Genomic DNA, 62451 nt, shown 5'->3' on the forward strand with positions numbered 1-62451 from the left:
TGTCCTGTACGATCTCTGTTGAGTGGGATTCCCCTCTTAGAATTCGCTGTAGGGCTGTTTTTTTATTCATATACTCCTTTAGATCCTCTTTCCTATGGAAAGATCTGGTTTTCCCTTCGAATGTGAACTCCAATTTCGCTGGATATTTAATCCTAGGTTGCATATTGTTTACCTGTAGAACTTGGATGTTGTTCTTCCACTAACTTCGTGCTTGGTAGGTTTGTGTGGAGAGGTCTGCTGTTATTTGGATCCTCTTCCCATTGTAGAAAACTTCTTTCTTCGTTTTGGCTGCATTCAGAATTTGCTCTTTATTCTTGAGATCTGAAGTCTTGAATATTATGTGCCTTGGGGTGGCTTTTCTGGGGTCTGGCCTGCCAGGTGTCCTATAGGCTTCGGTTACCTGGATGGGGTCCCTTGTGAGATTGGGGAAGTTTTCTGCAATAACTTTATTGAAAATATGATGAAGCCCTCTGCTCTGGTATTCGGCTCCTTCTTCTATTCCAATTATGCACAGATTATATCTCTTGCCTTTTTCCATTAGTTCCTGGATTAGTCTGCCCTGAAGCTTCACCATTTCTTGGAGTGTGGTAATTTTCTGGTTGTTTTCGGCTGCTTCATCATCCAAGAGAGAGATTCTGGATTCCATATGGTCAATTCTTTGTGCTGTGGATTCAATTGCGGAGTTTATGGATGTCAGAGAGCTATTTATGGTTGGCAGATCAGCTCTGATCATGGAAATTTCTTCCTTTAAAGAGTTGTATTTTAAATCTATTTTTTCTTGCATTTCACTTCTCAGGGCTTCTTTAACGGAGGTTTGCATTGTACCCATTTTTGCTTCCATTTCTTTCTTGGCTTCCTGGATATCCTTCAAGACTTCCACTCTAAACTCCTTGAATTGTTTTCTGATTTTGTTTCTGATGCTTTCCATCATTTCTGTTAACATGGCCTCATTTGCTTTTTTATTCTCCATCTCCTCTTCAGTTGTGCTGCTTTTTGGAGCTGGCGAGTTGGCTTGCCCTTTGATGAACTGTGTTATATTTCTTTGTGATTTGCACATCTGGAGATCTGTGGGTAGCTTCCCTGGTATGGTTTTGTGCTGGTTCCTGCTGGTCCATCAGTGGGAGCCTTGTGCCCTGGTGTCCTGGCTCTGGGTTTGGGTTTGCCTGTTGAACCTTGCTTCCCAATGGGTGAGCGTGACCTTCTCGGTTGTTGCTAAGGTGGTCACTCTCCCTGCACTTGGGGGCCAGTATGTTCTGTGTCTTTCTCTGTGGGACAGTGTCCTGCCGCTATGCTGTGCCGACCCTAGCGTGCCCCTGTTGGGGGTTTGCTGGTCACTGATTCAGCGTGGCGTGGAGGCTTATCTCTTCTTTGGTTCTTTTCTCTACTCTGTATCTTGGTCAGAGGAGCTCACCTCTCAGGCAGTTTGTCTTCCTGTGTGGACTGCTCCAGGGCCGGTGTTGTTGAGGTATGGCCCACCCACTTGTGCGAAATGCACCAAACTGAGTGGTCAGGGGCTGATGGAGGGCTCTGCCCTCCTGTGTAGGTGCACCTACCAGAGCAGGCTCTGCTGCTTTGGCCCCGCCCACCTGAGTGGGGTACGCCTACCAGAGCAGGCACTGTTGCCAGGGTCCCCGCCCACCTGTGTGCTGTGTTCCCACTACAATGGGCGCTGCCGCTGTGGCCCCATCCACCTGAGCGGGGTACACCTACCAGAGCCAGCCCTGGGTTGTTGGGTTGTGCTTGTGCCCTTCCGCGAGTCCACTGTGGGGTGCAGTATGTGTGGGGCCCAGTGGGATCAACTGTCCAGGCGCGGGTTAGCGCCCTCAGACTGTGCCTCCGCTGCGAGGGGGGCGCATGATCAGGCCCGGGTGTCCCTGCTGTGCTGGTATTGCCCACCAGCACCTGAGATTTTAGTTGTAAAAGTCCGCGAGGTCCAGGCGTCTTGAGTGGGGCTTGCACTCTTGGCTGTCCCCCCGGCCCCGGTCCTGGATTGTGTGTGTGTCCTGCGCCGCCATTGGTCCTTCGGGTGTGGAAAAAGGTCATGGTGGCGTTCCTGGCTCTCCCTTTCTGCACCGCTGGGTTCCCCAGCCACTTACGTCTGTTCCCGGTGTGGACCCAAATTTCCCATCGCCGCCATTGCTGTGTGTCTTGGTCCGCACTTTCTCCGGTGTCCGTGGAGTCCTGATGTCTGGACTCTGTGCTCCCGGCAGTCGGTCTGCAGACCGCCAGGTCCCCTTTCCCAGCCTGGCCCTGTTCCGGCCAGGGTCGGCTGGTGGGGGGAGGGTGCCCTGTAGATTCTCCGGCTCCGTGTTGGTTTTTGGCTCTTCTTTTTTACTCCTTTTTGTTTTCCTGCGTTTCTCCACTGCTTCTGGCTGCTGGTTTTGCTGGGTTCTTGATGGGGTGTTGGGTGCTGGAGTTCCCAGCTCGCTATTCAGTTGGACCGAGTCGGGGTGCCTCCCTACTGTGGCAGTGCCATCTTCCCCTCTCTCCCGCAAATACTCTTATCACTGAATTTATACCTTCAGCTTCTGTTTTGTGAACTGGTTTGTGTTTTTGTGTGTGTGTGTGTGTGTTTTTGTTTGTTTGTTTGTTTTTTGCCAGTCCTGGGGCTTGGGACTCAGGGCCTAAGCACTGTCCCTGGCTTCTTTTTGCTCAGACTTCATTTTTCAATCACTGTACTATTTCCTCTACTGCTTGTGTTTGAAACTTTTTTTTTTTTTTTTTTTTTTTTTGCCAGTCCTGGGGCTTGGACTCAAGGCCTGAGCACTGTCCCTGGCTTCTGTTTGCTCAAGGCTAGCACTCTGCCACTTGAGCCACAGCGCCACTCCTGGGGAATTGAACCCAGTGCTTCATGTATATGAGGCAAGCACTCTTGCCACTAGGCCATATTCCCAGCTGTTTTTGAAACTTTGTACAACAAATTACATGCATTACTGGAGATTGAACCACTGGCCTTACACTTGCAAGACATGTGTTCTACCATTTGAATCATATCTCCAGCCATGTTTTTGTCCTAGTTATTTCTGAGGTGGGCTTTGCCTTTTACCCAGGCCAGCTATTGAGTGAGATGAAGTCCTATCCACTTTCATGCCCAGGTTGACTCTGAACCACAATTCCCCATCTCTATCTCACAAGTAGGACACAGAGGACTACAGGCTCAAGTTACCATGCCCAGCTACAAATATACTTTAAGAAAAACAAGAGAGAAAAGAAATGGGAAGTTTAAAGCTATGGTAGAATTAGCCTCTCTGATCTCAAGAGCAGATTTTCCTTTTTATGACATTTTCAATAATGTGTAACTCAATTTTTCAGGCAATTATAGAATGAATCACTACTTCTTTTATTCTTCAGCTTTCATTAAAAACTATTCATATGCAAGATTCCTGTAATCCTAACTACTGCAGAGGCTGAGATCTGAGGATCTCAAATCAAAGCAAGCCCAAGCATAAAGTCCATCTTATCTCCAATTAACCACCAAAAATTCAGAAGTGGAGCTATGACTCAAGTGGTAGAGCACAAAAAACAAGAAAAAAATATGAATATATAGTATATCCTATCCCAAAACTTCATTTCCCACAGTCTCTCCAATATTACTACAGAAATTTAAAGAGAGTGTCTCCAGGCTTTTACTACCACCTTCCTACCCATAAGAGATAACATTAGTGTACTCTTCCTTCCACGCTCTTGGCTGAATGCCCTTCCTCAGCTTTGTGCTATGTATCAACCACTACTCAGTCTACTCAGTCAACCCAAAGACATGTCACTGGAAATTGTTCCCCTTCTCTCCTGACCCTTCTCCTCTTATCTCATTGTTTTCATGCAGTATTTCTTTCACCTCAGGCAGAAGTTTCTCATATCCACACTTGCTCTCAGAGCTTTCATCACATTTCTTTACTCCCTTTCACAATAAACAGAAGCAGTGTCTACTTGTACCATCTCTGATTTCTCTACTCTTCTAATCTCTGAAATCTACTCCCTTTGGCCCCCTTTACCACCCCACTAGTTCACTAAAAATTGAGGGATCTTCATTTAGCTCTACTAATGATCAATTGTGGGTTCTTATATTATTTGTTCTACTATAGTCTTTGGAAAAGTTGATCACTCCAACTTTCCTCATATGATGGTCTTAGACAATTGAAGTAGGCAGAGCTTTCTCCAATTTGACCTTCTGGATGTTGAATGAAAATGCCTGGAGTCATCTCTCATTTGACATGTATTCTTTCCACTAGAAAACTTTATTGAGTCTGCTTTTAAAATGTGTCTTGATGCCATTTATCACCCCTTCCAAGGCTATCACTCTGGTGTACTTTTGAAAATTTGAGTTATATACCATCACCCAGTTATGTACTGTGCCATGACATGGCTTCCTCTTCCACTCTGGGAAGGTTGAAGGACTTAAATACGTGAAAATAGGCTACCAAGTCAAGTACTGCAAGCTTCCCTATGGATACATGGAACGCTTTTACTTGCCTTTCACTTGCTGAGAATCTTCAGGACCCCTGGCCTCTCTAGATCTCCTTTGTCTTACTCTCCTTCTTTCTTCTGCTCATTACTTGAGCCATTCCTTCTAGCCACAGTGCCACTTCAGATGAAAAATTGTGTTTCCCAACTATCATGATTGGGATGATTTGAAAATCTTTTTCAAATCTTTCACTCCCCTCTTTAACCTCTTGCTCTCAACCTCCCATTGCCTCCTTTTTCTCTTTTTATCTATGGCATGTCTCAGTGTCTTGACAATTCTACAGTTTTCTTACCACGTTTACTGTGTTTTCTATGTCCCCATTAGAAAGTGTCAAAAACTACCTTATCTTTCTTTCTTCACTTATGTTTTTCAGTTACTTATAAGTGTGACTAACACAGTTAACTGTGGATTTGAATTTTAAAATTTCAATTGAAATATGCAGTCAATAGTTGTGTCAGTACATTGGAAATGCACTTTACAAATTGGGGGGAGGGGAGTCGGGGGGGAGGGATAATGGGAGAGAGTGAGGCAGGTGATAACACTGTTCCACAAGAAATTTACTCATTATCTTACTTATATAACTGCAACCCCTCTGTACATCACCTTTATAATAAAATAAAAAAGTTTAAAGCCAAATAGTTGTGTAAAAATAACTAAAATTTAATCAAGCAATGTTTTATGTATTTTTTCAAGCCAAAGTAACTTTCTAAGGTAAGATTTGTGATAGATTAAAATTTGCCTGTATTTCCTGTGCATATGTTAGTTGGGAGTCAGGGAAAGAAGATCAGGAAAATATTAAATTGCTGGAGCATCTAACTAGAGATAACATAAGTCGCACAGGTATTTGAGAAGCAACAGTATTAGGAAAACACCTCTATGATGTCCTTCAAAATAAGAAATAAGAAGGAATAGGAAAATAATTACAACAATATTTTGAAGTAATTTCACTTATCATTTTCATAGTTTTTCTTGAGAAACCTCTCACTGTAATGGTCTTCAATGACTCAAGGATTAGAAGTTCTAACACTTTTCTCATCAGATTATGTCACACTTATATAAAGTTATTAAATTTTAAAGCTCTCTTCAAGTACTTTTAAATTATGTTAGAGAGTCCTATTTATCCCACAATTACTAAAGCAAAGGAGAACAAGAATTCACTGGGGTATAGTTTTTACAACCTTAAATAGGATGGTACTAAACTTAAATGCAGGAGTTATTTGATATTCTAAATGAGTGAAGTTGATTGTTTCAATATACTATCTCTCTGTAACTGAAATAATGTTTGATCATAGTAGTTTAACAACTTCTATTATAAAACTTTTTCTACTTACAGTTCCTTAATGGAGAATTCTCATTTTACCTTCCTGGTAAAATATGCAATTGTCATTCAACATTATTATTAATATCTCTAGAACATTGGGTAGACTCATTGGCTCTAGATAGGGTAACCATATTTGACATGTGAAATTAGATATTCTGCACTGTACAGAGAGGTGGAATATCAAGCTGGTTAGCATGGGTGTGGTTAACTGAGTTTAATCACAAATGAAGATAATGTTTGGTAAACGCTTTGGAATTGTGTGGAATTGGGTATTCTGGATTGATTCTCCATTCTAATCTCTTGGAGGAAAAAAAGTGTTTACTTCCTGTCATTACAGTCCAGGGTCTACATCTTGTTGTGGTTTACATTTTAAATTCAATCTCTTCTGGAACACTGTTGGTTTATCATTTTCAAGCTTAGGCCGGAGAGACCTGTATTTTAATGCCAATCAGATAGATTTCCTAAATCATAGTCTAAAGGGAATGAAAAAAATTCAAAAACATTATCCATAATAAATAGGCTTTATGAAAGTTTTAAATCCCACTATAGTTAATCAGTTTGAATAAGACATTTAGGCTGTAAATAGCATTTTAAAGTAAACAGAGCTTTACACAAAGTGACAGTTAGAATTACATTCTCTGCTTCTGAGTGTGAGGAAATTAATGTACCAAAAATGTGCCTACTATTTAAAGACGTCTTGCTTCATTCTGGCATATTTAACAACTGAGACTTACAATGAGTAGACCACTGAATGTCTCATCATTAAATTATTCAGTGTACATTAGAAACAGATGCACTCTTGGAAGTTTTGCATGACAACATTGTTTTGTAATTTTCCAATTAAGTCTTTGTTAAAACTGAAAACAGAGCTGAACTAACAGGTCAGCTGGCTTACCGTGATCTTGAAGAAGGCTGATGGTAAGTTTTGAAGTGATCTGGTTCTCATTGGCATTTTGATATAAATTTGAAATGCTAATCCTTTTCCTAGTTTTTCTCCAATGACTGAGGAAGTCACGAAGTTACTTATTTTTATTGTCACTCAAGATTTTAGTTTTTTAGATGTTAAAAGATCACTGTCATATACTATATGGGCGTACTCACTCACAAGAGAAATCTTACAAAGAAAGTTAAAAAATAGCAGTAAAAAATTATACCTCTTCTCTGTAATCACTGGGAAGAAACAGATGCATAATTTATTTGATGTGAGCAGTGGAAAATAATTAAATAAAATGAAATAAAAATGAATTTTACTTACTTGGATGATATGAAACAAAGAATGAAGAGGAAATATTTGCCCTAGACAGGACAGCTATGGATCACATTAGATATAGGACACTATTGTTTTGTAAGGGCTGTTTTGATTAACTATAAAAATTTTCTGTTGGAAAAAGAAGGAAAATAGGTAAAAAGTTTAATGTATTGTTGAGGATTTTTTTTTTCTGTAGTTGCTTATAAGAAAATAAAAGTTCCTTCTGAGCTCTGACCAAGAATACATTGTACTGATTCAAAGAGAAACAATAATCTGCAAATTTTCCTCATCTGTGGTTGTCATTTTCAAATAGGAATCAAGGGGAAAAATGCTCAGTTTTTAAAGTTATGATCCATGGTCCACATAGTCTTTTCCCCACCATCTTCTTATTTTCCCTAAAAAATTGTATTTCAGAAATACTCTAAAGTTATTATGCTATAGGCATCTTAGGTCTACATAGATAGTTTACAGATCTATCCATCCATCCATCTATTTATCTATCTATCTATCTATCCATCCAATCCAAATAGACAAGCACTTATAAATACTATTTTTACTAAAAAAGAAAGATAATTCCCCAAATAGCTTTCAATGACTGATTCTTTTCAGCCACTGCCTAGTTATAAATCTTGGTGAAAGAAGAAATTACTTATTTATTTCTTCCCTTATTAATATAGGTTGTAACAGACTAAGATAAAGTTTTATTCCTCTATTATTAATTTTAAAGTAATGCCAAATAAAAATCCATTCAGCTATATTATGCATGTTTAAGTATCTTTCATTGACTGCAAATTTATTAGTTAAAAATACTGTTATACATGGGTTGAGGGTTTTACGTGAAGGGAAAATATGTATTATAGCATGAAAGACAGTCACATATTTAAAACTATGCCACTTAGTTGACATGAATTGGAAAAAGATGACACAGTTGTTTTCAAAAATTGCTTTATAAATAACATGGTTAAATTGAAACCTCAAACCTATGTTTTCCAATATATTTTTCCTGTGATCTTGAAATCTAAGCATTTAGCAAGGGAACCCTAAATGGTGGTATTTCAAAGTTATGTAATTGGCTTCTTCATGCACCAAAATGAGATTTGTAGAGCTCCTTTTCTTTCTTGGCTCTACAAGTATTCTGAATATTTATTTTTGTGTTTATTTGCTTAAAGACTCTACATTCTAACAGAAACTAGAAATTGGGCTTTGCAAAATGCAAACAATAGAAATAGCTAAACTATCTTCTGAATTTGGATCAAATCTCTGGACACGTGAGACTGAGTTGTTTACATCTTGGCAGAATGTTTTACCTTACTCTCTACTAAGGTAGGAAAACAAAATAAAACAAAACAAAAACCAATCAAACAAAAAAAGGGCCAACAAGTAGCTGTAGGATTTTCACCATAGATGTACATGTGAATCAAATATAATCTTTCTGTAAATTGCACTTAAGATAGAAAATACAGCAATGTTTGATTTCAAGCTTAATTGGTATTTCATGCAATCATTGGTTGTTCCTGATTAAAATCTTGGAGAAAGCCCACCTAGGATGAGCAATCAAATAACTGTGGTCATAGTTGGTAAACTGTGCCAATTCCATTGAAATCATATTATCATAGTTAGATCCATGCTAACCACATAGAACTTTTTCTACCCATAATTATAAAATTAGATTACTTTTATCTTAAAGTATGCTTTAAGAGACATTTTCTCTATAGTATGTTATTAAAGAATCATGCTTTCTTAAGGTTTCTTTATATGCCAGGAAACTCACATGTTATGTATTATGAAAAAGAAAGGTTTCATGGGTAGATTTTGAACCATAGTCCAGGAATTGTATTACATATTTAGTAAGTAAAGAGAGTACAATTGCAAAGTAAACTTACCAAAGTAACTTAATAGCAATGATATTTCATATTAGAAAAAACATTTTATTACTTTCAATGCCAGATTTGTCTCTCTGAGATAAGGAATTTAACATTTGTATAATTTTTTTAATCTATGCCTATTATATAGGAATGCTATTGACGAAAGTGGGAGAAGAGAGGTGAAGGAATAGTCAGTCTATCAAAATCTACACTGTAATATATTAGGAAACTGCCGTACACTTTATCTTTTAGCCTCATTTCTTTGTCTTATGTCTGCTAAGGAAATGAGATAAATGTGTATAAATAAATGAGAATACATGGCTTAGCAGTTTTGACTACTGTGCTGGTAAATTGTATTTCCTGTGCTTCAACTTTTCTTCCATGTAATGGAAATGTCCATTTTGTGATAAGAAGTGAGTATCTACTTGGGGCAAAGATAAGACTCATGTCAGCGACAGAATAACTGAAGGAGAAACATAAGATATCCCTATTGGATTAAACATGCAACATTTATACATGGCCAGGTCAATGGTTTTGATAATGTTTAATTATTTTGTTATTTACTTTTGTGGAGCCAGTAGGTGAAAGTTGAAGTTGAGACACAAAAAGTTATTCATAGACAATAAAGGATGACAAGAATTAAACAAGGAGGAAGATTACTTCCAAGGCTTATCTGAATTTTCCCTGGGCTGAATTTGTTGTTTATACTCTTCACCAAAGGTTATTTTGCCTTGTGCATATCTATACACATTTCTAAAGTGAAAGCCCAGTTCTTTGTCCTAGCTCTGCTTCCAGTACCCTAGCACAGTGACAGCACAGCTGAGAGTGAGATGTTAAATTTTGTCCTTAGTTCTGCCTGGGACTAGTACAGTGCCTTAGAATTTCACTGAGCAGAAAGCTGGAATAAGTTTCTGTTCCAAGTATCATTGAGCACCAACTCACTGTTTCACACTGTGAGTGGAGTTCATTCATGGAGTCCCTGATAGTCTGTTTTTTCTCCTTTGATAAGCCTTTCACTGGCTCCGTTACTTCCCTGTGATGATGAGCCTTGAGCTTGGACATTCAAAGTCTCTCAGAAATATTAGTAAAAGAATTAGCATGAAAATTAATCAGCATTAATATTAATAATTAACTAAATTAATTAATTTAATCAAATAATTAATTAATCACTTAATATTAATTAATCGATCTTTTTTCACTCCAAGAGGCTTTGTGGGTTCATAATGCAAATTTACTTAGTCTCATTCTAATAACACAGAGCCACATATCAATCTTCAAAATAATATGGTATCATTACTCATTTAGCAATGGCTGAGGAGAGTATCATGACTGCTAGTAATTTGCTGTGAGATATCTATATCTATCTATCTATCTATCTATCTATCTATCTATCTATCTATCTATCTATCTATCTATCATGTATCTATCTATCTGCCTTACATTCCCTCTTTGTTTGGTGCCATACCCCTTGAACCATAGCCAGAGTTATCGCCTGCCTTTTAGCTAGTTGACTGAAGATGGACTCTGTAAGAATTCATCTGGGCTGATTTCAGACGGCAATCTTTCTGAGCTCAGCTACTTGAGTATGAAAGTATGAGCTATCAGTGCCCAGTTATTTTATAAAATAAAGTCATTATAAATAAAATAAGTCATTATAAAATTCAACTCCAATTTTATGGCTTTGCTATGTGGATGCTGATGGAAAAATTAAGTAATTCAGATGCTTTAATTTTTTTTCCATAATACTGAATAATTAAACATAAGAATTAATAGTACTTTCAATTTTCACTTAAGAAAAGATTCACTAAGATTTTACTCTATACACTTTTAAACAAATATAAAGGCTTAACTCGTCAATAAATAAATTCATATTTAGAAAGAAAAATGGTCAATTATTTCTAGGATTTCTTAGGTTTTATAAGAAGTATAAAATGAAATATTCCAATTGCTGCTTCACAGTGTATTTTCCCTGCTGTGTATAAATTACAAAAAAAGATTAATTTGGATAATTATTTTGGTTATTTAGTCAATAAAACCAAACATTGGTATCTGGGCAATGAATTCAAATGGTAAGGGATTGACACCAATATTTTTTGGTTACTGACAATGGTCAGACATTGCTACCATCCAAATAGCATTTTCCTAAATTGATAGGATGGTCAAATGTGTACATGATGGTTGTGGTTAAGGACATAAACACTTCCTTAAACCCAGAAAGAATGAACTAGAAGCCATAAAAATATACATGTAAGAGTATACTGACTCTGGGCTTTTGGTAGCATGAGACTATTGTGACTTCAGGTGAAAAAAAATCCAATGAATTTAACAGTCCCTCCACTATCATGATTAAGCGAAGAACACCAGAGTGGGGTGGAAACTCAAACTGTCTCAATGAGTGAAGAACACACAGGTCAACACTATGGCTGGCTGTGGTGGCATGAAGCTCTAAGGAAGAATATGAGAATGGAAGTAGCTGCCTATTAAGGGAGATCCAGATCACTGCTATTGAGCTTTTTGACTGGGTGCATGCATGTTGACTTGCATGAATGTTAGAGTAAACTCCATGAACTTAGAGCCAAACCAATGGGGAAACCAGGCATAGAAGAATGTGGGGATTTCACTCACTAGAACCAGTCTGGAAAGGCCTCAGTCGTGCATATGGAAATTGGGTAGGATATCTGAAAGACACTGAAAGAAATCTGGAATTCTTATATTAATGGGGAGCATCTGAGAAGAAAAGGATGTGAAAGGAAGGAAAGGAGAAAAAGGACATCTGGAAATGTTATACTAATTTCAGAGAAAACTTAGTTTAGAAGGGGAAATTATGAGATAAAGTGGATTACTGGAGAACTCTGAAGGGGTGGGTTCTCTAAGAAGACTTAAATTTCTTAAGCAATGATGAAGTTTACAGCACGAATGGAAATGAAAGGTATAATAATACAGTAACAGTAGACAAAGGAGAAGTGAAAGTATGGAGAGAAACACTTCAAAAATGCTCCCACTTTATATATGAAGTATATCTTACTTATCATATACTCCAAGAAGTAAAATCAAACAATAAAATATAGATAAGCTGTGACAGTAGAGGAACAATGAAATTATAAAATTAATACCCCAAATGTATTGATCTAAGGATAATAGATGTAGATGATAAGAAAAGAGAAACAGAGAAGAGCTAGAGCAAATACAAAATAGAAAAAAGATGATAGAATTAACCTCTACAACACTGATATTTAGATTGGATATAATGTGCAGTCTACTCATATAGTCCCATTTGGTTATTTGGAGCATGATTTATGTCTAATTTGAATCTAAATGTGACATGATTATTAAATATGCACTGATTTTGAAATACTGTGTATATTGCAATATTGTTAAATAGCTCATTAATTATTTTAGCATTTATTTCCATAAGCAATATCTTTTCATATTTTTGGATAAGTAATGTACTGAAATACTATTTCTTCCAATTTTTGTTTTCCACACAAAATTTATACCATCACACACACACACACACACACACACACACACACACACACGCACATATTTGTGGTTCATATTATTATTGTATATGGCAAACACTTCAATAAAAATAAAAATTGTCAGGTTGCTTGAAAACCCAGACTGCATATATGCTGTCTACAGGAAATCCAATTTAAGTATAAAGCATTGTTAGGAATTAAAGCATGGAAAAAAAATATTCCATGAAAAACTATTCAAAAGAATGCCAGAGTGTTCATATTAAATCTGACAAAATAAACTTAAGGAATAATTCCAGGGATAAAGAGAAACATTTTATAATAGTAAAAAGGTCAATTCCTCATGAAACTATAGTGATTCTAAATGTAATCAATAGGAGGAATTTAAAATCTATGAATAAAATATTGAACAGCAGATTGGCTTTTTAAATAAAAATGAACAATAGACTAGCTTCTTAAGAGATATAAATCAAACTAAATCAGTTTATTCTGACAGGAGGGAAATTATACCAGCTACAAACTGCATTCTCAGAAATTGATGACAAACTTTGAAAATGATAATTATCTGAATTAACATAAACAGTACTTCTCCATATGTTTAAAACATAGTTTATTGAATTTATAACCCATACTGATATAATGCATATAAAAACTGCAATGTGAATGTCATAGACCTTGGTATGTGGTTTTATGTAAAGTGACACAATATTAATTTTGTGTTGGTTAATAAAAACTAAGCATTTGCACTGTGATCCTTAAAATAAAAAACCACTAAAAGCTAAAACTACAGAGCTAGTGGAGAAATAATATTTTTTAAAAATCTAAAATATTCAGAACTAGCACAGTGGGACACATCTGTAGTCCCAGGTACCTGGGAGACAGAGGCACCTAGCAAGATAACTAGGCAGGGGGCTGGGAATATGGCCTAGTGGTAAAGTGCTCCCCTCGTATACATGAAGCCCTGGGTTCGATTCCTCAGCACCACATATATAGTAAAAAGCCGGAAGTGGCACTGTGGCTCAATTGGTAGAGTGCTGGCCTTGAGCAAAAAGAAGCCAGGGACAGTGCTCAGGTCCTGAGTTCACGCCCCAGGACTGGCAACAAAAAAACAAAACAAAACAAAACAAGATAACTAGGCAGTATAACAAGTTCATGTCTCTTGTAAAAAGAAAAAAGGGTGTATAAATGCATTAAATCAGCAGAATTATAACCAAATAATACATAAATACAATGAAATTTGAAACAAAAATCTGTAGATGGGATTATGCAAAGCATGTGAAGAAATAGAAGCTTTACTCCAACTTTATCAAAAAAGGCATTAAATTCTAAGAAAATAAAAACCCAACATAAAAATTGATTTACAGGGCAAGAGGTGAGGCTTAAATGATAAAACTTCTGTCAAGCAAGTGTAAATTCAACCCCAAGTTCAATTAAAAAAAATCAGTTAAGTAAAATAGACCTAACCATGTGCTGTCAGATTTTTTTAAATTAAAAATGCAAAGAATAATTCAGATATTCTAAAAGCAAGAAATATAGCTCAACTCTTCATGGTTAATAAAACTTTAGACATAATTCAAACTAAATGAATAAAATAAAAAATATACACCATACACATAGTAAACCAAAGAACACTGGAAAAAGTATATTAAATACAGATTTTAAAAAAATCTTAAACTTCAAGGCATATTATTAAACATAAACAGAGACTTTAGAAGAACAAAAGTCTTCTTAATAGAAATATATAACAATTATAACTATGCTTTTAAAACAGAACTTCAGAACAGATGAAGTAAAAAATGACAAAATCAAGCAACAAATTAAAATACATGCCAATAAAAGTTTTTTCTTCTCTCAGAAATAACAGACAATAACAGAGAAGCTAAATATTAAAAATCAGTAAACATGCTAATCTTCTGACCACTATCATCAACCGAGAATACTGTATCTAACAGCAAAATGTCTGTCTTCCAAGGGTGAATGACACTTAAAGCAACTATTGATGAATTCAGAAGAGTCATGCCAATTATGACGCATATTAAACAAAGTATCTTTTCTACTTGTTATTATAAAGGTGCTGTACAGAGTGGTTACAGTTACATAACTCAAGTGAAGAGTATGTTTCTATCCAGGCACCAATGGCTCATGTATCCAAAGAAGATATTTAGTAAATGGGTAAAGAGAGGCATATACAAAATGTACCTCAATATATTAAGACAATATTTAGGGGTGCTTGGAGTATATGCAATGGGAAGTTATTTCTCTTATCTTTTAATTCTTCTGTAATGAACATGAAGTTCTTGTGCAATATGTATAAATAATATGTATATAACATATACACATATTTATTTATAATGTTATATACACATATAAATATCTAAACTGTGAACTATTGTATATTTCCTGTCACTGTTGTAAGTTTTTCTGATTTGGGGAGGATAATTGAAAGGCACATAAATGGCAGGACAAAGGGAGAACAAATTCAGCAGTGATACTCAGTAGATACTATGTTGACACTGAACTATACAACTTGTCCAGGAGGAGAGTCAGGAGGGAAAAAACTGGAAGAAAACAAGGGAAGTGGTGACACTGTTCAAAAAGAAATGTACTCTATCTGACTTATGTAACTGTAAGCCCTCTGTACATCACATTTACAATAAATTTTTTAAATAAAGAATACACTTGCAAAGAAGAAGAGAAACAGGAAATATACATTTCCATTTTCAGAATATCTTTCATAACATAATCATCATTTTGTGTCACCAATCAAATGGTATGATATATATATATACACATCACACAAATACATGTTTGTATATGTGATATATATACATATATTTTATATGTAATACTTGCATATTGTATATGCAATATATGTAAATATAAAGATCTATTATTTTAATATCATAATAAATTATTTTATTTATGTATTTATTTATTTTTGAACATGACAATTTTTATTATCTTCAGAGACACACATAAAAGTGAGTTTAGCCACACAGTAGGTTTTGTAAAATGACATGTGCATCAGTGTGTGTTCATGTACAGTATATGTATGAATTTCCAAATGTCTCTGGAAACCTCCAAGTTGGCCTTCTGAGATTGACTTTCCCAGCTTCTGATTACAGCCAAGCACAAGAGGAAAATGTCTGTCAATATGTTCACACATAAAATTATATTCTTTATCAGATATTCAGAAATTATTTTAATTTAAAATTTCAATTGGACTATCATCATCTTTTGCCTTATAAATAAATTGATTTACAATAATTTTAGTGTTGAGCAATTAAAGTCATTAGACAGTTGGGTACTGATGGGACTCATAATCTTAGCTACACAGGAGGCTGAGAATTGAGAATTTTGGTTCTAAGCCAGCCAGGGCAGAAAAGTCTGTGAGACTTTTATCTGCAACTGAATACCAAAAAGCCAGGAGTAGAGCTGTGTCTCAAGTAGCAGAGCACTAACTGAACAAAACACTCAGGGATAGTACCCAGCCTAAAGACCAGCACAGATACAAAAAAGTGATTGAGTAGCATCCTTATCATGATACAACTTTGATATATTTCCAACTTATGTCCTTGTGTTATGTGGTCTCATGAACTTCACCTATTATCTACTCTGAACTTCTAAATTTAATCATTAAGCAAATTCAGCTTCAAAAAGAATGAAATATAAAATAATTCAATGTAGACACATGGAGATCTACAAATAAAAATGAAAATAAAATTAATCCTCAAAATTTTGTTTCTTCATTCTTTGTTGAGCATCAGAAGATAAGACGTTATCTCTTTTATGGAAAATTTCGAGAATTTGATTTGCTTTCTTTTGTTTGAACTCTTTTGTTTAAAAATGCTATGTTCTTTATCATTTCTGAAACAAACATTCAGAATCATGGCAAGATGAATGGAAAAATGTAATGTTCTATTAACTCACTTTGTGAACTAAGTCAATACCATCTTTGCTTCAACCTTTTCTTTAAAAGTCATTGGTAAAAAAGACCTAAAACGAAACCAACAAAAAACCCTCTCAATGGCAACTTGAAGAGTGGTTTTTTTTTTTTTATGTATAAATAGCAGCTCAAATTCAAAATAAAACATCACCTTTTCTGAGGTCTCCTTGTCTACTTGACAGTGTTTTCTTTCTGCACTTTTCATAACTGCTGAAAATTGGGTTCAGTACATCATGAACATTTAATATAAAAATGAAAAAAATTATTCTTGCATATTTGTCAATGTTTCATAGTATTTTAGTAGACTAAAATGAGAAAAAATGAATTTCAGAATCATATCTTCATTTGCTAACAAAGATTGGCCTAATGGGGTAGGCAATCTGTATTGACCCAAAATTTACAGTTTTCTTTCCATCTGATTCAGTTCTCTTTTACCTAAGTGATTGACATGAAGGGATCTATTCCCACCCTACCCTCACCCCCGCCAACAATTTCTCCCTGCTTTGCTTCTCAAAAATTGGTACTGCTGTTTGAAAAATTTTGGCAAACTTATCTTCTTAGCAGTTCAGACTGGTATTAGTTTTGACAGGCATTATAACAGGATTCAACCCAAATATATTAAAGGACTGAAGTAAATTAATTGTGTTGTCTATCTCAATGAAAGAGCTACCACAGCCAAGCCAACATAAACAGGTATAATAGTAATGGCCAATTTAAAGAGTCATTAACAAATACCACTGGTAGCAGTGTAATTCATGATCTTTCATCCCTCAGGTTTGCATAATAGGCACTGGAGATACAAGAAAGAGAACTATACAATACTAAATGGATTAAATAGACTCAATTGAATAGATTGTTTGCTTATCATTATTAACATCCAAGTGCAAATTAAGTCCTAGCTTCCTTACACATTTTCAGATGTAACTGTTCCCTTCAAATGATGACAATATTAAAAAAATTCTTTTTATTTTTAAAAATAAATTTCTTCTTTTGTCTTCTCTGGCTAATATTATCTTTTCTGATAAATTCCTCATTCTTCCTTCACTGAAGTGTTGCTTAAAATGTTTGATATAATTTGAAATGGATTTAAAGCTTCAACATTGAGTTAACAAGGAATTAAGACAATGCTCTTTTTCCTGAACAGCAAAGAAGCAATAGAGACTTTGATACCTTAGAATATGCATGATTCTATTTCATGTATAAAAAACAGAAAGGTAAAACTGAAAGACCAAATGAGAGTTATTTACAAACTCTAGTAGATAAATGATTGATATTATCAATCTATAAAAACATTTAACCATTCAAATGGTGTAAGCAAAACCCTAAACAGTATCTTTTATATGAGTTTATATATAAATACAAATAGCTTATGAGTAGAGAATCAAAATATTTTCTCTGATCCATGTTTTAGTTGACCAGGTGCTGAGAAGTTAGGTGTGAGTTGGAAACAGAATAGATTCATGGGAACATTGGGAATATTTAGAAAGAATAACTTCAAACATTCTATACTGTTGACATCATTGAACTACATATTTCAAAATACCTAGAAGAGAGTAACTTGAATGCTCCCAACACAAAGAAAGAAATGTGTGAGGTGGATAACCCAGTTTCCCTGGCTTGATCCTGTGTGCATATACTAAAAAGTCACACTGTGCCTGGTGGCTATTTACAATTCCAATACATCCACTAAAGAATTAAAAACAACTAAAATAGAAAGCTAAGTTTTTATTCATCATGTGGGAAATTGATTTTGATTGACAGCATATGGTTCCACTGAGGGTGGGAGGAAGCAGGAAGCCTCAGGATAGAGGGAGGGTGTCCAGAGTGAATGGAAGGCTTTTATGTTCTCTACTTCAAAGCCTGCTTCAAAGAATGCTAGGCTTTGCAAACACTGTTCTTTCAATGAGGCAATCTGGTTTATAAACAATTGTGTGAAGTGTAAATAAACACAATACTTTGGAAGCTAGTTGGCAATATTCAATGATCAATATAAGCATCCAAATGCTATTGTGAGAAAACGATGTGGTATGTGGACATGAGCGCAACTACTTGTAAGTTCAACAGCATGATAGGTCATTGCAAAGTCAAAGATATAATTTATATACCCACAGACATGACTCAAAAAGTATGATGGCATATTATACAACCACTAAAAGTATTATGTATTAATATGGAAAATGGTACATAAAATAATAGGGGAAAAAGTAATATGCAAAATGTTATATATGCCTAACTGCATAGACAGTCATAACATTATCTGCATAGATTTATATCATCATAAATATTCTGATACGTGATTTTAAAATTAAAAATTTTTAAGATCAAAAGGATGTAAAAATGTCTAGGTTACTATTTCAAGGCAAAATATACTTAGTAAAATTCTAGAGCGGAGGATTGAGTTATGTATGCAAAACACATAGTCTACCACTGAGCTATATCCCAAGCCCTACTTTCTCCTATAAAAAGAATTAGTCCTATGCATTTTTCAATGATTCTAAATAGAAATATACTATAACCAATTTATAATAATATTAATTTCTAGAAATTAAGATTTTCAACGAGATTATGTTACATCTGATTTCATCATATATATTTTAAACATTTTGTGGAATTCTTCTTGATTATCTTTTATTCAAGATCTCTTTTAAAGAAAAGCAATACAACTAGTAATGAATCAATTTCTTACATGGATATATTGATAATGTCAAATAAATTTAGTTAGATATTCTGGGTACATTGCTGCTCTGGTGTAGAATTGAGAAATGGATAGATTTCCCTTGTCTAAACTCTATATAATATTGTATAAACTCTAACAGTCACATTTACACTATGTAGTTATATTTCCTGTAAAATACTTCATACAAATCATCTGCAAAGAAAAGCCAGACATTCCCTTCATAAATTAATTAATTAATCTAGTAAGAAATTACTAATGAAAGAATAACACCAACTCCTGTTGCAATACAGAAACATGAATGAAGATGCCATTCATTTCTTTTGGATATTTTACAGTGAAACTTTTTCTTATGTATTGCTAACAAAACCTGCTTTAAAAAGAGAAAAAAGGGCTGGGGATATAGCCTAGTGGCAAGAGCGCTTGCCTCGTATACATGAAGCCCTGGGTTCGATTCCCCAGCACCACATATACAGAGAATGGCCAAAAGTGGCGCTGTGACTCAAGTGGCAGAGTGCTAGCCTTGAGCAAAAAGAAGCCAGGGACAGTGCTCAGGCCCTGAGTCAAGGCCCAGGACTGGCAATAATAATAATAATAATAATAATAATAATAATAATAAAAATAAAAAAAAAAAAAGAGAAAAAGAAAAACAAGGAAATGGAGGCAAGAAGTCATATTAGGCATAATATAATCTAAGGTAGACATAAATCATAAATGAGCTCAATTTGATTGGTTGGATGCCCCATTTAGTTAACCGCAAAACCTCAGGAGAATCTGCTTGGGATTCATTTAAGTTATTTATGTGTTTTTTTGTGTTTTTGTTTTATTGGCTTCCTGAGCCTCTTTGAAAAGTGGAAGTCCCCTTGGAGTCCTGCATGCTTTTGTTTTCTGCACCATTTTCTACAGGTATCTAGCATGTAGGGGCAGAAGTAAGACTTGGGAAAGTGTTAACAACACACCTAGGCAGAAGAATGCCCAAGAAGAAGGACCATCCCTTTGAAAGAAGGGATGTTGGGAATCAGAGACTCTCCACATTCATTTTTTCCTCTTCTTTCCATTTTGTTAGCTCTTGCGAATTCTTAGAGAACAGAAGTGTTCATTTGTACAGGTCAAGTGTAATTTCCATAAAATAAAAGCTTCAGTTTAAGTGTACGTTTTGATGAGTTTTGTCAGCTGTAATCACTCACATGAAGAAAATCAATTAGCTAATTACATTGATTTTTCAAATGGTAATCAACTTTGCAATCTTATTAGAAATTCAACTTGATAGTGGTTTATTAACCACTCTGTGTTTCGCTAGGCACAACTTGTTACTACTTTAAGGACTTTTGACTACAGGTTTATGAGGGGTATTTATCTATAGTTTGTTTTCCATGATGTATTTGTTTTGGTGGGCAATCAGGACTGCCATGGGCTCCTAACACCAGGAAGAAAAAAATCCTTTACCTTCTATTTTCCCTGAAGAGTTTATATAAAATATATGTGGTTACTCTCTTAAGTCTGACAGGCTATCCCAAAAAGATTGTACGGCCTGGATATTTTTCTGTAGAAAGACATTTAAGTAAAACAAAACAAAAATTTTAATCAATATAGACCATTAGTTATTCTATTTCTTATTGAATCTGTTATAGTAATATGCGTTTTATAAAGATTCATCATGTCATCTAGTTTTCAAATGTGTTGGTCTAAATTATTCATTATTATTTCAATGTCTATAGGTTCTTTAGTCCTATCTGTTTTTATTCTTTACATCTAAAATTTGCAGCTTCTATTGCTTTTTTTAAAAAAGTATTACTGGACAATTTTAAAACTCATTAATAGGTTTTTTTTTTAAATTTTCTTTGTGTAGCTACATTGACTGCTGCTATTTTGGAGAATTTTATTGGGTTGCTATTCTTGTTATTATATTTTCTTGCTTTTTAATTGGTACTTCCTTTGTGCGGCAATCTTTCAGTTTCATAAAATAAAATCTTAAGTCACTGATTTTAGTGTGTGTTTGCGTGTGAATGCTTTATGCATTTATTACATTATGTAAATACACATTTATATATCTACATATATATACTTAAGAATAATTTTTTTCCTATTCTCGTACTCATTATATTCTACATTTTCTTTCACTTTAAATTATTGCCTAATTCCCTTTGCAATATTTTCTTTGACTACTGAGGTTTTTTGAAACATTGCTTTGTATTCAAATTTGGGGGAATATTTCATTATATAATACAGCTTTTCCATTGAATTCAGATTATGTATCTCCACGTTATCTTAGAATGTCTCAGTGGTTTCAAGGAATATATGTGGTTACCTTGCAGAAAGCCCCAGCATAGTTTGTTTCATGTATTCTCATCCTTCAGCTGAAGTCATTAATTTTGAGTAAGAATACTGTAGCAACAGAGTCAGTTCCAACTCAACACAGCACTAAGGAGCAATATTCAAGATGCTGCCAGTTTTGAACACTTAGTGAAGGTGGTGTCTCCATTATACAGTTGCGTTATAAAAGTATCTTGTAGGGAGATATTCAGCACTATGTAAGTGTATTGTATCACAATATACCTTCATCACTAATTTTAGTGTTTGTCTGAGAATCTTCTTTGCAATGATATTTTTTGTATTGTTAGATAATAGGATTTAAAAAAAATTCCTCATGTCTCCTACATGTTATAAACAAAATTTTATTGTAAGCCAATTTCTTCCCATATGATTTGTCTTTTCTTTTCTTTTTCTTTCTTTTTTTTTTTTTTAATGGGCCAGTCCTGGGCCTTAGACTCAGGGCCTGAGCACTGTCCCTGGCTTTTTTTTTTTTGCTCAAGGCTAGCACTCTGCCACTTGAGCCACAGTGCCACTTCTGGCCATTTTCTATATATGTGGTGCTATGGAATTGAACCCAGGGCTTCATGTATATGAGGCAAGCACTCTTGCCACTAGACCATATTCCTAGCCCTTGTCTTCTTTTTTTTTAAACTATATTTATATATATTTTTGGTCTTTTCTTTTCTGGTACTGGGGATTGAACCTAGGACATTGCACTTGCTAGGCAAGTGCTTTGCCACTGAGCTACACCCAGCCTGTGATTTGTCTTTTGTACTATTTATTTGTATTGGTCTGTTAGCTATTTTTCTCATCAGCAACACATAAAGCTGACACAAGAAACTAAGAAGGGACAGATTTGCTTTTAACTATTGTTTGAGCAGATTCAGTCCATGAACACTCCCTGTGTTTGGGGGCTGATAATAAGGGTATAATCATGAATACAATAATGTTAGAATCATGGTGGTAGGAGCATGCACTACAGGAGCTTCTTCATCTCATGGAAGAGGAGAAGAGGAGGAGACAGGAAATGGTCATGAAGAAGATCCCTCCAAGAATGCACCCCCACTAATCTACTTCCTCCAGGCAGACCACACCTACTCAGGTTTTCAGTTTCCCAAGATAAGCTACCTAGCTAGGGTACTAAGCACGTGGGAAAATTCAAACCATAATAAAGAGTGTGCACTAATACTCAAATTGCATTTTAGGTTACAATTTCTCACGAGGTTACAATTTCTCGCTAGTATTATTTAATTCTGTCTGGAAATTTTCTCAAGTGTAGCTATGGGATTCCCCTCACATTGGATTTTGTGTCAATTTTAAATCTGCCCATTATTTCGTGAGCACATGCTGGCTTTCATGCACAACAAGTTATCCCAAGCCTATCTTCAATTTCCCTGCCCAACTTTCATATAAAAAAAAGTATCTGAAGAGTCTGAGTTACTTTAACCAGAGAATGATGATCATATTATTTCTAGGGTTATTCTAGGGTTATTGTTATTATTTCTAGGCCTATACAGAAGCCAGGAACTGTGTGTGTGTGTGTATGTGTGTGTGTTTGTGTGTGTACTCAGATATATATGTGTGTACTCACATATTTGCACATATCTCTATTCCTGTATTTAATCCATTTACACACGACAAAAGCTACGACTTATAACAACCAACATTTTTTATTTCAGTTCATCACCACATGACCTAGTACAGTCTTCCCCTTTCTCTTGTTTAAATACCATGTTCTAGGAGGAAACCCAGTTTTCATTATTTACAGAATTTTTACCCTTTGCTCATAGCATGCACACAAAAACACTCACTTTTCTAAATTGACACCTTCATAAAAGCTTACTAATAAACTAGTGTAACTGTACACAATACCTTTTGCTCTGAGCTTTACTGATGTAAAGATATTTTGTTTTAAAGTTACTTTAGTTTGCTGATTTCTGCCCTATTTTTATCGGTGGTTGGTTTTTTGTTTGTTTGTTTGTTTTTGTTTTTGCTGATCCTGGAGCTTGAACTCAGGGCCTAGGCAATGTTCCTGAGCTTCTTTTGCTCAAGGATAGCATTCTACCACTTGAGCCTTAGTATTACTTCCAGCTTTTTCTGAGTATTTATTAAAGTCTCCTGGACTTTCCTGCCCTGGCTGACTTTGAACTGTGATTCTCAGATCTCAGCCTCCTGAATAGCTAGTATTACCGCTGTAAGCATCTGGCACCTGACTTAGTAGTTTCACATATTATTCCTTGAACCCTACTTAGATTACCCCATATTCAAGTTGATTTTCATCATTTCTTTGCATAGGCAGGGGCTATGTAAAACGTTGCATCAGAGCTGAGAGAATATCACCATACCAGGACCTCAATCCTCTCTATTCTCATGCCTATTCCAGTCTTTCTAATCCATTCTCAATCACCCCAGGTAGACAAATAATCACATTAGTGTCTGGGTTGATTTTCTTACACTTCACGCTATGTTCATAGCCTCAGTTTATTATTCACTTGTAAATAGTTAAACATAGTTTTATAAATTCAGATGCAGTGTTCTTTTCACAATGTTTCTCATTTCTCATATTTATTTCTATTGTCTGAGTTATTTTTTAGTCCTGATTGTTCTTTACATTGTTCCTAGGCATGTCTAGTCTTTTTTTCTTCTTTTCATGTTCTCTTTCCTATGCTGCAATTGTGAGTGGCAGTGTGGTATTGCATTTGTTAAAATGCTGCACTTGCTTCTACCTGGCATTTTCAGTTAGTTTTGTCAATGTGATCTCTTTTTTTTAAGGCTGCCTTAAGCTTGGTAATGGATGGAGTAGAGCAGATTCCACTCCTGTTGTCCTATAGTTCCACTGCTAATGTGTGGCCCTCTCAGATTCCACTGGAGGCTCTCAGTGAACAGTTCTCACCTGTCTTTCCACTTGGTGTTAATTCTGAGAACTGTTCACATTCAAGTTTCCAATGATTCTTTGCCAGTTTCCCAGACTTGAGCTTTAGGTAGACACTGAGTAGTTCTCAGCAAAAATGCAAAGGCTACTCTAAGCATATTTCTGGAACTTCTTCCTTCAGTCTACCCTCTGTACTTGAATCCAGTCATGCAAGATCAACCTTCTCAGTCTTCACTGTCTTTTCAACTCAGAAAGCCTTAAGCCTCTTCCTGATTCTTCTTCCTAGGCTGAGGATTCAGAAATTACAACTAAGCAAATATCAGGGTGATCACATGGTCAACTTTGCTTCATATCCATCAAAGTTCACTGTTTCATACTGTTGTTTAACGCCTGAAACCATATATATTTATTCTATATTTCTATATTTATTTCTATATTTATTTCTATATTTATTTCTATATTTATTATTCTATATATTCTATATTTATTCTATATTTATTCTATATTGTTTACTCAGAAGAAGAACGCTTAGTCTTTGTTATTCCACTAAAATTTAAGGGTAGAAGGTTAGCCATTCTTAGTTTTGGTATCATATTGTAAGTAACACCCCCTGGCCAGTAAAGCACACAAGAACACTTCCCCATTCTTTGATCTATTTAATCATCATCTGCAAATTGTGACAATAGTGATATGCCAATCTATGATGAATACATGTTAAACTGTGTCTTTCGGCTGTGAAAAGCACCATTGTTACAAGCACGGACTACATCTCTGGAAGAATCCCAGAAGCAGAGACAAGAATGTTCTGTTGACATGTATTTATTTGCAGAATAAGGTAACTCAGTCACTTTATTGTATCATTAGAGGTTATGATGACTTCAATTTTTTTTTTTTTTTGGTGCCAGTCTTGAACTCAGGAACCGGGTGCTATGCCTGAGAGTTTTTACTCAAAGATAGTACTCTATCACTGGAGTCAGAGAGCCATTGATGTTTTGGTGACTAATTACAGATAAGAGTCTTATGATCCCTTTGTCCAGGCTGGTATATAGTTCAACAAGTATGATAACTGGTAAGTATGTATATTCAAAATAACATATAGAATAACCTCCCGAAGGCTAGGTGCTAGTCACCAAAACAAAGTGTTTGAAGCAATGAAGATAATAGGAATCCTTGAAATGCATATCATTATACATAATTTCAGTGCACATGTATTATGTATATTTACATTGTATATCTACAGAATTATGAGATAGCTGCTCCTTGGATCTTTCTTATGTAGGAGAACCTCATGGACACAAGCAACAGGATGGTCTTAAGTTGATAAAAGTGATGACCTCTGCATGCGAACATACATCACACCTGTTCTCTTGATCCTTTGGCGGTCATGGAAAGATCATTTATGGAGCTCAAAAATTCTCAGATCTACTGGAAGAGTTAAATAAAGCTTTTTCTTTAGCAACATCTTAGTTTCTCCCCAGATACGTACACTGGGAAATTTCCATAACTTCATCCAATATCTACTGATGCCCTATCAGGCATCATGATACATTGCACCATGACTGATAGGATTTAAACTTGATGCTTGGGTAATATATAGTACATAGACAGGTCACTGAAAACAAAAAAAAAATTCAATAAAGTTATTTAAAAAGAAAATTGTTTTTCGATAATTTTCTAAGTTCTTGAATATGAATCTGGTTTTATTTTTTCCAAGAAAGACATATAGGAAAGATGAAGCATTAAGAGGAATTAGTGGATAAGAACATCTTCCCCAAACTTTCCACTATATATGTATCTCTATGAACATATCACTTACACACATACAAGCATGCTTACATTTACACACTTACTTACAGAAAAATGCCTGACTACATGTCCTTGTAAATTAGTGAGACAGAAGTCACACTGAAGTTTCTGCTTGCACAGGAAATATCCCTTAGCATTAAATGCAGCTATTTATTAGGTTCTGACAAGTATAATTAATTTCAGTAAGTACCCTGCTTCATGCAATGCTTCCCCATGCATTAGGCTTTATTTGGTGAGATTAATAGTCTCAGTTATGTGAGAATTTCTTCCAAGTCTTACTGTCCCGTGTTTGCACTGAAACTCATTTAATTTTTCTAATATTCCTGATGAAATGTAGCAGATGACAACAAATAATCTGAAGGATTATTGAGATCCCAGTGAAGTACTAAATTTTAGGATTTTGAACAGTTCTTGAGGAGTGTTGACTACAGCCTGCACATGTGACCATCAATAGAAAAAGAGCAATGTTCCTGAATGAGTTATCTCCATGGTTCCAGTGAGTGTTCTATACTGATGACCCACTTCTTTCTTCTCCCATTGTGGGGAAAACAAAACAAAATGTGACAGATTATTGATTAGGAAGAAAAGGGCATATCTTGTACTTTGATAACAATGGAGATAACTTAGACCTTAAAACCTTGTTAAAATATAATCTACTAAAAGGAGGTGTCACCATAATATGAGTTTCCTGTGGTCACTGGGACATATTTCTTAAAATGATTTTTTTTTTTTTTTTGCCAGTCCTGGGGCTTGGACTCAGGGCCTGAGCACTGTCCCTGGCTTCTTTTTGCTCAAGGCTAGCACTCTGCCACTTGAGCCACAGCGCCACTTCTGGCCATTTTCTGTATATGTGGTGCTGGGGAATCGAACCCAGGGCCTCATGTATATGAGGCAGGCACTCTTGCCACTAGGCCATATCCCCAGCCCTTAAAATGATTTTTAAGAGGCTTAAGACAACAATAATGTATTATTGTACAGTAATGGAATGTGAAGTCTGAAATGGGCCTTATGGAACTGAAGGTTGTTGAAAGGGCTACACTCAATTGGGGTAGGAGTGGGTGGAGCAGATCCAAAGAAATTCATTTCCATGACTTTTCCAGATTATCAGGGCTGCCCCATGCCTTGACACAGGACCACCTTCCATATTAAAACCAGGTATCATATTGTTCAGACAACTGGCTTCTGTTGTCACATTTCTTCCAATTATCTCTATCTTTCTCCGACTCTGTGTGTGTGTGTGTGTGTGTGTGTGTGTGTCTGTCTGTCTGTCTGTCTCTCTCTCTCTCTTTTTTCCTTCTTTCTGTTTTACTTATTGCTCATCTGGATAATCAATCAACCTTCTTGATCATTTCTAAAAAGTTTCCTTAACTACGCAAAGCAACATAAAGATATCATTTAGGATCTTAGGAATATAATGCCACGTCCAGGTATTCTGCCTGGGAGGGCCATGTGCTTCTGTAATGGACACTAACTGGAACCTGTGAATCTGTCTCCTTACAGGAGTTTGCTGAGTGTTTAGGTTAGAAATACGAGATAGAGACAATCTGAATGACTCAGATGGGTCTTTTTTAACCACAAGGATCCTTTGAAGTGGAAGAGAGTTAGAAGAAAATGTGAATGAAATGAATAAGAATTAAATGAAGGCAATATGAGACTCAACCTGTCTTTGCCTCACTGAAAGATGAAAGAAGTGGGTCATGAGCCAAGGAGTGTGGGCAGCTTATAGAAACTGGAAAATTCAAGGGAGCAGAATATTCCCCAAAGCTTCCAGAAGGAGTTCCTTCCTGCTGACACACTGGCCAGTGTCCCAGAGCCATTTTGACCTCTGAACTCCATAATCATAAAACTTTTATGTTGTTTTAATCTACCAAGTTGGTGGTAATATGTTACATCAGTAATGCACACAAAATAAATAATGAGAATTATTAGTCTTTGGCTTACTTGTTTGGAGCCAGTAAAATCTTAAAAGCGAATGTCAGAACCATCTGTTTATTACATGGAAGAAAAAGAACTTAAAAATTTGGTAGGTTTAATTTTCTTCTTTAATTTTCAGAGAATTCGGAGACTCATACAAGCCAACTTTGGCACTAACTTAAATTTAGAAAGCTATGAATTTTGAACACAGCCTACAAATATTTTGAAATTTCAACTTAGTTGTTTTCCACAAATGTGATTTACAGTGCAGGAGGCATGCATGTTACCAAATCTTCACATAGTTTTTACAAATGTACGTTTTCCAGCTTTAAAATAAATCTATCCTGGTTGATGAAATTTCTTTGCCAGTAAACCACTAGTGTATTGTGTGTGTGTGTGTGTGTGTGTGTGTGTGTGTGTGTGCACGTGTGCCAATCTTGGGGCTTGACCTCAGGGCCTGGGAACTGTCCCTGACCTTTCTGTTCAAGATTTGCACTTTACTACTTGAGCCATAACTTTTCTTCTGGACTATTGGTGGCTAACTAGAGATAAGAATCTCATTGACTTTCCTGATTCAGCTGCCTTTGAACTTCTATCCTCAGATTTTTGCCTCCTGAATAACTAGGATTACAGGTGTGAGCCACTGGTGTCCAGCCTAGTACAGAATTCTTGAAAAATAGATTCCATCTAGTATGTTGATTCTGTTCATTTTGGTTGGCTTCAGAAAAGTAATTGATGATACTCTTAGCTAAAGCAATTCTCTCTCCTGTCTGTTGTTGATATATAATTGTCATTACCAGGCTCAGTGGTTTCTGTTTTCTTTAAAAGTTTTCTACTGTTGTTATGGAGAATTGTTAACAATCACTAAGAAACTCAATTCCTACGATGTTACTGCAGTTTTAAGAACATTGTGATTAAAAAATAAACAGTCTTTTCAGATGAATGGAGAGCAATATCAAAGTGAATCTCATTTAACTCTCTGGTTTAAAGGAAATACTTTATTTTCAAGTCTCCACCATTGTAACTCTCTGATATGGTAGCCCATCTATGGATTAGGAGTAAAGGAAAATGCATGCACACCATAGAGATAGACAAACAAGATGTTATTATAAAGCTTTGCTACATTCCAGGCTTGGCAGGTATCCATTAAGCCAAACTGAATGCAGGCTTTATTGCCTTCATCTATTTCTTTATCCTTCTTATTCTTTACAGTTACCTAAACACTGGCACACAAAAAATAATATGAAATAGTTGTTTAACTCAGAGAATTAATTATTAGATATTTAAGGTCTTGTTTGCTATTGGTTCATTTCAAGCTCAGGTGATTGTTGTTTTGCAATCTCATCTAGATCTGGTTCAGAGTGAAGTTATCATATTGGAAGTTTCATAGTGTTTTGAAGGAATAACTTAAGTCATCTCTTCAGTCTATCATAATGACTGAAAGTTATGAAGCAAAGAGACTGACTTCATTTTCAAACTTAGTTCCTGTGCAAGAGGATGCAAAAGTGTGCCAACTTGTATTTTGTTATTCTTTTTATGCATAAAACAACACAAGATAAAAAAATCCAGTTCTTATTATGAGGATCAAGGTTGCATAAAAATAAACCTTTAAATAATCTATGGAGAGGCATTTGGTTATTTAGAAAACAGAGGGAATCATACTGCTGAGTGTCCACTATTGCTTCAAAGATTAGTTGTTCTTACTGAGTTTATAATTAGGAAAGATTTTACCCCTTCCAGATTGATAAATTTAGGTTAGGTGCCGTGGCTTATTTGGTTAAAGAGCCTGTCTAGTAAACCAGATTGATAAATTTGCAGTAATAGTCCACTATAAAATTAATAGTCCAATTTAAACTATTAATGGTTGTTTGATCAGCTAGCAAATATTTATCATACCTTCTAGTTAGTCATAGGTTGTGATATAAACATGTCTATAAGTTGTTTTTTTTTTTTTTTGCCAGTCCTGGGCCTTGGACTCAGGGCCTGAGCAGTGTCCCTGGCTTCTTCCCGCTCAAGGCTAGCACTCTGCCACTTGAGCCACAGCGCCGCTTCTGGCCGTTTTCTGTATATGTGGTGCTGGGGAATCGAACCTAGGGCCTCGTGTATCCGAGGCAGGCACTCTTGCCACTAGGCTATATCCCCAGCCCTATAAGTTTTTTTTTTAATTTAAGTGAGCTGTTAATATTTCTAGCTAGAGAATAATTAATTACTACAGGGAGCTAAGAATTAATGGGAGATATCTGGTGGTTTTGGATCATGTTGACTGAGCTATCTTGATAGACTTTAAAGAGGACGAAGGCAAAAGTACCAAATAAAAATAAACAAAGATAGCATGAGTAATGATGTGAGCATGTTGATTCCTTTTAAGTTGTATGAGATGGAGTTAGAAAGGGATTAGAGAATTTTAGAAAATAATGACTTTGATTTAAAAATAGACAACTAGAATTCAGTATGGATAACAAAGTCTCCAGAATGTTCACTGAAAATAAATGATTGAAGAATTGCACCATCTTTTGACAACATATTAGGCATCAGCATTGTAGTCACTAAAATCAAGAAAACAATTTCAGCTTGTGAAGATAAGTCCAGGTATGTGATTCCATAAATACAAAAAATATCATCTGGCAGCTTATAATAATACGTTCCCTCTATGATTCCTTTCTTACAGAAACTCTCTGAGATTTTAAACACAGAGTTCTGTCAATACAAATATTTTATATTTCAAGACATAATTTAAACAAGTATCTTAGAGGAAGGTGTTTTGTCAGTGAGACAGCTTTTAAGAATGGAGAGAGAGCCCTTGTGTTAAATTCATTCTGAATGCCAAGCTTTATGTCTTAGTCTATTTTCTGTTACTATAACACAATACCCAAGACTGACTGAGTAATTTATAAAGGCAGTAAGCTTTATAGTTCATGGCTTTGGAAGCTAAAAATTGAGTAGCTACTTTTAATGAGGCCTGTATGCTATATCCTAATAGAGCAGAGAATCAGAAAGGCAAGTGCATATGTCTGGAAAATAAATAAAAGGCAATGCAGCCTTGTTTTGTAACAACCCACTCTCTACTTATCTAATCCAGTCCCAGTAGAACATCAATAAACCATGAAAAATCTAATGGTAGTCTCTTGAAGGCCCTGCATTGTCTCTATATTGTTAAACTGGGAACTTGTTTTCCAACATAAGAATTCTGGGAGTTATAATTAAACCCCAGAACATTGTAATGGGTTTGGGGATTCACCAATTCACCTAATCCATATATAGAAGTTTAAGTAAGTAGTTCTATCTCTCATTCTACAGTATGGAGCCAGTCATGGAAGCAGAAACCACCTCCTGCGCAATCCAACAAAGAGAATTTAGCATAGGCTATCTGTTGGTTCCCAGGTGCTACTTTGTGAGACCAAGACAACAGGATGATGGAAGTAACCAGGCAGCAGCTACCATGCCTATGGCTGGAGAAATAAAAGGATGGATTCAAAAAGATCAGAAATTTCCAAGAGTGAGTACTGACATTTCTGAGGAGAGGTCACTGTTTGCCTGCTGCTGACATGCTGGAAGATTCCATCTTGGTCTGGAGTGCCAGTAGGAGCCAAACACCGAGGTTAACTGCTGTTTCTGGAGGGTAGGGTGAGGAGAATTTTAAGCAAAAGGCTATACGAAAGCTGAACTCTTTTTTTCCCTTCCACCCTGCTGCCCCCCACTAAGCCCCCTTCTGAATAACCGAACAAGAAGCCAGCTGGCACTGAAGAAATGTAGTTGGCTGAGTCCCCAGCTCCAGCCACACAAAGCAGAATATAGAAGGGTGAATTAAAAGCCCGGAGACATAGCATATTAACCAGCACAAGTACTTTACTCATAAAATGTGTGCTACTTAGAAACACCCCCAGGGGCATAGAATCAATCCATGGCATATTTAGAATTGAAACTCCAGAGCACAACTCCTTCTTATGCTTCAGACCCTTGGAAGAACAGTTTGCCTTGTTCAGAGCCATGTCTCATTCATTGCTGGTGTTACCAGGCTCCTGGAGTTGATCTCAGGCACCCATCAGGGCATCTTAGCAGTCTCAGGATGAGGTAGCAGAGGTGCTGGGGTGTGCGAGTCCTTTTGAAGCTATACTTGGGTACAAAAACGGTTCACAGGGGCTCCAGCCTGAGTCAGACTCAGAAATCTGCTCCTGTCCTCTGGGCTGCGTGTTCCACATCTGGAGTAAGACATACTCATAAAATTCTAGAATGCTTCAAGTTCACATAAAAGTGCCTTAAATCCCAGGTACTGAAAAGCACTTTAAATGACATCTTACTTCTAAAGATGTGTCTCGTCAAATCATGTGGAACATTGGTTCCACAGGTGGGGATTTCTTTTTTCTTCTGCCTGTGTGGATCTCCACCTCCACCCCAACAAATGAGTGTGCATTTTGTAAATGCTTTTTAAACTATCAAAGCATAGAAGTTTACCTAACTTTGCTTTTTTAAAAGTATGAAACACAAGCTCAGACAACCTTGAAACACCCTCATTTAAGAAACATTCATGTAAGGACTTGCAAAGAAGACTCATTCTTAAAAACGTCCCACTTTCCGCACTCTCAAGGATTCTTTTCTAAGTGCTGTTCTCAAGAGTCAAAAATGGGGGGAAAAAGTCATGGCATCTGAAAAACTAGTTTTCTGACTTTATACTCCTTAAAACAGTAACCATAAGATAAATCGCAAGTGGTTTAACAATTCCCCATTTATAAATGTGAGGGTTTAAAAGAAAACATAGAGTTAGGATTTCGAGTCATAGGGAAATTTTTCATAAGCAATAACATTATTCAAACTGTGTTTGCCTTCCTGGTTGGTGGGAATGTGTGTGGTAGGATATTTGAGACAAGAACATGTATTCAAGCCACATACATTGCACATTTTCAGCCCAAAGAGAAAACAGCTATAAATCAAATGGAATATTTACTGTTTGAATGTCACTAGAATGTAATTTCTCAAAAGTTCTCCAACTTGCTGCTGTACAGATTTGAGGTTCATTTTTTGTTGTTGTATTTGTTGTCGGAGTCAATGCCATCGTTTGTTCTAAGGAAAAACATTTGCCCCAGGAAAATGCTTCTTCTCATCATTTTCCCAAAAACCTCTAAGTACCAAGAGCTCTTTCAGAAGTTGTTTTCTTTTGGGATTCTCACTGAGCCACCTACTCATTGGAGGAAACCTACTTCAACCCCAAAACCAAACAAAGTCAATTTAGAAACAGTGTGGCTAAATGATTGGTCCCAAGATGTAGGAGCTCCTAGTTAGTGCAATGGAGACCCTGACCTCGGTGTGTAGATCTGAATAAAGACACCTTTCTCTGCACACATCCTTGGCTTGGTCTGGCTAATAGTCTGGTCTAAAGGCCCAGCCTTGAAATTCATGAGCTGCTAGCCTCCCAGAGGTTCCAACACAACCACCCAAGGATGTAGTAGGTACTTGTTAGTATTTGCAAAATGCCCCAAGACCAAGAAACAGATGCTCGGTACAGACTATTGAAAAGATGGTGCTCACAAATACTGTTTAATTTCAATTTTATTTTCTCTCTTTTTCTGTTTTCTTCCTTTATTTTTATTTTTATGGCTTGTATTTGCTTTAAGGGTTTACTCCTCTGTTAGTACAAGAGTTTTTATTATTATTATTAAGTAGCTGTACAAAGGATTTGCCACTTAAAGCAGTTTATGAATTCAACACTCTTATTACCACTTTCATAACATTTCCTGTTATCTATATTATTTTTATTCTGCATGGTTCACAATCCTATCTCATGTTGTTTCATAGAAACAATTTACATACTCACTGTAATCTCTATGTACATCAATTGAAAATAATTTTTTTAAAAACAAACACATTTTATCTTTTAATCTCTCTCTGCATCTAGGTCAATTAGATAAGTAAGTGAACCGAATGAATAGATTTTTTTTTAAATTTGGATCACAAAATATCTAAGAAAACAAGATGTTTAGAAAAGTGAAAGAGATTAAGAAAAATTGTTGACTTTATGCCCTTTATAAAAAAAGTATTCTAGCTTTATGATTTTAAGCCTTAATGTATTAAAGACCAAAGTCTGAAATAAATTTGGGCTCATTTGCATATTGGTATGGCTAGAATTAAAATTAGGAATAAAACTAAAAGAGTAATATTATGCATAGAAAGTAGGTGCTTGTTTATGTGTTTGTTCTCAAATATTTATCAGTAAACAAACTTACAGGCACACACACATACACACACATGCACATATAACCATGAGTAATTTTTAGTTAATTTCATCATGAGACAGTCAATTATTGGAGAAATAGACATAGCTCTGGCTTTTGGCAATGCCAGTATTTCAATGTGCATAGTTATGTCAAGGAAAAACTGAATACAAATGTTCAAGGACACACACACATACACACACACACACACACACACACGCCTACCTCTCATGTCATGGTTACTTCTTGATCAGAGTCTTGTTTTGTTTTGTTCTTTTTGCAAAACAGCCAAATGTCTCAAAGAAACCACCAAGTTTGAGAAACATTTGTAGATTCTGACAAGCTTCCAGGCTTCTTGGTGGGAACACTTTGTGTTCTTTTCCACCCTACTGGAGGAGAGCAGTGGTTTATGGACCAGCCTTAGGCAATTAGAATTCCATAATTCAAATTAATAACCTCATAAAGCACTACAGATTATGTACTTGGGTTTTTTTTTCTTAACCTATAACCGAAGTACTATTCTGATAGCCATTTTGAAATTACTTGGAATTCATCCCAGGCTTGCTAAAAATAATGTTTTAAAAAAATGTTAAAGACATTTGAAATTTTTTTTAAAATCATATAATGGAACGTTTTTTTAAAAGTTACAATTAGATTTTCAGATTAGTTAGGACATGGGAGATGTTTGCTTTTACTGGTTTTGCTTTACAGGAAAGTGGAAATGGACTTCATGTTTTGCTCACACTGACCTTTTCAAAGGAGAAGAGGGGAAACACTTCATTTTATCATGTTCCTGTGAGCCTTCATCACTTTGTCTAGTGAAATGAATGAATAAATTAGGTTTAAGGGTTCATGTAGTAGATTATGTTTTATGTATTTCTCTACCTTTAATTTAGTAGGACAGTTCTTTCCATGAGAAGATAGGACTCATTAGAGAGAATGTTACTGTGGAGCTGGATGCATTAGGTGTTAATTTTCACTCAATTTAAAAAGCATAATCGGGAGAAGGGTGCAATGAAGCACAAGAAAATGATTACTTGGGGCACCTTTTAAAAATAGGAACCAAATGTGTAAGAAGTTGTAGCTCTGGGGCAAATCAAACAATCAAAAGAATTGGAAATGAGATTGCAGGCTTCACAGAAAGGGTCAGACTGCTCTATTTTCATACCTCTTGCTTTCCTTCAGTGATCCTTTCAATTCTCATCAGGTGAATGATGAGAGGGTAAGGGCTGTACTACTGTAGGAAAATTTCAGGATTTCTTGTATTTTGTCACCATGAGAAAAGCCAAGTCAGCTCCTTAGATGAGGGATTTGATTATAGTCCAGGTTTATACCTACCCCAAAGGTGGTTAAACCTCAGTGTGATTCAGACTTGCCCTATGGAAACATCAATTCCTGATTGCTCCCTAGTAGGTTTTTGAGATTGTGAGACTAGGAGTCAGACCCAAGAATTTATTTCTTTTTTAAAGCAAGTTCAAAAGTGATGTTGATACTGTGTTCCCAGGGAACACATTTTCAGAACTGCTGAGCCAGAATGGGCTAAGAAAGAGTAAGCAGCTCCCAGAACATTAAAGGTACATCTACTTTCAAAACTGGATGACATTGTTACCTCATAGATTAGTTGGCTACATCCCCATGTCTGAAAACTGCAGTTCCACCTGGCAAACTGGTTCTGAGTATCATCAGATCTCCCTCATTTCTTCTAATGCCTCAATCTGGAACATTTATCAGAGGCAAAGAGATTTCCTGTTGCTTGGCAGATTAAGGGTAAGAGTTGTTAAGAAAGGCAGTGGGGAGCCACGGGGAGATATTAGTTTTGTAGAGTATTATTAATGTTGTTGGTATTAACATGATTTTTTTTCTCTTACAGGTAGTAGAATTTGTGGATTGCTTAGGAAAAAGGAGACTTTTGTGAGTAGGTAACAAGCATGCTCCTAGATTTAAGACAAGGGATGAAAACTGAAGCTTAAGCTGGTCAATTTTCAGTCTTTGTTTTTGAAGTTAGAATGTCAAGTTTCTCCACATAGATACCAATATACATCTCTTCTCTACAAAAAAAAAGAACAAAAAAATCCTTTTACTGCAGTAAGACACTGTCACAGAGTTATAGCTGTCATAATATGAAAGTTGGCAAACAAATTTATAAGTTTTTAAAAGTGAAATTAAACTTTGAAACTGTGGGCCCATGTGTTGGAGTGGAGGAGAGATAATATAAGAGGTTGTTAGTATCATTGTTTCAGTCATGGGTTACAGGCTAAATGATATGCCTCCCAAATTTGTATGTTCAAGTCTTAATCCACTATTTAAAAACATGTTTTTAGTTAGAGATAGGGCTTTTAAAGAAGTGGTGTAGGAGCTAGATGTGCTGGTTCACTGTATAATTCTAGTTTATTTGGTTATTTGCTGTGGTGGCAGTTGTAGGGCTTGAACTCGGGGCCTGGGTGCTATCCCTGACCTATTTTGTGCTCAAGGCCAGCATGTTAACACAATTCTAGTTTTGGGGGGAGGTTGATTTGCAATAATTGTAGTTCAAGGACAGCTCAGGCAAAAACATTCACATGATCCCATCTCAAACAATACAAAGCTAGGCATTGTGTCATGGATACCTGTCAACCCTCCTACATGGGAAACATAAAGAATATGAGAATGATCCAGAACAGTAAGGACATAATTGTGAGACCCTATTTGAAAGATAACTGAAATGGTGAAATGGTCTGGAATGTGCCTTAAGTAGTAGAGCACCAACCTATCAAGCATGAAGTCCTGAGTTCACATTCTAGTACTACAAACAAATACACAAACAAATAAATGGAGGAGATTAGGTTTAAACTTTAACAGATAAGAGGTACTAGGAGTGCTTATAGAGAGGAAAGGCTGTGTGACACACAGAGAAAGAAAGTAGATATCTGACAGCTAAAGGGAGAGGCCCAGTAAACCAACCCCACTGGTAATCAAATGTTGCACTCAACCTTCAGAACTAGGTGCAAAGAAATGTCTATTCTTTAAACTATCCAGTCCGTGTTATTCTGCTATGGCCACTGCAGCAAACTACTATGGAATTTCAGGAATTTGGCTAGTGTCATGGTATCAGACACAGTTCTCACAATTCATTCTAATAGCTCTTTATAAAAACATTCTTTTTCTAGTTGATTACAATATGTCTAAATTTTTTTAATTACATGCTCTCTTTCAATCCTTCTTGATCATAAAGATCAGCGGCTGGTCAATCCCTAACATAGCCAATCTCCTGCTGATTCTTCAGTAAGCTCATTAGTCTATGTGGCACATGGCAGAAAAAAAAGTGTGGGAAGCCATTTGTGATTACTGCTCCAATTCTGCTGATTTCAAACATTTCACAGACTGTCATCTCTGCAGGTATCTTTCCCTGAACATTTCTAAATTTAGTGTTCATTACAGTCTTCATTGTTTTAATTCTCTTTTCTAACTCTCTTAGTTTGATGGGTCCCTCAAAGCCCATTTCTACTTTACTAATCTGAGACTTTCCCTTACTCTCAAACTTCCCAAAACTCACCTCAGTTGGGAACACTTATCCTTCTGTCCTCAGTGGCATCATAGGCCTCTCTCGATGCCGTGAGACTCCCTCCCCACTAGACTTCATGTCAAGTCTGATACAAATACAGCTGACTGTATTGGTTCCTTTTTTTGGTGGTTTTAAGGTTTGAACTTAGGACCCTGTGCTTGCTGTGCAGGCACTGTTGTACTGAGCCACATTATGGCTCTATTTTTCATGAATTGTTTTTGAGATAGGTTCCCACTTGCTGCCCTGTCATCCTTCTACAGACTAATCTACCTATTTTTAGACTTCTCATAATTGTTGTGATGGTGGCATGCCACAATGCCCAAGTTTGCTCTACTCAAGTAGACGGAACCTCAGTGAGCTTTTCTGCCTAGGCAGGCCTTAACCTGTAATCCTACCATTCTGAGGCACCCAAGTATCTAAGATCACAGATGTGAGCAGCAAACATGGATACCTTTTAGTAAGTAATCTGTCATAGGCACTGTATTGAACATTTTGCATACATTAATATCATATAATCTAAAAGAATAAAAAAATCCTGACAAGTATATTCATTGGCTTTCTGTTACTATAACAAAATATCTGAAGCAATAAATATTAAGAGGGAGAGGAAAGATGTGTTTGGGGCTTATAGTTTTGAAGGTCTGTTACTTTTGGACCATACTGAGGTCATGCATTACAAAAAGAACTAAGGAGAAAAAAGAAAGAAAAGACTAATTCCCCAATATTCTTTGAGGGCATGTCCAAATGTGACTTAAAGATATCCCATCTACTTAAGGTCCCACCATCTTTCAATATTGCCATGAGACAAGAGGAAAGCCTTTAGCAGGCAGGCCCTAGCAGGACCCTAAACCAAAGTATAAAGCAGAGTAGTTCCAGCATTGTGATCTGAGATAGGAGGAAACAGGTACATGCTCATTTATGTAGGAATCGCCAAATGACAATTTCCTTTCAAAACAATATCCACACATAGGATTTAGGCAAATCTAGACTACATCCATAATGCTGTGCTCTTTATAACTAACTTTTGATTTCTCACCTTTATTTAAAAATAATAGTGATTCTTTAAATATCAACAACTAATTTGGAAACCAGGGATTATGGGAAGACTAGTTCAGAGCCTAACAGTTAATACTGGGGACAGTTTTATGGAAATATATGAGAAAACACATTCTTACAGATGCCTGAATAATGGTAAACTTCCAAAGCTTGCTGTGAAGTAGCCTGACAAGAAGAGGGAAATATGTCCTGGGTGTTCTAGAAGATCCGCTGGAGATAATAACCCTCATATTTTATCTTAATGATTCTTTCAAATTTCACATTCCACTCAATAATACATTTGTGCTTGGTTAAGTATAAATTATTTGTATGTTTAAATGCCATTGCTTACACTCGGACAAATTGTTTTCTCTGTTTCTTGGCTGATGGAGAGGAAAGATAATATTGTACTGAGTTTGTGGATTTTAAAAATGAAATGAATTGAAATAAGACAAATTTACCTGATTTGAACACCTATCCAGATATTTCATTTAAGAATACTTATGTGTGGAAATTAGATTTAAATTATAAACATCCATGAAAATATATACAGGGCCATATGCATATATACACATATTGACTAAAATATGGCACACAGGAAAGGATTGTACTGGTGTAATTCCTTCAAACAACTAACTTATACTTTGACAAAATGAATATAGAAAGCTGAAACTAAGGTTGCCAGTTGGTGAGGGGAAGGCCAAAAGGAGGAGGAACAGATGAATGGAGAGAGAAGCATGAGTGAATATGGTTATGAGATTCAATGTAAGTATGTGAAAACATGACCAAGTAATTTGAGGGGATGGGTGGGTTTGGGAGAGATTGAAGTACAATGGAAGGGAGACTTTGATCAAAACATTGTGTACTCATAAACAGAGACACAAAGTGAAACCCCTTTACATACTTACTTAGAAGCCAGATCACAACTTCTTTTACTCATATAAGCATTGTATTGTAATTATCACTGAATGAGAATGCTAATAATACCCTTAAAGACAAACTTAGTGGAAATGTAAGTATATCTAGCTGGAAATTTTATGAATTATTTCTACATTTGAGTCCTAGGATGGAGTTGTTGTTTTGGTTTTTATTTTTTAACTGATGCTAGTACCTACCCAGCAAAGGACTCTTCTGTGAAGAGAGATGAATGGTGATGCTATTCTTATCTTTGACAAAGACATGTGTAACAAAGACATCTACTTTTAATTGAATGACAGTTCTCAAATATCTCATCATCCTCACAGCCACTCTTCTATTTCAGCTCTCAGCATTCATTTAATTGTAATGATGGTGTCGTACGCAGTAACAACCTTGAAAGTTTCTTCTTGCAATTATAGATTGCAATTATTTAGCCTTGAAAAAGTATCTGCTCGCTAAATCAATTTTGCTAAACGTTCTTTTATCATTTCATCTTTATTAAATCATCCTATCCAAAGACTGACCATTTAGTGAATATCTTCATTCCCTTTCTATGTGAAGAAAATAATCATCAATTACAGAATTACAATGCCATGGTACCCTGTTTCACATCTGGGTTGCAATTTTTTTCTCCAATCACAGAGATTTTGTCTGTGTAGTAAGTTTTCAAAGTCACTTCCTATTTTTTTAAAAGAAGTTATTCAAATCAGTGAACCTTTTTTTTTTTTTCCAGTGAAAGTTTCCATTTTCACCACCCCATTGAGCACGGAGGAAATCAGAAGACATATTGTTTGAGGGGAGTATTCTTAGCAAATGATGCGATGGCTGCTGGCTGGGTCATTCAGAGCGGGCGATGTCCTTGATGGTAGTTACCTCTCCCAAAGGTTGATATGGGCACCTTGTTCAGCTTGGCTGCCTTTTTTTCATCCAAATAGATTAAGCCAGGCTGATAGCACAGGCTTTGTCAAATATTCTCCTGCTACATGCACTTCATCTTTTTGAGAGTGAGTGACCTTCAAGTTAACTTTCAAAAATATTTTGTTTGCCTATGTGCATGGTTTTATGAAATTATTAATAATCATTCTTCAAACTATTGATGAAATTTAAATATTGACACCAGAATGATAATATCAGAATCCTTTATAGGAAGATTTTTAGTAAAATACATTCTATGGTTTTTGTATTTCTAAATATTAAAAGCCTCTATTTTAATAAAAATCTAAGTATGGCTTCTTTTACTGATATTTACTGTTTACTGGGCAGTATTTTAATGTTATTAAGTGTGCTTTTGTAAATCTCTATATTGCCCTATTCAGCCATAATACCTAAAGATTTAAATTTTTTATAATCTTATATAAATTTAGAGCTTTTAAAATGTTTATTAGGTCTTTTTGTTTTCAGCTAATAACTCATATGCTCATCTCAAATTATAACTTAAAGATTAAACTAAGAATGATGTTATAATAAGTGTTTTGTTGATAATTTTGTGGAATTATGGCACTCATTGTAGTAGAAATTGTAGCTAAATCTAATTGTCTTGATTAAAAAGTGTGTTTTAGGTAGCGGATTAAAATATGTTTCTTTTTGCTTTCTCTTGCCCAGTTGAGTGTAATCTTTTCTAGGAATGGAAGCACAGCCATGTTGCTTGAAGGACAAAGAAGTTACAAGCGCTCTAAGGGTAAGTTTGGGATTGTAGAGTGGGATTTTTACATTGGAAAAAAAAGAGGGAGATAATGGCAGCAAGTGTCTCCTCTGTGTCACTGGGGTAAGGGAAAGTGGGCCAAGGATCGACCACCTGCATTTATCTTGCATACAACTATGGTGTATGGAGGTTCAGCTCACAGTGAACTAGGTGTATGGGATTCAAGGTAAGAGTTGGGGGGGCGGGGTTCTCATCCTAGCTCTTCTAAAGGAAGTTGTGGGTACAGGTGTGGATCATCATCCAGGCTTTGAGGAAGTTGGTTCCTTTACAGCAGCTGCCATCTTATTCGTGGCTCATCCAGCAGAGGGCAGCTTGCTTACTCTAAAACATTGGTGAACCTTATCATTTTGTCCTTGGAACACAACTTCTCCATTTAGAGACGAGGGTAGTTCATAAGGCCTCTCATAATAATAGAAGGGAAGGGTCTTAGATAGCCTAAAGAAACAGATAATGAGGGTGGGAAGAGGTAAGGAAGAGGAATAGAAGGGAGATGGCAATGAATTGTATGCCTATATGGAAATGTCACAATGAAATGCCCCTTTTGATCACTAATATATGCTAATTAAAAAACAAGGAGAAAAAAGAACTTAACATGGAAAGTCATGCACTTCACCATAGGTACATGCAAAACTCTGTTAAATGTAGTTGTGTTGAAGAGAACCTCTGATTTTTGACTCTTAGGCATCCAAATAAGGAAGTAAAGTGGTAGTTTACAGGTAAACACATTAATCTGTAAAAGAAATAAGAAAGCCTAAATGATCTGACAGTGAGAATTGCTCTGAAGTTCTGTGTTATAATTTATTTGGACAGATCAGAATTAGCCTGGAGGGCCGGTGACAATAGGCTGCTCTGTCAAAGCAACTTTCCCTGGTCCTGATGAAAATATCATGCTAGGTGTCTAATTATCACATACAGAAAAGCTAGATTTCTTATTCAACATGCTAAAATTTCTGTTCCTTGGGCTTTTGTGAGACAGCAAAAGATGAACTGACATAGAATAAATGTTCTGCTGACTCTCATGTGTAGGCAACTAACCTTCAAAGATATAGACACACAACAAGTCCCCCAAATGCCATTTCTCGACTTGACAAAAAAAAAAAAAAAGGCAAGTTGTGGGGTATACGCTCCCTTCTTTGCTGGCTAAGTAGCTGAGAATTCAACACTATGAAACCCAAATGCAAAATGGAATTATCAGTGCCCTTTATGGAGATTAAATGGAATCCATTTTTAATGGATTTTCCTGAGCAGAAATGTAGATTTCTGGGAAATTATGGGCCAATTCCATTTTTTTTAATATTGAAAATTAATCTTATTTGGAAATGAATCTTTGAGGGACAAAGCTAATGATTGAGAAAGAAAAAACAACAGATCACACAAATTTTTTTTCTATTTTGTAAGTTATAAAGTGAATTTTCTTGTGTCTTAACCCTGGGTATTCACCTCTAATTTAATTCAAATTATTTAGCTGCCTGTGCATATAAATTATACTTAGGTTTTATTATCCTATTAAAATGTAATCCCAAAGAGGCAACCTGCTTTCCTTGGATGAAAATAACTATTCTCTACTTAGTTTGCTTATTGAATGTTATTTGGTCTTTTTGTCACATGGTATGTTATTTTATAATTCACAGTTTCCTTGTTTACATATATGGTATATTTGTTTGGCCAAAGTGACAGGGCCTTAAGCCTAGTGATGATATGTTACCTAGTGCTTTCCCCGCGGTCTTAGGGAGCAGCAAACATTTTTTTTTTTTATAAAGGGTATGAAAGTAAATACGTTTGGTTTTGTATCACAGATGTCTTTTGTCTCTAAACTCCACTTTTTATGATCATTTGACACTGTGAAGGATGTTCTTAGCTTGGAATGTGAGTGAAAATAAGTTGTGGATCAGATTTGACCCATGTATGATAGTTTTACACCCTTGGGATCAGAATACTTAATAACACATATAAGAGAAAATAAGCATGTTTGTAAAAGGAATTGATAATGCACATTAAGGATAATTTATCTTTAATGTTTGGGAATTTGGGGTCAGCTTTTGGAATAAATTCACATATGCATAAGTTTTAGAGTATTTACATATGTACAACTTGGAGAGGAGACCCAGAGATAAATATGATACTTATATATGTTTTATGAGCACCTAATACATATATCCTCAACGTAATATTTATTTTCTTTTGGTTGATCATGGGGCCTGAACTTTGGGCCTGGGAGCTATCCCTGAGCTCTTCAGCTCAAGGCTAGCACTCTACTTCTTGAGCCATAGTACCACTTCTGGTTTTCTGGTGGTTAATTGGAAATAAGAGCCTCTTGGATTTTTCTACTGGGGCTGACTTTGAACTACCATCCTCAGATCTCAGCCTCCTGAGTAGTTAGGATTACAGGCGTGAGCCATGAGTACCTGGCTCCTCAAGGTAGTTTTAAGCAATGTTTTTTGTGTACCAGAATTTTGACTGTAGTTTATGTCTTGAAGTCAGGTCTGGAATTGTCCATTTGTGGTATAATTTCAGGGCTCAAAAAAGTTTCAGATTTTGGAGCAGTTTGGGTTCCAGATTTCTAAATTAAGAATGCTATGATGATGATGATGATGATGGTGATGATGATGGTGATGATGATGATGATGATGATGATGATGACAACAACGTCACTGTAATCAATGATTCAACAATATGTCTATTCCAACCTGAATGTTAAATATATAATAAATTATCTTTATAACAACAATAAACTAATGGTACCTTCATCAAATCAACTTACCAGGCATCTGTTTTTCTCAGAAGCTATTTAGTTATAAAAGAAATGCAATTAACCATTTTTTAACTGTTCAATTTTAGATAATTATTCTTTTCCCTAGATATATGTGAGGATGGGTATTTGAAACACACACACACACACACACACACACAGAGCGGATTAAATTCATAAGCAACAGAGCAAGAAAAATAAAATAGAACATTCTAAAGCAGTCTGTGAGTTGTTAAATTATGAATCAATCACTAAATATTTATTGAGTTATTTCTCTCCTGGGAGGGAAGTACTGTGACTATTTCTGCTTAAGAAGTAGAAAGCCAGTTACCAAAGTAGTCTATTGGAACAATGAGAGGGTGCCAGGTGTAAAGAACTTGCCACTGTTGTTGAATCCATCAGAGACCAAAGGTCTTACCATAGTGAAGAGAAGTGAATTCCAAAGAAGGATGGGCTCTTCTGAGGAGTGCAGGGTACAAGGCCTGTTGGTACTTTGGAAGAACAGAAGCAGAGAAGGTAGAGAAAGAGGAAGCGCTGTGGAGGCAAGGGAGAAAGAGGTAAGCTCAAATATTTATGAATTTTTAAATGTACTGTTTCAATTAGAAAAATCCAAAGGCCCCAAAGGCACTTGATTCCACAAGTACATTTCTTCAAAGTCTCTGCACCAAGGGCCTCCCCTGAATGCACTCAACAAATACTAGATACAGAGACAAAGCCTGGTCAGAGCTGCGACTGTGACTCAGGCTGCGAGTGAGGTTGTCTCCCTTGTGATGGAGGTTTGAGCTGGTTTCCCAGATTTTCTGTCTTGTGACTATGAGGAAAAGGCCAGAGACCCCGTATGCCCAGGCCCATTGTGCCTAGTAGAGAGAATAAAAAATGACCTCTATTTTATTTTAGAGAGCAATTGCCCTAGTTCTCACATTCAGAAGTCCAAAGATCTTTTCCAAGAGAAGCCTTCTGCTTCCACAGGAGGAAGCAGAAACCTCCTTGTGTTGTCCTGTTAGTACTGCAAAAAATACAGAGCAGATTTCTTCTAATGCTAGGGGAAGGAATGACAACTCTTCTGATGCCAAACCTCCAAAAATGTAAGGCAGAATTTGCTTGCCTTGGAGGCCAGACCAAGGAAGAAGAAAGTTTAGAAATCCTCCATCCACATGCTCAGGTTCAAAAATCTGTTTCATAGCACAATGAGAACAACCAGAGAAACTGCCTAGCTCCACTATGAGCTCAGCACCAATGAGCAGCGCATGGTTAAATCTATTTGTGGGTGAAAAAAATAAAAGTAAAATAAAAGAAAGGCAGTATTGGCAAAACAATAAAATTGGGCCATATCCACCCAGAAGACTGTATTTGCCATGCCATGAACTAAGAAATATATTTTTACTGCTTGAGAAGATTCTGAAATTCAAATAGAATGGGCCAGAAACCATCTGTAGGCTAAAAAAAAAAAAAGCCAAATTATTTACTGGTTGAGAAGTTAGCTGACCTTCAAAAAAGAACACGGACACTTAAGTATCTAGAAATACGGTGGGCTGGACCTGTGAAAAGCCCTGGAAAGCATACAACTCACGTCAAGCACTAGTACATAAGGCAAGTTTAGAGAACTAGAAGCTGATGAGGCATCAAAGGTCATGGTAGCAACAGGAAATCCCACCCCCAGCTCACCTACTAATCAAACCAACTGAACTCCTTCCCATACCATTTGTAGCCTAACAGAAAAGGGATATGTGTCTCCATATGTCTAATTAATTAATTATTGTGCTAGTACTGGAGTTTAAACACAGGGCCTTGTGCTTTCTCTCATCATTTTTTGCTTAAAGCTCTACCACTTGAGCCATACCTTCACTGTGGCTTTGGGGGGCTTTTATTGGAGGTAAGAGTCTCAAGGACTTTTATTCTCTGGCTGGCTTCAAATCACGATCCTGAGATCTCAGCCTTCTGAGTAGCTAGAATTACAGACATGAGCCACCAGTGCCCAGCTTTACACATGTAGGAATTATTTACCTCATTATCTTTTCTTCTTAATATAAGGAAAAAAAAATCAAGGCAGCAGCCTAATTTCAAGTGAGAAAATAAGAAAGGCAATTAAAGAAAATTCATGTTTAAAGGATAAGAATGTAATTACCTAATAACTACAATTCATATGTTAATATATCCTGCAACAAGACAGAAACCATGTATGAACAAAATTTGGGGAACACATGAAAATCTACTTCCCTCCATGCTCTGGCAGAAACAATGACCTCCTGACACTTTCATTTTAAGTCAAACCAGACCTGGTTTGGACTTCTAAATTCTAGACAGCAAGGTATTTAACTATGTTGCTTTAAGCTACTAAATTTGTTACCATTTATTACAACAGTTTTAAAAATTAATGTGAAACACAAATTCCTTAAAATATTAGCAAATTCAAAGCCCAGTGCTAGTGGGCTCACGCCTGTAATCCTGGCTACTCAGGAGGCTGAGATCTGAAGATTGTGGTTTGGAGCCACCCTGGATAGAAAACTACCAAAAAAACAGGAGTACTGTGGGCAAAAAGGCTCAAAGACAGTACCCAAGGCCCTGAGTTCAAGCCTCAGGACTGATAATCACACACACAAAAATTTAGCAAATCTTGTAAAATAAAGATAGCTATATACAACTAAGTAAAGTTTAGGATTTTCTTGGCTTAGTAAGGAACACACAAAGGCATAAAACCTATGTGCATCAGGGCCTTGAGCTTTTGTTTGAGCCTATGCCTTCAGTTTGCTTTGTTTTTTCTTTCTTCTTCTTTTTCCTTTTTCCTTTTTTTGTTATTTTTGCTTATTTGGAGATAAGAGTGTCCAGTCTTTCCTGCTCAGGCTGTCTTCAGATTGATTCTCAGATCTGTCTGCTCACTAGTTAGAATTATATATATGAGCCACTGGCTCCTAGATTGGGAAACTTTCTCTAAATTTGGAAGAAGAAAAGTAATGGTAACAGAACAATTTTGGACAATTTATGCTACCTGATTTCAAAGCTTTAGTAAAAGTTACAATAAGGAAAATGTTTAGATAACTTGAGTATGGAAGAGTCCAGAAAGCTATATGTAACTGGTAAACCTTTTTCTTCTTTTTTTTTAGAACATTAAGAAAATAACTAGCCACAGACACAGTAGCAGCTTCATCATGCTCTATTATGAAATAAATAGCAAACAATGAGCTTTAACCTATCACTAATATGCAAAACTCCATTCAAAATAGACACAGACCTAATTATAAAAACTAAGAAGCAATTGTTGGCGATGTGTTCATAAATAGAATATATGGAACATAAATACATTCAAAACCCAATGAAACACTGGAATTCATCAAATTTATAACTGTTTTTGCTTTTAGGGTATGGGAATAATCCACAGATTATGAGAAAATATTTACTAACATGCATATAATTAAGATTTCTATTCTAATATATAAAGAACTCATAATTCAATAATAAAAAGCTCAATGAAGCAAAATGGGCCAAAAATGTAAACAGATATTTCATCAGAGAAGGGATATCAATGAAAATAAATCCATAAAACAATACTTTCACATTCTTAGGCACTGAGAAAATGCAACCTGAAAACACTATATGCCTTTTCCAATGGTGGCATGCACTGGGGTTGGGGAAGCCACGTACTGGCATAAATTTTGATTTATCAGAACTCTTATGCATATCTATTGAATATTGTAAAAATGGTACAGATATTTTGGGAATATTTGGCAACTTTATACATTTACTATACAGTTGGTGCTTCCTTTCTTGATGCTTAGGGGCCTAAAACCTTAGGTCCACAAAGCATAAACTAATACAGAGATGAGTATAAGTCATTTGTCTATTATATCTCAAACTAGAAACACTTGTTGCCCTATTAAAGATTGGACTACCGAAATGTACAAAAATGTGGTTGGATTTTTAAAAACACTATACTGGTAAAAGATTCCAAAACCCTTATCTTCTTTCAATGGGAAGTTTACATAGTACACAATTCCATTTGTAGGACATTTAGGAGATGGCAAGATTATAGGAACAAAAATCAGATGCATGGTGACCAGGGCCTGGGAACTGAAGTAGAGTTTTGACTCCAAATGAACCCAGGAAGCCTTTTCTAGTGATGGAACTCTTCTATACAGGCTGATTGTGGTGGTGATTTGAAGATTGCATACATTTACTAGAATTCATTAACAGTGGATCTCACAAGAATCGATCTTACTGTATGTGAAATATGTTTTGATCAATATGAATTTTATATAGAAGAAAAGAGGCTACAGAGAATTGAATGATTTATTTCAGGAATGAAAGCAATGAGTTTGGATATGAAAAGCACAAATGAGGTGGTAGAAAGCTTTAGAGCACACACAGTTATGTTATTAGAAGTGAGAAGTCCTTGAATGTTCTTTAAGACATCTTTTTAAGATGTTTTGTTCTATAAGACAATATGGCTCAGTGAGAAAGAAAAGTAGCTCAGAAATCAACATTGAAAGTCATTTTATGGGTCATCATTTTTCAGGAGAATAACTTGTGCATCTGAAACTGAGTGGTTAAATAACATGTTTAAGGCCACAAAAATGATCAGGGAGTATTTTTTTAAGTTTTTCCATGTTGTCTTCTCTGGATATGAGTAACAAGAAGGATTTGCATTTAAACTCAGACAACATTGATTGGTAAATGGACAGGCCAAATGAACTCAACATGGAAACTTAGTCAGGAAATAGTATGGATAGAACTAAATTGTAACACTCCATACCATTTCATCAAGGCTTGAAATTCATTTGCACAGTTACTGGTCAACATGACACTATACAAGAGTGGAAATGAATAACATGTCTGGTTATTATCAATAAGACAATGCATTAGATCCTACAAAAGATGAGGCAGAGCCTTCATTTCCTGGGTCCCAAGAGCTTTGGGCACAGCTTTAATGATGTTCCCCTTAGTTGGTAATCTGTAACCAACTATGCTGTGACTCCAGATCTGGCTTTATTCCATTAGACTTTTTCGTATATATTTTCTGTATTTAAAAAGGTTTTCTTATTTACTTTAGCTATGCAATTCTGTATTTTAGAAAGGGCAAGGGAGAGGCAAAACTCTGCAAACTTTTTGTTTTTGCCAGTCTTGGGTCTTGAACTCAGGACCTGGACACTATCTCTGAGCTTCTTTTTGCTCAAGGCTAGCACTCTACTATGTGAGCCACAGCGCCACTACCAGCTTTTTCTGTTTATGTGGTACTGAACCCAGGGCTTCATACATGCTAGGCAAGCACTCTACCACTAGGCCACTCTGAAACTTTTTTTTAATGTGTAAAAACATGTACTTTGTTGTGGCCTATGTGAGACTTTTCAAAACTATGGAATTTACTATTTGTGGAAATTTTATTAGCATGTAATTCACCTACTGAAAAATCCACCCTTCAGTAATAAGCAATTGGTTTTTAGCATAAACTCTTACCTCAAAAAGAAATGCTGACCAGGAAGTGGTGGCTCCTGCTTGTAATCTAACCAGGGAGTGGTGGCTCCTGCTTGTAATCCTAGCTACTTAGGTTAAGATCTGAGGATCCCACTTCTAAGTCAGCCCAGGTAGGGAAGTCTAAAGACTTATCTCCAATTAAACACCAAAAAGCTTCAAGTGGATCAGCAGCTCAAGTGGTAGAATGCTAGACTTGAGCAAAAAAGCGAAGAATCCAGCTCACTACCAAGGCCCTGAGTTTGAGCCCTGGTAGTGACATACACACACACACACACACACACACACACACACACACACACACACACACACACACACATACACATACACAAATAAATAAAAGAAATGGAAACAAATCCACAGTAGGGGCATTCACATTTTTCTCTATTAACCACATTCTTCAGCAACCTTAATTCATTTTCTGTTCCTGTACATTTTTTGTTTTGTTAGCATATGAAAATCCCACAATGAGTGCTTATAATTTAGACAGGCAATAACCAAGGTTGACACATTGAGGAAAATCAGAAACCCTATGCATTATGGATATTATGTTGAATGATGTACCCTTTTAAAGTTCTAGAATTTCTTCAAAACCTAAATACAAATTTAGAATATGAACCACAATTAGGCATCTTAGGTATATATTGAGTGGAATTGGTGGGAGAAAGATCTGAATGAAATTTCTTCATTGAGTATATACAAATAAACCATGAGTACATGTAAAATATTCAACACTATTATACTTCCATCATTTTAAACCAATACCAGTTAAAGGTTATGATTGTTTAACTTAAATATAATGCTGCTATACTGTTGGAACATTATATGCATTTAACTTGCATGCATATACAAATATATAAGTTGGATAATTTTCAAAGTTGTGTACGCATTTAAATTTAGTCAACCACTTTCAATGATATTTTACTTACACTTAGCAGACATATACCAGGAAGGGATGGTCTTCCTCAAATAATTTGCTTTCTTCATTTTGTCATAATAATTTGGTTTTTTTCTGTTGTCTGCTTTCATTATAGTTTTATTGATGTATGATAAAAGAGCTAACAATAATGAAAGTTTTAGAAATTCCAATTGGGTTTGACCTATGTTTATGAACTACTAAATAGTGGGTGTTTTGTTTGTCTGTTTGTTTTTCTTTTTAGGGAGGTTACTTGCTTTCTTATGTTGTATCCTGATCTATAAGAAATCATAATCACTGTTTTGAGAAAAGAGATTTTGATGCATTCATTTACATTTACACCAAAATGCTTTTGATATTTGCAGTGATGGAGACAGAAGTCAGGGCCTCTTGCATGTTAAGTGCCCTACTACTGAGCTACATCTGCCTCTGCCTTGTGTTTCCCAATGAAGGTGAGAAAATACAGTGACACTTCTCCAAGCTCCTCACCACACCCACTAGCAGCCACTTGTTAGGAATGCTGTGCTTCTATCATTTTAAGATTCACAATGTTGCACCTCCCTCACAGATGATTGTATTTGGTTTTGGTTTCTTCTTACTGAAGAGTCATTATGTCTGAACTCTTTGATAGATCACTTGTCTAGTTTTGTGAATAGGAACTTTCACAAAAGTTTATGCATCTTTCGATTCGTGACACATTATATAATTCTAAGACAGGCTCAAGCTGCCTTTGAATTCACAATCCTCCTATCTGAGCTCTCCAAACAAATGATAAGTGTGTACCACCATGCCTCACTCTATTTCCTGATTTTTGATATGTTTCTTGCTTTTTGTAATGAAAGAATTTGGTTTAATTTAAAAGTATTAAGTCAAACAATTTCAGGGTGGTTGTTTTTTTTTCAAAAAACTGTTTTTAAACAATTTTCTATATTGCCAAAGAGAAATCTGAAACAACACAGATTTAAAATAAATTGTGCCACTCCTCACTTTAGGAACATTATATTTTTTTAATGTTCAGAGAGTTGTGTTTATCCTTAGTGTATGGCCATTTCAATCAGTCTTAATTTCTGATGACTCTCTGCCCCAGGTTTTTCTGGGACAGTGTACCCTTCTTTCTGTTCCATGCTTAGCATACTTTTATATTTTATTCAGTAAATTAGTTATTATAGTAGTATTCCTGCACTATCATTTTCAGCCCCTTGATGTTCATGTTGTAAATTTACTTTACTTGGCCGTCTAAAGATTATTCTTTAAGCCCTTGACTTTTATTTTTCAATGTCAACTTCTCACAAGCACTTTTTATGGTAAGGAGTCAAGAAATTGTATGGTCTTTCTGCAATGTGTGTTATGTGGTGCTTTTTGTGTATTTTGTTTGCATAGAGCTGGGTCATTAAACCTGGCAGAGTATCTACAGAAACCTTCTACCCTCTTCCTGCTAATCTTCCTCCTGTCTTGTCTTATGTGTCTGTATAAGGAGTCTGCTAGTGTACGTTAGGTTTCAAGCAGATAAGTGGAAATGTTGGGAGACAGGATAAATTTGCAAAAAGGAAGGCTAGTAACATTTATGATTCTAAATGACTTGATCCTTAGATTTTTTTTCTTATAATAGTACTACAAAAAGCATAGAAAAGTCTGAGAAATGAACAGATGGGCAAATAAAACTAAGATGTTTCATAATAAGCAAAAAGTGCTCAGAGAACGACTCATTTCAACCAGTTGTTGATGGACAGCGGATACTTAGTATTCTTGCATGCCTTTATGTAAAAATCGACCAAAATGCTTGAATCTACTGGTAGCACAAAGCACTACAACAAGCAAGGTTAGATGGATATGGTGGCTAGGAGGTGGCTAGGGAGACCCCACATCAAAAAATAGATAAATGAAAGAAAAAGGGAAACAAAACAAAAACTAGTGAGATTAAACATTTCATTTAAAAATATTAAAATTATTGTAAATAATCTAACACGAATTGAAAGATATTATAAATTTAACAGTCAACTATTCGTTACTTTCAAGAAACAAAAAATGAATGAATGAGTTTCTGGAACTCAAGAATATTACTATGTAACTTTTTAAATAATACAATATACCTTGAAAGCAATTCACATGATGAACATGCAAAGATCGAATGATGACTTTGTTAAGAAATGTAGTAAAATAATATCAAAGCTACTTTTCTAATGTTTATGTTTAGTGATAAAAAAGCTTTCTGGGAGTGTTAACACTATGGACAAATTCCATAAGATAAAGTAAGTAAACATCACTTGGCAACTCCCACATGCAGCAAGCATGGCATGGCAGGAGCGCCCATCCTCCTTTTATCCATCTCATCTCCATTCCTCCACTCTAATTCCAGGTGGTGATTAGTCTGCTCTTCTAGAAAGTAAGGCTGAGGTTTTCCTGTGGGCCAAGATGAATAGGGATGCTTAGCTAGGCATCAGGCCAAGATGTTGCAAATCTAAGATCTCTGAGAGACCCTTCTACATGGTTTTCTAGGGAACATGTTCTTCTAGAAAAGTCCATTTAATCTCCAGTGAACAACACAAAAGGCAATTGTTAATCTTACAACTGGAGCATCCAACATGGGCTGCATTCCCTGAGAAACCAAGTTTCCCTTTTAACTCCAAGCTTCTTAGAAGGGTGAATGGGAAGTCGATGCCCCCTAAGAGAACAGCAGGTAGGGCTGGCTCATAAAAGAGGGGCCTCCTGAGCTCTGTGGTCATCTGGCAGACCCATGAATCAGCCTCACAGAGACCAGCACCTTTGATCTACTTGAAAGGCTGCAGATGAGAAATACAAACTTGAGTGACCTTTTTCCTTTTCTGCTCCAGCAGTTACCCCTTGGGTCTTTGAACACTCCCCACCCACCCGCCCCCCCCATTTTATTTCTCAAAAATTCCATTTGGCTTCAGATGAATCCATGTGCAGCCTGTGATTTTTCTATCTCTGTCCTCATCCGTTCAGCAGCACCAGAGTGTGCGTTTTCATTTTTATGAACATAGTTCTGCAAAATGATTTCACAAAGGGCACCTGGAAACTATATAAATGCCTTGAACTAGCGGGAAGGAGACACAGAGGCATTGAAAGCTATGACATACAGGGTAGAAAGGAACGTTTTCTGCACGTGGTATCAAATACATGAATGACTGAAGGCATTAGCATTTTGAAGGTATATTTTTGGGGTTTGAATCTAGGGCTTGTTTAACCTTGTGCTTGCTAAGAAGTTACTCTACTACTTGAGTTACAACTCCATTTCAAAACATTCACCTTTGAAAGTAAGTTAGTCTCAACATCTTTCTGTATTTTATATATATACCTTTCACCTTAGTTCACATTTCTAAAGTAAGAGGTGAAAAATACTAATAACAGTTAAAGAAGTTCACAACTCATTAAAAATGGAGAAGCTGCTGCTGTAGAAATGCATGTAGTCTTGGATACTCAAGTGGCAAGCAGATGATTATGATACAAAGCCAGCCTAGGCAAGAACATCTGTAAAACTACCATCACTTAATTAGCGCAAGGATAGACTGGAGGCATGGCTGAAGTGATAAAGCACCAGCCATGAGTAAGAAAGTTGAGTGAGAGCATAAGGTGCTAAACTCAAATCTAGTACACACACACACACACACACACACACACACACACTCCAAATTATTGCCTTTCAGATTTTTTCGTCAGTCATGGGACTTGAACTCAGGGCCTGGCCACTGTCCCTGAGCTCTTTTGCTCTGAAAGCACTTTACCACTCGAGTCATAGCTCCACTTCCAGTTTTGCTGTTTGTTAATTGGAGATAAGAGTCTTGTGGACTTTTCTGCCTGGGCTAGCTTTGAACCATGATCCTCAGGTTTCAGCCGCCTGAACAGTGAGGATTACAAGCATGAGCCGCAAGTATACTGCTAGAATTTTCTTTTCTTTATAACAAAAAAGCATACTGTTGATTTGATGTTGAGCCAAATAGTGATGTTAACCTCCTAAAATCTGATGTGCCCGCATATTCACTCTGCTTGGATGACTGTCATCTATTTCCCCATATGTACTTACAGTTTGCTCTTTTTCTTGGAGCTCAGATTAATTTCAACTCCAGTAGGAAAATTAAAGTTCCTGATTTTTCAGTTGAAAAAGCACACCTTCTTATCTGCTTTAGCATGTGGCATTATTCTCCTTGGTTATTATTTAAATTACACATATGTACAGACATATAAACACAAATATATAAATATACACATTACATGTATATAATGTAGTTATATAATGGAACACATAGTATCTCTATATTATATGGTTATATATAAAGAAATAAGTTTATGTTTATTTGCCATTTCTTAAATTGGAGTATTCTTTATAAGTTTGTTTTTCTAGAATGTTCTGGCTGGGAATGGAGTATCTTTTAAATGTGTTCATATCTTGGAGCTGTGCTGGGCATATAACAGGTGCTCACTAAAATGTATTGAATGAATAAGAAAGTATATTTATATTTTGGAAATGTAAGTACACTTAGCAAATGATTTTAAATTAAAACAAGAAATAAAATTGAGGAAGTATAGACCAACCTAGCACAGAGGCTCTCTCTTTGACTTAGGAGAGCAAACATAGTTCACATACCTGCCACCTGAATGCTGCCTTCTTGTTTCAGATGCCCCTTCATGTGAGCTGGTTTTCTGGCAGCTATTTTGTGAATGGACAAGAGTCTTTATCCTTTTATTAATGACGACATTGGTGCTGGATTTCTATCTCACTTCTTCCAAGAATCTTCATTTTGTATCCCTGTTACAGGCCAATCAACAAGATGAACCAGCATTTCTGCTAACCTTTTCATCACTTTCTCATTATACTTATATTCCCCATTTTATCCCACCAGACAGCCAGTAGCATGGAGACCATATTTTTTTTCTCAATGCCTTCATGCTGAAACTAATTTAAAAATAAATTCCCAATTTGCTTATCTGCATTCCTGTGCCACTCTTTTTCATTTCAATTTGTGCTCCGCCATTTCTAGAATGTGTATCAAGCTGAAGCTGTCATTCAGAATTCATATTTTTAAAAAAACTTATGTTTGGGTTAACATGACATGCAAAAAACAAACCCATGATAGACTCAATTCTGATTGTACCAGACTTAAAGACTCTTTTTACAAATGAGCAAATACATTATGAAGCCCTTTCTTCCAAAATTTTGGCATTAATTTGAAAGTCAATTGAAGCCAAAATGTGTCTTTAAGCTTTAGCTTTTTTAAATGACTAATTGAAAAATTCTGGAAAGCAAAATAAAACACAAACCAGAGGTTGCATATTGGCAGCAGCTTTGCCTCTCCTCCTGCCCCCCCTCCTCTCCTTCTTCTCATCTTCTCCTTCTACTCCTCTTCATTCTCCTCCTCCTTGTTCTTTTTATTCTCCATGCCCTCTTCTTTCCCTTCCACCCCACCATTTTTTGCTTCTCTTCTAATTATTTCAGATTAGAAAAAAATACATTTCCTTTTTAAAAAAAATTTAAACGTTTGTCTACATATCATTACATGAAGTAATCATAACCAGAAATAAAGTATCTGGAATCTTCATTTAAATAAATTGAGGTGAAAACTTTGGGCGTATATTAACATATGATTATCAACTAATTATATACTTCTAAAACCTCAGCTTTCTACAAAAGAACCATGATGACCATGGGTTCTAGCAGAATGTAGAAGAATCACAGAGCAACAACCAAAAAAGAATACTGAACACATTCACATATCCTGCCATTTAAGATTCCACAATCCTGTAATAGGACATGTGCTATATTTTGTGGTACTCTTATTCCTGAGTCAAGCAATTCTCTGACAGATAATTCTGTATTATGCACAATCTGCAGAAGGAATCTCATGATAAACAATTGAAATCAATGCTCTCATTGATACCATGTGAACACAGAAGAAAAACAAAACTTCTTTCCAATCAATATTCAATTTTTCCCTGTAAATCATATTGGTTGAACTTATTTGTGTTTATTTATTTATAATATTACATAGAATTGTCAAGGAAATCTCAAGAAGGGCACATACTATTTGTTTTGAGAAAAAAAAGTATTGAGAAAAAACATTGTCTATTCTTTTTTTGCTAGTCCTGGGGCTTGAACTCGGGGCCTGAGCACTGCCTCTGGCTTCTTTTTGATCAGGGCTAGTATTCTACCACTTGAGCTACAGCACCACTTCCAACTTTTCCTATTTATGTGGTGCTGAGGAATCAAACCCAGGACTTCATGCATGCTAGGTAAGCATTCTACCGCTAGCCACATTCCCAGCCTTTCTTTCTATTTTTTTGAGGATAAAACTATTGTTAGGTAATATTAATATAAATAACCATTCTGTGTATCATACCAAGGCAAAAATGGTGACAAAAAACAGAAAGAAAACATAGGTAGAGGTGCAAGTCACCAACTTACATAAGATTTAACACAAGGTTGTCCACTTAGATCTTGTTCCAGAGTGGTAAATAGCTATGACTGTAGAATGTGCATTGATATGTTATGATCACCCCAAACTCGTAGTGTATCCTAGTATTTTTTCTTGGTGTTGCATATACTGTGTGACTGCTAGATTTATAGTTTTGTGTTTATACTGTATTATATAAACATCTCCCTGTGCTCCACTTAGTCATTCCTTCCTGTTCTACAATTCTTGACATTCGTTCATTGTACTGTTAGTATGGTTCTGCCTGCTCCAGATAATCATGTAATTACAAGCAGACAGTACACAGCCTTTTCAGCCAGCTCCTTTCACTCAGAGATAGCATGTAAAGTACCTCCATGTCTTCCCATGGTTTTATAGCATATTTCTTTTTACCCTGAGTAACATCCCATAAGCTGAATGTGCCATGGGTTACTTACTGATTTGCATACTGCAAGGTCTTTTTGATTGCTTTCAAATGTCTTAGCAGTTTATGAAGCTTTTTGTGCAGACATGGGTGTCAACTAATTTTTCTTTTTTTTGCCAGTCCTGGGTCTTGGACTCAGGCCTGGCTTCTTTTTGCTCAAGGATAGCACTCTGCCACTTGAGCCACAGCGCCACTTCTGGCCATTTTCTACATGTGTGGTGCTGGGGAATCGAACCCAGGGCTTCATGTATACAAGGCAAGCGCTCTGGCCACTAGGCCATATTCCCAGCCCCTCCACTAATTTTTCTAACAAGCTCAACTGCAAGGTTATATAATATGTGTATGCTAAGGTCTGTGAGAACTTATGCTCCTAAGTGAATATACCATTTTCCATTACCAGCAGCAATGAAAGAGAGAGTTCCTGGTGCACCATTTGTTGCTGTTTTATGCTTCCCCCTATTATCAGCCTTTATTGAGTTCTACATAAGACATGTTTTTAATTATAGGAATGATTAGTCTCTATCTATAGCAAAACAACTCATAGGATATAGTAGATTGTACTTACATTAGCAGTATTGCTCATGGAATAATGTACTTACATTAAGAGTATTGCAGATAATGTGTAAGGAGTTATTAACCACAATAAAAAAGCAGATGAAACATGCTAGAGGTTTTCTTCATATATTTCCAAAAGATGCTGAAGATGATAATACTGGAGTTTACTACATGAGACATGTTTGCCTTGTGAAAGCATTCACAGTAGAAGATTATACATAGTAGTCTATTTATAGTCAACTTTACTTTTACTGATTCTATGATGCTATTCTTTGAGGATTATGTAAGGGTAAGGATGCTAAGGTGTTACAAAAATCCTTCTCATCTATCACATTATAATACATGATACATGTCAGCCCACTATTTTATTGAATTTTTGTTTCTTTGACTTAGCTTGTTTTGGTATACTTATTAATGAGGAGATTCGTTGATCCCTGTTTCTATCCTCTGATGGTTAAAAAATGGAGGCTCTTACTTTTATAATGTATACCCAGCAACATGGGTAGCCATAAGGGTGTGGAATATTATAACAATGGTATTTTAAGCCTTTTGAGTTTCCAACTACCTTAATGTAATTTAATGACAGATCTATTCAGTATCTAGTGAGTTGTAATATACCAAAGAGTATTGCATATCATCTACATATAATCTAGATATTCAAGTTATTTGAGTTTGTGAGTTCTTCCATAACAAGGAAATAGTGTTTTATTATGCCTAATTTCATATACACTCTATGTCTTTATATTTGTCTCTGCCAGGTAGGTAACAAGCAGTAGGAAACTTCAACATCCTAAAGAATATATAGTTAATGCATTAGACTGTATCCAGCCACACTCACCAATACTTTAAAACAGAGGAGCTTAGTTCAGGAGAGTGGTGAAAACCCTAGGAGTCAGTGATTTAACTGAGATTAAACAAGTATTAAAGGGAAGAGTCAAGTTAAAAAGGAAAGGGTTGTCTGGGACTTGAGGACTCTGGAAATAAATGAAACTGAGGAGGGAGTCAGAATAGGAAAGACACAGAGATGCCAGGAAGAAGTAGGGGTAGAGCTGTAAGATAGCTTTTTTTTCTCTACTCAGGCTTCTTCTCTGGCCCAGAGTTACCCATTGGGTATATCCAGATGAAATCTAACACTAGCAGGACCCAGCATAGATAGCCTGCAGTGTCCCAATGGAACACCAAGGCAGCAAGGAAGAAAAAAAGATAGATGGTGCGAACACCAGCATAGCCAAACACTATCTTGGAAATCTACAGATTTGATTTATTTCTATACATGTTGGTATTTTGAAAAATTTATTGTCCTGAGTTCTTCTCATTGACTTCATGTACATGCTTTTGGTGGGTAAAACAAATGATTCTGATGTGGATTAAACTCTCCTTATGGGAACATTTACTTTGGGTTTTATATTTTGACACTTCTTTAACTTAAAATTCATAAAGCTTATTTCTATTCTTTTTCTATATTTTGTTTATTATGGAAATTTTCAGGCTATTAAATACTGCTTTTGCATTTTAACTTTAAAATGTAAAAAATGTTGTCTAAAAAGTTATTTCATAGTAATTTTATTATTAAAGTAATACAATGCACTTTTCAGTAATGTATTCTGTACATATAAAAATGTCACTAAATTGGAGTATAATCTATGCTTCCATGCCACTAATATGCCAATATCCTCTAGGAGATAGCTTTCCTCCCACCTCCGCCTCCTACTTTATACTGCTTTTCAATAGATGCCTAAACTTTCCTGCCTCCATCTGTTCAGTAGGTATTATCATTTGATACACAGAAATAAGGTTTAGAAATTTTAACTAGTTGGTCTTTACAGACTTTAAATGTTTGATCTTTAAATTTAGTTTTTATTCCAACAAACTGCTCTTTCGTGATCATAACACATTCTGGTAACATTCTCTTACATTTTTTTCCAGATCTTTTCATTGGTTAGTATACCGCAGTGTTTCTTTTACTGGGTCGGGTGCATTGTTCTTGGGCAAGTTTATTGAACAATATATACAGGTTTATCACCTTCTGTTCTGACTGTTAACATGGCTTCAGGAACTCAACTTTAAGATAAACTCCACATCCTACAGGAAGCTTTTCCAAATTCATATACCTAGCAAAGACTCTTTTAGTCAATATGCACAGGTGGAGATATCTGTCCATAACATTTTGCATATAGAATGTGTATAATAAACAAGGATATTTGTGACCATAATCAATGTCTTATTTCAATGATATTGGAATAGAGCAAGTTTATGTTACATAAGCTGAAGATGAATTAAATAAATCAAACCATGTAAAATGTTAAATAATAACAATATGAAAGCAATGGTTTATTTCATTCCTAAAATAAGGGGTGGGGAGAGATCCTAAAATCCAACTTAATGTTCCATGGGTTTGAAAAATAAGTCAATAATGATAAAAGGAATTTGTCCACCTTGGTTAGGATGTTGTACTCATTAGCTTACCAACAATCACCAGTAAGTTATTTTGATTGTCATTCCTTACTTTGATCACTTGCTTGGTTACCATAATGGCATACAATAAATCAGATAGTTCAAACAGCAGCATTTCCCCACTCCACTCAATTTTGGAAAGCCTGGTAATTCTAAGGGTATGATAGGTTTCATTCTGAGGCCTTTTGTCTTGGTCTGTAGGTGATAATCCTCTTTCCAGGTCCTAACAAAATCTCTTTACAAGAATGATATGCAGAAAGAGTCCAAGAACAGGCATTTTGTGTGGACACGAATCCTATTACCAGAGCTCCTTCCCTCATGATCCCATGCAATTCTAATTTGGTCCCCCAAGTTGCTTACCTTTATGTACCATCACAGTATGGGCTATGGGTTCAACATAGGAATTTCAGTGGAGTACAAACATTTAGTTCATAACATCCAACTAAGCAATCTTCTGAAGATTGTTTAGTTTGAATCCCTGCCATAAATTGAAATGAGGAGTCATAGATTTTGAACCGAGATTATGATGTAGCAGGAGTTCAGGTCAATGAAGAACAAGACAGAACAAGCCCACAATCCAGTTTACAGAATTAGGACAGGATGTTACAATAACAAGCCAGCCAGATCATCAAGCTGAGACTTCAGTCTGAGTGGAATGAGTTGAGAAAGATTCTTCAAGCAGAAGGGAGGCATAAAGGTGAAAGTTGGTCAAGGGAGAATAGTACAGGAGCTACAGAAAACTCTCCGGTGCCGCAAAGTTAAACCATTGCTATTTTTTAATGACAAAAGAGCAAATACTGTGGTAGGGCTTACGTCATTTAGCCTTCAGTTTGCTTTGCCAGTTTGACTTTACCACATGGAAAGAATCATCTAGCTAAAGTATTAATATGTACAACAATTCTATTATTCAGAAAATAAGGGTATTATAGAAATTGGCCTTACATTTTATGTATTAGATGTGATTAATTCTGGATAACACAAGTTCTTCCATTCAAATATGTATCTTTTAGGTATGCTGTTGGAAGTCCTGAACAAGAATGCTCAGGGACAGAACATGTGACACAGTACTACGAGGCATTTAACTTGATCAGATGACTCCTTCTTCAACATATCTTCTTGTATCGGGAACCTAGTTTCCAAATTAGTCTATCTACATCTCAGTGATTTTTTTTTTTTTTTTTTTTTTGGCCGTCCTGGGCCTTGGACTCAGGGCCTGAGCACTGTCCCTGGCTTCTTTTTGCTCAAGGCTAGCACTCTGCCACTTGAGCCACAGCGCCGCTTCTGGCCGTTTTCTGTATATGTGGTGCTGGGGAATCGAACCTAGGGCCTCGTGTATCCAAGGCAGGCACTCTTGCCACTAGGCTATATCCCCAGCCCCACATCTCAGTGATTTTGAGCACAACAAAAACCCTTTTCTTTTCTGTCACAGTCTCACTGTTTTGCTTAGCTGAGATAGGAAGAGCTACTCCAGTGGTCTCGTGGAAACAGGGTCATCTACAGCTTCTGTTTCTTTGCTGAATTTTTTGCATCTGATTAAAAAAAAAGACAAGATAAATATGGAGAAAGCACTTGAATGTCAGATATGGAGGTGGAACAAATTATTTGGACCCACATTTCACTGGCTATCATTCAATTGCATGGTCCCATGTACTGCAAGTGTGGCTATAAATGTGTGTTCAGGAGGCAGGTATCAGAAAATGGCAAACACATGTGTTGTCTTTGCTGTATATTTACTTTCTGTTCTTCCTCAACTTCTTCTCTGTCAAGAATAGCTGCAGAAAAGCAGACCCAGAATTTTCTCCCCCACAAAAATTACCCTATCGTGCTTATAAATTTAGCAGTATCATTTCTAAAAGATTGCTGATGTAAAATCTGGTGCGTACTCTTCAAGTGTACAAACTCGTTTTTATATGGTTTGGGATTGTTTTGTGTGTGTGAACAAAGAATTAAATAGAAATAATTACAGTGTGTTTAACATAAAATGAGAGAATTATAGCTAATAAATTTCAAATATGTTCTTGAATAATCTTAGCATGAAATATGTTATTATTTGAGAACTCAGGTTATGCTTCTTTATGGCTGTTTGCTTGTCATAGAACTGTTAAATTCTCTTATAAATCCATATTTCAATAGAGAGACCTTGTTTGAAGAAAGAACTTGTC

The 62451-nt window shown here is 36.0% G+C and overlaps 1 long non-coding RNA gene across 1 annotated transcript; it reads right to left on the minus strand.

The window, feature by feature from the left end:
* Positions 1–34172: 34172 nt before the first annotated feature.
* On the minus strand, positions 34173–60732 carry LOC125355335. Its single transcript, XR_007211644.1, has 4 exons — positions 60650–60732; positions 35276–36155; positions 34857–34922; positions 34173–34496 (listed from the first exon to the last, which is right to left on the minus strand). It is a non-coding gene; the product is annotated as an uncharacterized LOC125355335 (long non-coding RNA).
* Between the last annotated feature and the right edge of the window lie 1719 nt (positions 60733–62451).

This window comes from Perognathus longimembris, chromosome 1 (assembly GCF_023159225.1).
Source record: "Perognathus longimembris pacificus isolate PPM17 chromosome 1, ASM2315922v1, whole genome shotgun sequence".
Lineage (NCBI taxonomy): Eukaryota > Metazoa > Chordata > Mammalia > Rodentia > Heteromyidae > Perognathus > Perognathus longimembris.